Source organism: Rutidosis leptorrhynchoides, unplaced genomic scaffold (genome assembly GCF_046630445.1).
Source record: "Rutidosis leptorrhynchoides isolate AG116_Rl617_1_P2 unplaced genomic scaffold, CSIRO_AGI_Rlap_v1 contig274, whole genome shotgun sequence".
Lineage (NCBI taxonomy): Eukaryota > Viridiplantae > Streptophyta > Magnoliopsida > Asterales > Asteraceae > Rutidosis > Rutidosis leptorrhynchoides.
Genome location: NW_027266519.1, coordinates 20,321 through 81,655, shown reverse-complemented (window position 1 = coordinate 81,655; position 61,335 = coordinate 20,321). Strand labels below are relative to the sequence as shown.

The 61,335-nt window shown below is 34.4% G+C and overlaps 12 protein-coding genes across 12 annotated transcripts; 9 read left to right on the top strand and 3 right to left on the bottom strand.

The window, feature by feature from the left end:
* Positions 1-3,907: 3,907 nt before the first annotated feature.
* LOC139882474 (heavy metal-associated isoprenylated plant protein 39-like) lies at positions 3,908-5,167 on the bottom strand. The gene is made up of 2 exons (XM_071866790.1): positions 5,092-5,167; positions 3,908-4,365 (listed from the first exon to the last, which is right to left on the bottom strand). The coding sequence occupies exon 2, from the start codon at positions 4,346-4,348 to the stop codon at positions 3,908-3,910; it is 441 nt and encodes a 146-aa protein (XP_071722891.1). The 5' UTR covers positions 4,349-4,365; positions 5,092-5,167.
* Positions 5,168-9,359: 4,192 nt separating this feature from the next.
* Positions 9,360-10,846, top strand: LOC139882471 (uncharacterized protein At1g01500-like). The gene is made up of 2 exons (XM_071866787.1): positions 9,360-10,052; positions 10,616-10,846. Exons 1-2 carry the CDS (start codon positions 9,360-9,362, stop codon positions 10,844-10,846), a joined length of 924 nt encoding a protein of 307 aa, XP_071722888.1.
* Positions 10,847-13,470: 2,624 nt separating this feature from the next.
* On the top strand, positions 13,471-16,089 carry LOC139882470 (protein REVEILLE 5-like). The gene is given in 9 exon segments (XM_071866786.1): positions 13,471-13,751; positions 13,873-13,930; positions 14,477-14,540; positions 14,543-14,599; positions 14,726-14,902; positions 14,987-15,115; positions 15,177-15,286; positions 15,486-15,545; positions 15,976-16,089. Coding segments are annotated over 9 exon segments (1,050 nt in total).
* A 688-nt stretch (positions 16,090-16,777) lies between these two features.
* On the bottom strand, positions 16,778-21,021 carry LOC139882468 (uncharacterized). Its single transcript, XM_071866785.1, has 10 exons — positions 20,954-21,021; positions 20,746-20,844; positions 20,419-20,588; positions 19,952-20,142; positions 19,712-19,817; positions 19,280-19,590; positions 18,727-18,975; positions 18,464-18,601; positions 17,035-18,382; positions 16,778-16,941 (listed from the first exon to the last, which is right to left on the bottom strand). The coding sequence occupies exons 1-10, from the start codon at positions 21,019-21,021 to the stop codon at positions 16,778-16,780; spliced, it is 2,844 nt and encodes a 947-aa protein (XP_071722886.1).
* A 2,898-nt stretch (positions 21,022-23,919) lies between these two features.
* LOC139882467 (GDSL esterase/lipase At2g30220-like) lies at positions 23,920-25,239 on the top strand. Its single transcript, XM_071866784.1, is given in 4 exon segments — positions 23,920-24,448; positions 24,451-24,488; positions 24,702-24,960; positions 25,043-25,239. Coding segments are annotated over 4 exon segments (1,023 nt in total).
* A 1,037-nt stretch (positions 25,240-26,276) lies between these two features.
* On the top strand, positions 26,277-27,717 carry LOC139882463 (large ribosomal subunit protein uL5c-like). The gene is given in 5 exon segments (XM_071866780.1): positions 26,277-26,459; positions 26,462-26,530; positions 26,711-26,911; positions 27,380-27,470; positions 27,473-27,717. Coding segments are annotated over 5 exon segments (789 nt in total).
* Positions 27,718-28,882: 1,165 nt separating this feature from the next.
* On the top strand, positions 28,883-31,370 carry LOC139882476 (sphingoid long-chain bases kinase 2, mitochondrial-like). The gene is made up of 12 exons (XM_071866792.1): positions 28,883-29,027; positions 29,111-29,187; positions 29,455-29,508; positions 29,615-29,674; positions 29,832-29,909; positions 30,067-30,113; positions 30,226-30,266; positions 30,383-30,467; positions 30,557-30,671; positions 30,815-30,937; positions 31,043-31,143; positions 31,241-31,370. The coding sequence occupies exons 1-12, from the start codon at positions 28,883-28,885 to the stop codon at positions 31,368-31,370; spliced, it is 1,056 nt and encodes a 351-aa protein (XP_071722893.1).
* A 2,877-nt stretch (positions 31,371-34,247) lies between these two features.
* LOC139882464 (probable serine/threonine-protein kinase At1g01540) lies at positions 34,248-36,696 on the top strand. Its single transcript, XM_071866781.1, has 6 exons — positions 34,248-34,849; positions 35,291-35,518; positions 35,616-35,786; positions 35,875-36,004; positions 36,099-36,308; positions 36,544-36,696. The coding sequence occupies exons 1-6, from the start codon at positions 34,248-34,250 to the stop codon at positions 36,694-36,696; spliced, it is 1,494 nt and encodes a 497-aa protein (XP_071722882.1).
* A 2,168-nt stretch (positions 36,697-38,864) lies between these two features.
* Positions 38,865-39,926, top strand: LOC139882466 (protein BPS1, chloroplastic-like). The gene has a single exon (XM_071866783.1). The coding sequence runs from the start codon at positions 38,871-38,873 to the stop codon at positions 39,924-39,926; it is 1,056 nt and encodes a 351-aa protein (XP_071722884.1). The 5' UTR covers positions 38,865-38,870.
* Positions 39,927-40,826: 900 nt separating this feature from the next.
* LOC139882475 (mitogen-activated protein kinase homolog MMK2-like) lies at positions 40,827-43,342 on the top strand. The gene is made up of 6 exons (XM_071866791.1): positions 40,827-40,993; positions 41,769-41,898; positions 42,011-42,148; positions 42,247-42,579; positions 42,901-43,084; positions 43,170-43,342. The coding sequence occupies exons 1-6, from the start codon at positions 40,827-40,829 to the stop codon at positions 43,340-43,342; spliced, it is 1,125 nt and encodes a 374-aa protein (XP_071722892.1).
* An 8,658-nt stretch (positions 43,343-52,000) lies between these two features.
* LOC139882477 (gibberellin 20-oxidase-like protein) lies at positions 52,001-53,072 on the bottom strand. The gene is made up of 2 exons (XM_071866793.1): positions 52,723-53,072; positions 52,001-52,601 (listed from the first exon to the last, which is right to left on the bottom strand). Exons 1-2 carry the CDS (start codon positions 53,070-53,072, stop codon positions 52,001-52,003), a joined length of 951 nt encoding a protein of 316 aa, XP_071722894.1.
* A 3,584-nt stretch (positions 53,073-56,656) lies between these two features.
* On the top strand, positions 56,657-58,633 carry LOC139882465 (uncharacterized). Its single transcript, XM_071866782.1, has 3 exons — positions 56,657-57,436; positions 57,889-58,431; positions 58,532-58,633. Exons 1-3 carry the CDS (start codon positions 56,657-56,659, stop codon positions 58,631-58,633), a joined length of 1,425 nt encoding a protein of 474 aa, XP_071722883.1.
* The last annotated feature ends 2,702 nt before the right edge of the window (positions 58,634-61,335 follow it).

Genomic DNA, 61,335 nt, shown 5'->3' with positions numbered 1-61,335 from the left:
GATATATCATCTAATAATCTTGAGTTTAAACAAAACTAATTCCGTAATGGGACTTTGAGAAAATTCCAAAGATGAAACATTGCAAATCAAATATTCGATGATGACGCCCGCACTTCTTGCTAGGCAATTTGTTTCTTGCATGTACGTGTAAGAAAATCCAAAGATTCAAAAACAACAATTTGCATATTAGAAAAATTAATATTATCCATTACCATTAAATATTATTGTCCTATCCTCAAAAAAAAAAAAATGAAATATTATTGTCCTGGTTAGGTTCTCCTGTATGAAAAGGATGCGGATGTATGACTAGCAGAGCCCCAAACAATGTTTCATTACTTGTTTTTTTTTCTTTTTTATTTTTTTGAGTAGGATTTAGGACATTGCATATATTTGCATCTACATTTATTTATTCTACAAAAATTAAGGTTGAAACTTCGAACTGGATAAATCAAACTCGTTTTAAATATAACTAATTGTAATCGATCGTTAAAAGAAAAGGTAAGAGAAAATTAGTGAGAGTTCAAATAGAGATATCTCTAGGAACAAAAAAAGCATGTTAGAAGTCGATTCTACACATATATTCGCTACCATGCTAGTAGTTATCTGCAATATTCTGGGATAAGGATTTTCACCAAACAGGTCATAGAATCTGAACATTATTTCCTTGAGAAAAGAAAGAAATTATCTACCCGTTTCTACTAATTCTCATGATATAATTAAGACCCGACAGAACTACCCATTGTATAAGAATATTTGTGTGCCCCTAACAAGACCAGGCAGTTAAATGTGATCTCCCAATCAAAATTTACTTGTGCGGTGTCTTTTTCACTACCTCGAAATCGATCGACCACAGTTGATTCACTATGCAACTAAGATAGACTAGTTAATTTTCAGATCCTTTTAATTCTATTCATCAAAAAGGTCTCTATTAGAGGACTGTTCTAACAACTGTTCTTGAATGTGTGCATTTCTTTTTATTCAACTCATTATCTACATCGAATTAATTCGTGTTCCCTGGCTGGAAAGTGATCAAGATTCAGCTTGATATGAAACATTTGAGCTAATTATATGAGTGAGGAGAATGTTAATTAAGGATATGTGTGGCCGGTGAAAATCAACTAACAGCTAAATTGAAGAGCTAGAAATTAGTTTGTGAACTCGATATGTGATATATACATATGTGCGCGCGCGCGCGCGCTCGCATCTGGATTATTAAAATAACCTATACGGCTATACGTAGTATTTATTTCAGTTAATGATGATATGATTTTGCCATCAATAAGACAATAATCACCGACTCTATGACTATATATTATCATTAACAAATTAGTAAGCTTAACTGGGCTCCTTCTTGAGAGATATGAGACAAATTATAAACGAACGTCAAATGTCAGCAACTGCATGCGCTCATTATTATAAGTCATTACAACATACATTTACATGTATATCATGCTGGTTGAATAAAGTAATATAATTATAAATTTTGATTTCTAATTACTTTCGTCATTTCCCTCTGATTGGAAAGCACGTATTGGATATTACGGGAATTAGTTGATTACACGTAACTGTGTTAGTCGAAATTGATTTAGAAATTGAGTCGTTAAAGGATCAAGGTCTTGTCCAACCAAACCTGCCTTATCAGGGATAGTTGACACCGACACAAAAAAATCATGCACTGAAACCATATATACGTACAAATCATGGATGACAGAAACGCACAATCAGACAATGAACGATGATTGGTTCAAATGAGTATTCCACGTTTGATCTCATGATAAGAATGATTAAATATTACTCCACTTCAAAGAAAAAAAAAAAAAAAGAATGATTTCAATAGTTATGGGGAAAATATATCCAAAAAAAGTTCTGGGGAATTCTTATTTCTTAATTAATATTGTATCGGTTCGATTGAATCAATCAAATTATAAATTCATAATTAAAAAACAAATGATGGCAGCTGTCTTTTGATGAATCTGGATAATTAATTTATTTATTATTTTTCTGGGGTTATATAATCCACAATTTTTTCTGAGCTTCAATATATAATCCACAATGAAAAGTTGAAAGGGACAGATCAGATTTGTGTGAGGACATCTTGTTACGACCCCATAAATTTTAACCGAGCTCTTAAACAAATGAAGGCTGGGGTTGTTTGGATTTGCGTCATATGAATAGGTGTTTGGTCTTTTAACATGTCAACTTGTCAACGGAACTGACTAGGAGATGACATGGATCATCATGGATGGATGAATATATATGTATATATATACAAACTTGACCATATACGTAATTGAGTTTAATAGTATTCTCTCAGTTTCATATTATTTGTCTAAAAATATCATTTTATATAAATTAAAATAATAGATAAATATATATATTTTTTAGATTAATTTATCATTTAATAATTAATTTTGATCTATTCTTCACTAAACATTTAAAAAAATTATAAAATAATAAATAATATGATAAAAATTTATATTATATTTATATATGGATAAATATTTTAAAAAAATTGATGTTTTTAGACAAACAATACGAAAAAAGAAGTATATAATAGTATTTGTAATTTACTTATAACGAAAGGACTATTTAGCGACGTTGACACTTCCATTTTTATTTAAAAAGAAAGCCATTCCATGTTCATCTAGAGTCTAGAGACTTCTCCCTTCCATCAGGTTCAGGACAAGTCTGTACTCGATGCTACCCGAATTGTACTCAAAAAAATTATGTTTTGCCTCCTAAATTCTCATTCGTACGTTTTACTACCTAAACTTTGCTTTCATCAAATTGTACTCCTCCTCCTTTTAAATTTACAACCTAGCCTATTCATTTTAGCACTACGATGGTAATTAGCACGTGTACACAACTAAACGACGAGTACGACCATATGTAAAAACAAAGTGCAAGCAAATTAAACTTGCAATCACATGCTTATTTTATTATGGCCATTTATTCTACTCTTTCGATTAATTGATATTGATGATCATGTGTAATACAGGTGTTTTGGTATTGTATTCTTGTCTGTCGTAATGTCGCTACACAATATTAAAAACAATCTTTGAAGTTTTCTCTAAATTAACCGTACCATAATTTGCAAAAAAAAAAAAAGCATTGATAACTTAAATTAAAGCTAAGCTGGTATATATTTTAACTGTGATTCGAGCAGAAAATTCCAATAGCTAACATACAATAGAATAGTGCAAGATCTCAAACAGTGGCATAATATGTGAGCCATTAATTTTGATAATCAATCGCTGACACCTAATCCATGTGGACCATTATTAGCCTAGCCTAGTCAAGCCAGACCCACATACAATAAAACTATATGAATATAACCCTTCATTTCTTATCCCAACATTAGATTTAGGGCACAGAAATTCTCTGAAATTAATTATGTCAATATGTATAATTTTGTTACATGACCCACCCATGAAATTTCTTCACAAAAGCTCGTGAATTTCGGTACTCTTGTCATTAATAATCGACGCTTTTATAGCTGCTATGCTTTCATTGTCCTATTAGATATGCCCCCCCAACTCAAGTCAATCGTTTGGTAATTTTTATTTTTTCGTTAGAAACAATGCTTGACTTACTCGATGGAAACTAGTATTTGAAAATATTTTACCTTCGACTTATTTAATTGATGTATACAAATCAGTACAAGAATGAGAGAATATTGAAGAAATATATATATACATATATATTAGTAGACAATATTAGTTCAAATTCTTCCATTTAATCCAAAATTTGTATGTTTTATTCTCTACACACTTGAGATATATATATATATATATATATCCTTGAATATATACAGATCAAGCACACCACCATCAATATTATATATATACAACAGCAGGTGCTAGTAATTTCATTTAAATTAAACTTTTAAAATTTGATTATCTCTGAATTAACAAATAACACATGCATTTGGATTCTCCTCAATGCTTTGGACATAATAGTAGGAAGTCAAGTGCGGATTATAAGCTTTGTAAGCCTTGACAAGCTCCATAACTGGGTCGGGCACTTGTGGTGCGGGTTGGATGTCTTTCTTGCCCTCATCTTCTTTTTTCTGATCTTCTTCCTTCTTGGGGGCCTCTTCTCCTTCTTTCTTCGGGGCATCCTCTTTCTTTCCGGCCTCTTCTTCCTTTTTCGGTTCTTCTTTTTTCGCCTCGCCGGCGGCCTCTTCCTTTTTCGTCTCTTCTTTCTTTGCCTCTTCTTTCTTTTCCGGCTCCTTGGCCGGTCCTACTGATATTATGTCCGTTGTTGGCCAATATTTCCTCAATTTGCTCACTACGGTCACTGGATCGACAGTTCCGATCACCGTGAATTTCTTCTCATTCATGTCCATTGCAATTGAATCGATTCCTAGATAAGTTAATAGCGCATTTGTTAGGGGAGGTATATACATACACTTGGTAATTTATTTTACTATGTACAACAAACACACATGCATGCACTTGATACAAAAGAAGAAAAAGACATCTATCATAAGATGTTTTGAAATTAATTTTTTTTAGAATTAATGAAACATTAGTCTTTCCTTAGTACACATAATTTGTAAGTATCATGGTCCTACACATCTCTAGCTAGCAAAGCCTCGTAATCCAATTCGTTAGAATTGAAGACTAAAAAAAGTCAATTAAAATGATCAAAGGTTCAAAAAGGTAAATAAATAAATGAAAGGGTCTAAACTTATGATATAGGATACTCTTTAAGATACATTAAAAACAAAAACCTTGCTATTCAATTTTCTTAATAGTAATATTTTTGGTGTTATCTGATCCCCTTACCACATGCAGAAACAAAAACACAAAGGCGGAAATTTCATTTTCTCCTTTGGGGCGGCGTTTTTTTATTACGCAAGCAGTGGCTGCTGTCACAACACAACAACTCTAATTTGTCGCTTTCTAAATGGGCTTGTAAAAAGTTTATAACTTTTAAGAAAATTATCCATATACTCCGTATATTTTTCATCCAAATTAACAAGAAGGATTGCTTTAGAAGTCAAGAACAAATGGTTATATATCATGATTTGCTAATTAAGGTGAATAAGTCTTGATCAAGAAGAAAAGTGTTTTCACTCAAAATTACCTGAAAGAGTAGAAACTGTCTTCAATGCTTTCTGCTTAGCTTTGTGATCATGTAGATCTAATTTCAGTACAACCTTCTGCAAGAACAAATTAATGCAAAATAGATTTCATATGAGTTGACAAAAATATTCATGCAAAGTAAAATATTGAATAAAACAGCAATATCAGAGATAATCAAGCATAAATATAAATATCATGAGCTAGTCTCATAATTAAGAAACAAGAAAAAAAGTGTTGATTATAGAAAGGTCAACAAATCTGGAAAGACTTGGTAAGAACTTATCACTTAGAAGCAGAGTTACTATATAGGCAAATCACTATTAGCTAATAAATTCGATGTGATGACATAACCTTGTGGATGAAGATCAAATCCTGAATTAACCTTTCATAAAATAAATAAAAATAAACTTAATTAACCTAGCTAGATTGATATAGAAGCAGAGTTACTATAAATTCTGATATACTTATTATCCATTATCTGATGAATAAATTTAACTACGTACAGATAGTAAAAAGGAATCAATCTTGGCAATCATTAGGATTGAAGCAGAACATTTTTCAGTGACCACAAAACCCAACAAATATCACTTTTTCTTTTCTTTTGCCTAGCAATCAAAGAACAATTTTTTAGAAGAGGCAAAATGAGTCATTAAAGAAGAATCATACATATAGTACTTTTATGAATATAAATGCATAAAGTATGTGTCTGACTGGAATATTTAACAACAGATCCTGAAGAAGGGAATCAAACCTTCATATTCCTGGTTTGCTTATTCTGGGAATAATCAACCAATTGCAGCAGAGAGAGAGAGAGAGATGGCAAAGGCAAAATGATAGTGTGTGCGATGATGAGGTGGAGCTATAGATTGTTGAAAATCAAGTAATAATGTTTTGTTTGGAAAAAGATGGGCAGAGAGGTGGTTTGGACTCACTTAAATTGAAGGAAAAGGAATCAAAAATTCAATCACCAAATCAAAACAAAAGAATTGACTGATAGGGGAGAGAGAGAGAGAGAGAAGTATAAACCAGAAACACAAGTGTGTTTTTGAGCAAGTGGTGGTCATGAGAGTTTCTACTTACTTGGCATTGCTAAATACTACTAGAACTAGTATACGTATGTATGTGTACTCAACTTTATGGATTGGTCTACTCTCATGAATGATAAACCAAAGCACAATCAAGCAGTAATTGAACCATCACTTTCCCCTTTTCTACATTTTGTTGATATTATCCCACGCGTTTGAAAGGGGCGTCACCGTCACGATCGACAAACGTTGTTCACAAAAATTAATGCCAGGAGAAACAGAAAGTGGGGATTAGGCATCGTCACCGTATAATTTGATCCGATTCCTTGACAGTTCTTAAATTACGATTTCTTGACAGTTCTTAAATTATGAAACTGAATTGAAATCATAAATTTTTTTAAAATTTACGATTTTGATTTGATTTCATATAATTTTTAAAAATTATAATAATAAATAGGGAACATAATTTTTAAACCGGATCGTGGCTATTTATAGTGTGGATGTGGTAAAAAAGAAAAGGGTAAAATATTTTAATCCTCTCAGTTTAGATTTAACATATGATTTCTTTTCTTTTAGTTCCACAATTAATTTAATCCTCTTATTTTCACAAAATAGTATATAATTGCCACCTTCCGTTAAGATTTTCGGTTAGTTGATCAAATTTTCACCGTTAACTTTCAAAAAAATACTATTTTATCTTTTTAATGTAATTTTAGTTATAATTTTAATCTTAATATATATTGAAAAAATTATTGACCAATACATATTTAAATTTAAAATTATCAATTAATTTATAATAATTCATAATTTGATAAAAAAGAATATAATTTCTTAAACTTCAATCACTACTTAAATTTTATTTTTAATATATACGATGATGGGGATGGGGATGAGGATGATGATGATGATGTAATTATAATTTTAAAAAATTAATCATTAAGGTAGTATTTTAATTATTGTTTAATTATAATTATTTAATTATTATTATTATTATTATTCATATGAAAAATAATAAATAAAATAATTTAAAAAAATAAAATAGTATTTTCACAAATTTAACGGTCAAAATTTAATCAATTAATTGAAAAATTTAACGGAAGAAAGTAATAATATATTATTTTATGAAAGTAGAAGGTTAAATTAATTTTAAAATTAGGAAAAAAAATAATATATTAAAACTAACCTGAAAAGTTAAAATATTTACCAAAAAAAATGAAATCAAATAATACTACTAGTAAATTAGGGAACATAACGAACGGTAAAAACAGCAGAAATATTGTATGTTTGCCCCACCAATGTCAGATTTCAGACACTCAATTATTCCATCATTTTCACGATATATACTACTTCGTTTAGAAACACAAAACTTATTTCTTATCGAAGAGATAATGGTGAAAACTTGATTCTGTTTTTAATAGCAGCTTGTTGCTCTGAGTTTAATTTGATTGGTTATTATGACTTGTATATACATTCGGCCCGTTTGAAGGTGTAGTTTTTGCCCATAAAAATTATCTAGTGATGTTTATTGATAATGTTTGGCCAATACTTTAGCTCCAAATAAAGACCACGTAATTTTGAACTACTTTGCATCATCGCTATTATAGCATATATGCGATTTAGTTAGTTAGCAAGCACTATATCATCATCATGAAGACTAGGACGATATAAAACAAAATATTAATGTTTTGCATTAAAAAGGAGTAGCCGGCCTATAATATCCAATTGCCATATGTTTCGACATTTGACAGTACTTGAGGTCCCCTCGTGCCTCTACAACTTTGATTAATTTCCATGGCTCAAAATATACCTCTTTATATTTGATAATTAAATCAAATTAATTTTTTAGGCAAGAATCATGATTGGTTGGCTCACCTTCATTCAAAATTCTTCTTTACTACTAATGAAGGAGTGTCATTGTACAATTTCCGTTAAATTACAATTAATCTATCCACCAAAAATCCGTTTTCCCAAAAATCGAAATCATAATGTTTGGAAGGAAGAAACTTCTTAAATCTTAGCCATTGAGCCACTCTTTGGTTGGCGAATTCCAATTACATTATATATTAATGAAAGAATTAAAATTTTCATTCATTTTTTATTTACCTTGAATAGGTGTTATGAAATTGAATATAGACATGACTATGACATCATGCATGATGGTAAGACAAAGGAAGAGTTCAGATCGGACAGTTCTTATGGAGATTTTGCCTTCTAAAAAAATACTTATGGAGATTTCATGTTCCGCAAAATGATTTCAAAGAGTTAGTAGTAATACGTAAGAAAACAAAATAACCTGGCCAAGTCACACCTAAGTCCTAACTACTACAACATAGGTCTTGGTCCCTAATCGTTCCTGGCAAAAAAAAAAAAAAAAAAAAACCATTTTATTTACTTTATTAAGATTTGAAATAATGTAGTACTACTGGTAGTACGTAACAGAGTCAGCTTAGGAATGAAAATATGAAATCGAGTATTCTCCTTCATTTTCCTTTTTATTAATGCAACTCTCCTTCATTATTAACACTACACTACACATGGTTTTCTTTTATATATGGACAGTTACGCTACACATTAATACGTACGTGACGGTAAATTACAGGTTCCGAAACATGTACAATATCTTTTTTTTTTTTTTGAAAATAAACATGTACAATATCATGGTCGAAACAAACACGCGTTTTATGTCGCATATGTAATTAAGATATGTTTCGAGATCAAATCCTAAAATATTTTGGATGGATAATTGTATAAGAGAAAAAAAAATTCGTAAAGAAGTCAATTCCTATGTGCAATAAAAAGTTGGCCCAAACAGCCCTAAGCTCTCGGGTCAGCCCAGTTCCTTCTATGCACGAACTTGTTTTCATTAGGCCTCTATGGAAGAAAAGTTGGCCCAAACAATCACAACGCAGCCATAAGATGAGCCCATAAACTTAACGGCGTCACTCAGGACACGTTAATACTCGCATGATCGACCACACACGTGAAACGTCAAGGACACGACGCGTGTCATTGACTTCTTTTCCCTAGCCTTTGTTTTGTTCTTTCTTTAACAAAACAGAACAGCGCCAACTGCAAACAAACACTCATCGTATTAGGATTGGAGGAGTATTAATATTATTTACTCCGAAATTCCTTTTTTTTAGTATAGAAATCGAATCCCTAAATTTTCTCCTTCTCAATTCAACAATGATCGATCAATAACAACTTGAAGAAAAACAAAATCCCTATATTCGGTCCATTCACGATGGATCACTACCAGTACCACCAAGACGAGGATTTATCTAATTCGGCTTCTTTCCAGCTAATGAAGAACACTTCGATCAACAATTTCTCTTCCTGGCTTGAAATCAGGCTTTTCTATGTCAGAATTGCGCCGTGTGCTCTCTCCTCCGTCCCCGACCACCTCACTCTCTGCCACATGCGGCGGGAAATGGGCGTCTCCCTCGAAATCAACGGTGCGCGCGTCCCGACGTCAGAATTGGCTTCGGTCACACTCCGCCGTGATCGGCTGAACAAGGAATCGTCGGAGGTTACGTATGTGAGCACAGACAGCGTACGGGTCAGCGGAGGAGTTGAGTTCGAGGTGCTGGCCGATAATGAGGAGATGGTGCTCTGTGGTTCGTTAGAGAGAATAGAGGGCACGGCTTGTTGGGGTAATGATAACGGTGGTGGCGGAGGCAGCGGAGATAATAAGACGGGGTGGAGTATGGATTGTTTTGTGGCTGCCGGATCAGCCAGGTTTGGGCAGTCCTCGATCGAGATTTATGTTGCTGGTTGTTGTGGGACAGTTCCAGTGATATTGACAAAGACAATTCAGGCAAGTTCCAGAAGGAAGGCTTCGAGGCAAACGGTATTGGATGCGATCCCAGAAGATGAGGAGGTCTGGAAGGATCATAAGAGTGACCAGAATGGATTAATTCGTCAAAGGAAGCTTCAGGTAATTGAAATATGCTCTTGATTTTGGATTTTTTATTTCTACTGGGTGTGTGATATTTGGATGGAAACTTTAGTTGGACTTGATAGCTCGAGAATGTGGTTGTGAAGTCTTTGCTCGCTTACTTTTTTTGTTGTGCCTGAATTAGTTTATGCCTTTCTGCACCATTTGAAATAGGAAATAGTGTATCCTCGCCACCATTATATCTCATAAGCAAGTGATAAAGATGATCAGACGAGCCATGATAAATAACACCTGAATTTGGAAGTCACATGATTATTTGTTTCTTCCTATATCACTTACTGTATTTTTTTTATTTTTATTTTTTATTTAATCCTTCCTGGAAGCTTAACTATTGAACTTCTATTATTCCTCATGTTGCCTTGATGGTCAGTAATTTATCAACTTCCCAATGAACCATGGATCGTGTTAATATAGCTCGCTGTTTCTCATTGTGGCTACAAACTTTCCATCAATGGATATACTTAGCCTGATTTTTTTGTCAGAACTCATATAATATATCGTAGTTGGGTTACTCAAGCAATCCATTCTGCCTGTTCTTGCAGGATACCGAATCAGAAGTTGAGGGTTATGATGTGGATGGTAAGTTTGGAAACAGGTACTATTCTGAGGAGGCATACTATGGTGAGGACGGCCAACTGTCATGGTTTAATGCTGGTGTCAGGGTTGGTGTTGGAATTGGCCTTGGAATGTGCCTTGGAGTTGGGATTGGGGTCGGCCTTCTCATGCGCTCATATCAAACTACTACGAGGAATCTTCGGAGAAGGTTTCTATGAAACAGATGTTTCTACTCTGATATTTGTTCTTCAGGCTCAGCGAGATGTTGGGAAATCTTTTGGAATTCCTAGAGGCTCTCAAAAGATTTCTTGTGTTATACCAGGGAGGCAAGTTACTATATCTGTGAAATATGTTTGGCTAGTTTTAACATCATCCTATGAGTTTTTGAACGTTTGCCATCCATTGTTTGTGGCTGCTTTTATGTTTCCTTCAAAAATTGTGCGAGGATAGTAAATATGTTTATAATATAGAAGGGAGGATGCTTGACCCCACTCTTCAAATACAAGAAGAGAGGGCAACTGCGGGGCTGTGATTATGTAGTTCAAATATTTAGCTAATTGTACTTAGTTTTTCCTTCAACTTCCCCAAGTTCTTGCTTTTTTTTCTTTTTAGGTTTATGTATTTTTTCTTTCTCCTTTTAACGCTTCACATTTTGTTTTGTTCTATTCAATCTGTTATTTGCAACCTTTGTGCCACAATGAATAAAGTAGGCTGCTCATTGTTTTGTATTGAAAGTTTAGCTTTCTTCTTGCCTTCTTCATGGTATGTGCGGTTATTCAAAGACATCCTGTGTTTGAAACTGTGTAAAGAATGACATAAGACTATTTTGATTACGCAGACATGAAGATGAACATTGCACTGCACCCAGTGATTTTTATACTTCAGATAGATGATATTTTAAATTTTTAGGTTCCTTGACACATAAAAATGCAAAACATCGTGTATTTTGAAACGGAAGTAATATTAACTATGAATGAATTGGACCGAGTTGAACAGTCGTTCAGTGTAGGAGAAGACGCTAAATCAGATTGAATCATTTATTGAAGACGCTAAATCAGATTGAATCATTTATTCGCAATGTGGATGAAATTCATGCAATGGAATGTAATGACGGTTGAAAAGTTGAAGTTCCAGAAGGTTCCATGCCATGTCATTATGGGCCAAATTCACATGACTCACTTTCATGGAGCCTATCCTCCTCTTTGACTTTATTTACCTTAAGCTTCAAGCTGAAGCAAAGACTTTTCACTTTTAGCATCGCGAGACCCGAATCGAACTGTAAAACCAAAACTTCGATCCGAATTCATCCAAACTCAAAATTGTATTAGTGGTACATAACTTGAAAGTAGATTGTGAGCCTCAAGTCTCTCGAAGGCACTAGAATTTCACATATGGTCGATATTACCAATCAAAACGGTGAAAAAGATCACGTTTGAAAGTGCGTGACAACTACGTGTCTTCATGTAATCCATCTAAACTAGCAGAGATTTGGATTATGAATTTAAAATATTCATTGATCATACCGGTCACAAGTGTATGTGTTTGATTTTGACATGTGAAAAACCGACCTAGGTCGTCAGTCAGCCAAGAGATGTACATATTACTACAAGTTTACATTTCCAAAGTGAAGCTCGACAAATATTCTATTTGAAATGTGTTTTCCCTTATACTTTTTTTATCTCAAATTAGATGTTAATATAAACATAAATTTTTGTCTCAAATTAGATGTAAATTTTGATAAATTTAAAGAACAATAATTATATTTTTCCATTATACTTTCACCATCTTCACCCTCATGTATCCCATGTATTCTCTCTCACCAACTTCATCATCTTCATCCACATATCTCATATGAGGGTTTTTTAGCCTATATAATCACAATTTTATTAGAAAATAAACTTAAAAATATGTTTTCTTGATTTATATAAAATTGACTAGATTAGCATCTAATTTGGGACGGAGGAAGTGGAAGAAAAGGTGTGTAAATTTCCTTATTATTTATTTGTGCAATTTCTCGCGGTTACGTCTTCACAAAACGCACATACGAAGAGGCAAAATAACATTTCAACGTACAAAAATCCATTTCAATTTCAACCTTCTTTATGCTCCAGATACAGAAAACAAAAGCAAGCAATTTAGGGACCCTTTCAAAACAAAACAGGCATCATATATATCAGCAAGATATAAATATGTCTAGTAACTCTTTTTAAATTTAATACTGTATTTTATAAAACCATTACTTGAAATTTATAAATTCATGTTGTTTTACCACGCAGAAAAATAACAAGAGAAATATAATATATTTCGATTTAAATTATACATAAAAATTATAAGTTTTAGCATACAATGAAAAGGCGGGGGAAATAATATTTTGAAAGTGATTCATTTAATTAGTAGTACTAGTAGTTGTATTCAATCCATACTACGAAGGTATAAACAGATTTTCTAAACTCAAAAGGGGTTCAATGAATTCGTTGTATCGAGAGTTAAAATATACAAAGTGCCTGTGTGCGTTTTATCGAGACATCACGTAACTGCTCGAAAGCAAAGAACAGTACACACTTTCCAATCCTAACCATATAAGTGCCGATCCTGCTGAAACCCACAGATTCTCTAACTCTCGTGCTATCTTACACGTGTACGGCTATAACTCAATCTCACATTTTAGGCCTCCTTCGTATCAGCATCACTATAAATAAATTAACAAAACCACAACTCTGTTCTCTCTTTCCTAAACCACACTTCTTCTCTATTCTGTTCATTGCCACACAGAAAACATTTTCTCGCTACCCAAACAACTAACAAAGTCCTTTCGTTTTGATTTTGATTTCGCCTTTTGTTAATGGTGTCCGTAAATCCGTATCCTGCTCCCGTATTTTGTTTTTCGGATCCCATGATGAATATGGAGATTCCTGGTCTTAATCCGCTGCCAACGCCACATCAGCCGCCATTGCCGAGTAACCATGATACTGCTAATTTCAATCAAAACAGTACTAATTCAGCATCGTCCACGTCTATTGCTGAGGATCCAAATAAGAAGATCCGGAAACCGTATACGATCACCAAGTCTAGAGAGAGCTGGACGGAGGAGGAGCACGACAAGTTTCTGGAAGCTCTCCAACTGTAACTCCTATTATTTTGATAGTTGATTTAAGTTTCTATTATGAAATATACGATCAATTGTTTGAGCTCAATTATGCACCTAATGAAGTTGGATTTACTGAACTCTCGGTTCCATTTTCAGATTCGATCGCGACTGGAAGAAGATTGAAGCATTTGTTGGCTCGAAATCGGTAATCCAGGTAATTTCAAGGATGCAATTCCGTATATGTTGAAGATTGCCACTTTGTTCTGTTTCTATGTGCTTGATCTCAATGTTCCATTTTTAAATTTTATTCATTGTAATTTGGTATCTGGAATCATCAGTAACTTCTCGTAAGTTCTCTGGAAAAGATTTATTGATTCCATCAGTAACTTCTCGTAAGTTCTCTGGAAAATATTTATTTATTCTGTACAGGTGTCAGCTGTCAGCCGAGAATTAGAATTTTAGTTATTGCTTTCCTTTAGAAACTTTATGCCTAATTTAAATTATGTTGAATTTTTCTTTTTACATTGTTCTTTATGCCCATAGTTTAAAAATCATGTATTGAGAGACGGAGTGAATATGTAATATTGCACTTGCCATGAAATATTTATCTATGTTATCAACTATTGTAATATTGCACTTGCCATGAACTACAGAGTCCAATGGAATATTTTCTGGTAGAGTAACAACGGTCATGATGTGTGTTCCAACTTCGGAGTGTAAATTATTGTCTGGATTTTTACCGAAGTAATTTTCTTGGCAGATACGTAGCCATGCCCAAAAATACTTTCTAAAAGTACAAAAAAGTGGCACAAGTGAACATGTTCCTCCCCTCGGCCAAAGAGGAAAGCTGCTCATCCATACCCACAAAAAGCACAAAAAAATGGTCTGTAAGATCAAACTAAGCTTGTCCCGTTGATTTTGGTTTCATGTTTACCATGATGTTGGTCTCAATCATATATTTTCATGTTTTATATGATTAAAGGTCTCAATGGTATCTTTTTTCTAGCAGTGTCTATCCCATCACAAGTTCTTGGGGATTATCAAACACCATCCACTCTGCTCGAGCCTGGATATATTTATGGACAAGATCCACTCTCAGGAATTGGAAATCCAGTTACAACTCATGGTGTGTCTTCATGGAGTTTTAACTCTGCGCCAGTAGCGGGGGTATCACAACTGTCTAATGGTATTGTTTCTCTTATTCTTTATCATGTAAATTATGTATAGGGTTAGAGTGTCTGAATGACCATGTTCTTGTGCATTTTCTTAGATGGTGCGGCACTAGATGGTGGAACTGTCGACAAAAGCAGTTGCTACAGTAGCAGTAATGACAGCACTCCAAAAGTCTGGCCAGTTGGTGGTGTCACTGATAGAGGTGATTTCAGAAAGCCGTCAAGAAGTTAGCACTTCTTTGATTCACCCATTATCCTTCATACTGATTTCACTTTTGTTTGATGCAGTTATGCCGGATTTCACCGAAGTGTATAGCTTCATTGGAAGTGTGTTTGACCCTAATGCAGGTGGTCACTTGGAGAGGTTAAAGCAGATGGACCCAATAAATTTGGAAACTGTATGTCATTCTTTATCTTTATGGACAGAATTTTGTGCAATCTGAATTAATTTAGTAACTAAGAATTTTGAGCTATTTTTGTTTTTTGTCTATGGTTCCAAGTCAAACCCCAGTTTAGGCCAGGTTAGTTGTTAGATATTGGGGATGCTGTCATATTGTTACGAACGATACCAACTGTTTATTTTTTGTTCTTATCCAGGCATTGTTGTTGATGAGAAACCTAGCCATCAATCTCACGAGTCCCGAATTTGAGGATCATGTAAGTCTCTTTTGCTATCTTTGAGCTTGTTGTTTCTTGTACAGAGTCTTCTTTCATGTGTTTTAAAGCCTTTAAAGGGTTTGTGTGTGTGTGAGAGAGAGAGAGAGAGAGTCATGACTTTAAACTTTTAAGTACTGATGTTGCCTTCGTGTTCAAAGCCCTACGGTGAACACCCTAGGGAACTTCACAGGAGTTTTTTGTTTTTTCAGTTTTAAGCTTTCACATAATTTTGAATAAACTTAATTTGTGACTTCTCATAATGCAAATGACTTTTCTACTAAAACTTTTCTAATATTAAACTGAAATATATTTGCTTTGGAGTCTTTAAATACAATATGTTACTTGGCCCTCTGTGTTTGAGTTATACTTCCCTGAGTGGACAGCTTTATCCCCATTTCATCTGCTTAATATTACGAAATTGATTATACAGAGGAAATTTCTTGCATCTTGTGATACCGAGGCCATCAGAGATAAATTTGGTGTTCCTGGCAACAATCTGCCTGCTGTGAAATCAGAAGATAATTCAATCCTGTTTACAAGGTGAAAGGCAACAGGGGATATTAAAGTTATTTTCGTCTTTTCGCTGGTGAATTCCTACTTTTTCTGGTGAGGGGAGATGGTCGGCGTTTTAATTAGACTTGTAGATATGTATGTATGTAAATATTGCATGTTTACTGTTGTCGGGTACCGCCTACAGTTAATGTTATACTGAGGCTCTATTGTATAGAGGTTTGAGTTTCTAACTTTTGGTTGAGATTTCCAGTCTGTAGTTAAAGCAGCATAACAGGAAGCTGTCGAATGAAACTATAGTTGATGCCTTGTTCGGACCCATCTTGACAAGGGCTTAGTCCTTTTGGTTGTTTAATAAAAAGAAGGCAAAAGTAAATGGAGTAGATGTATGTTCGACTTAGTAACTACTGGTGTGTTGAAAACGTAGTATTGAATAATTCCGGTGGCTGGAAGCCGGTACGGAAACATCGATTCAAACTATGGTCATAATTTGAAATTTAAGATTTTGCCAAGGGATATGTATAGTGCCCGTTCTAATTATGCGTTAAGGAAGTATGGGAAGAACGTATCCATGAAACAAAAGTAAAATCCATTAGTTATAACAAGACTGGAAATTATCTATGGAAAGCACAAACTAATCCACAACATTCCGCATAAAGGGGAGTTTTGTTAATCCTGAGCATGACACTAGTACGGACGGATACGAAGGAATATACACAGAACTACCGAAATCCAAAGCCCATGTCCAGCTCATGGCCATGTAATCCCTGATTACGGCCAGCTACAGAACCGTATGGATGCATCTGCTTTGGCTTTAAACCAACTTCCATTTGAAGGAATTTCTGAAATGCCTCTGGGTGATTGCTTCCACCTCCAACTGCAGCTGCTATAGAGAAAATATATATATATATCGTAAGCAAGAGAGTCGCCCATTACTTCAAATTTATACGAAATAGCTACTACATGTATAGTGCCTTACCTCGTGACGGCATTCTGGTACCGGAGAAGTTTTGGTGTTGTTGATTGAAAGGAAAACCTTGCATTGGGTTCATCTCTGGCATAAAACCATGGTGATTAGACTGAGGTGATAAAGTTGTGCTTCCTCCAGGAAAGCTCCGTAATAGTTGAGGTGGGGGGAAGTTTCCAGGCCTTTGCATTTGTTGTAACATAGGATGGGGAGCTGGTGTGTGTTCAATGCTCTGTTGACGGAAAGGAGGACGAACCATATTATTCCCCGGATATTGTTGATTCGGCGGTGAGTTATGATGAATTAAGCCATCTTGAGCCATGAAATTCATCCGATTATTCATAGCAGATGGATTGTTAAATGGAATGTTAGGCTCTCTCGAATCATAAGGACCTCGGAGGAAAGATGGGCCTTCCTGACCTCTCAAAACGGAGTTATTTACATCCCTGAAACCTGAGCTTAAAAGTCCTAGCTTTTCAGCAATGTCCACTGGAGTGTCTTGAGAGGATAACGACAACACTGGTCTACTCCTGCCAGTCATCGTGTTTTCGTGGTTTATAGGAAGTCTGGCTCCCATCAAATTCTCTTCTTCAGGAAGGCGAACTTCTGAAGAGCTATCAAAGCCAATCAAATGCCCTTCAGTCCCACCTGATTTAATTCTGATTCTTTGCTCAATATCACCAGTGGAAGGAAAGAAGCGATCTTCTATGCCAGAAACTGGTAACCCGTTACCATCCAGTCTTGCTGAACCAATGGAACCCCTTTGGGTAGAGACTGGTGCCCCTATTAAATGTAGATCCTTCAAAAAGGATTGATCGAAAAGTGTTTCGAGTCCCACTGGACCCTTTCCAGCATTTGACTCAACTATGGGAATACTTGTTGGTGGTGCATTGTCTGAAAAGCCAATGTCCCGTGTGGGAGATGGATCTGTCTTTTTCACACCTGGTCCGATCTGTAATAAGGATAGGAGATGGTGGGATGCTTGATCATCATTAGCAGGTTTTAGATGTTCCGTCCCATCATCGGGCACAACTTTAACAGGCGATGGCAAAGCTTTATCTTTCTCGCATATTTCTGATAGTATTGATTGTTCAAGGTCTTCGCAGGTAAGTACAGAAGGAGCTTCTCCTGATTTCTTGACGATATTCAACTGATCAGGGTTTTCCAATGCAGCAGAGGTTGAAAAGGATGAATCCATGTCAACAAGCTTTGCCTTCTGGAAGGGAGAACTTGATGTATCGTGCTTTAAAACATTCAACTCTGACACCTGGGAGTCCACACTTTGACTACCGACAATCAATGATAGCAAGTCACCTGGTCTACCTACCTGAGGAAAGATCATCCGGTGGTTTCCTTTCAGCTGAAATAACAAAAGAAATCAGAACTAAATTGTAGGAGTTTAATGTAACATCCACCACAACTAAGTTTAGCCCATACTGACATTGATCACCTTCTTCGCGGAACCAGTGGGCGAATTTGGAGGACTGGACTGCACATTGATCATCTGCTTTGCCATCATGACGCTAGAGAATGATGGAAAAATATGGAGGATCAGATACTTTTGGTGAAAAAACATGAACTTTTCACATTAACAGAGTTTTTTTGGAAAAAAAAAAAGAAAGGGAAAGGGCACTCTGTGCCTTAAATTCTAGAAGAATGAAAGTGAGTTGCGCAAAATACATTAAAATACTAATCCATGCTTACCTCCACGAGAACGTGACCAGATATATCACCAGTTTTACTTGCAGTCACTACAGCAGCATTGTTTTTGAAAGTAGAGCTCACTGACTTGGTGGAAATATCCAATTTATCAGTCTGATCGCTAACTGAACTTATACCCTTTCCAAGCTGTTCAACCAACCCAAATTTCTCCTCTTGATTACCAGAAGTACCACCCAATATCAAGCTATCTTTCAGATGCAAAGGTCTCATATGAAGTTCAGAATCCCCAATCTAAAGACATGAAAAATTCATAATGCAAATAAGAGAAGGAAAGAGTAACAACGGGAAGTATAAGAATCTTTGACTGTTTGTTAATGACTAGCAGCTGTAGGTACAAACATGCCCAACAAAGTGGCAACTTCAAGACGAACAAACACACAAACTCATTTGAAAATAAAAGAAATAAAGAGTTCAGTGGCATTTTAGCATAGCACATGATACCGAAGTAGAGACAACATGCTAAAAGCAGAAGCCAAACACAGACTAAACAGTCTTTTGAACCGAGTAATTAGGAGCAAAATAGAAGATCACTTACACCCGAATTAGGATGTGCTGAACTCCTTGTTACTGAATTCTTGTCCACAATGGAACTTGAAAACCCTGGGGGTACAAGTGGCCTGGATGCCGGAGTCTGTGACTGAAGAGTAGATTTGTTGGACTCGATATTGACAGCTGGCACTACCATAGGTCCATCCAATTGATTACTTTTACTTACCAGCCCCTTCTCAGTTTTCTCATCATCAATCAATGACGAGATGTCAAACTCATCTTTACGACTTTCAACATTAGACTTCTGTTTTTCTTGAAGAACTTTCTGCTGTTCCTTCCTCATTAACTCAAAAGCATCTGCAAGTGCAGTCAATATAAAAAAAAATCAAGATTGATGATTTGATGGAGCATAAATAAATCTTAAAAGGACATTACGTTTCTACCATTGCCAGAAAATCCTCTTCAAAACAGAACTTACCTCTTCTTTTTCTTTCTTCTTCTGCTCTGTCCTCACTGGTACTGTCAGAAGAACCAAATGTTTCATCGTTAAACGAGTCAGTGTCTCTCCGCGAATGTGGAAATGCCTGGTAATAACAGGAGAAAATATAAGTCAACAACCTGGCAGGCGCAGCAATAAATAGAGAATTGATTTGCACAAATATAATGGTAAGTTTAAATCAATTCATCTATGATAGACACAACAAATAACTATACTAGCCTTATAGGGTCGGGGTGGCTGATATGGTTCGTTACTTCTGTTGGGCTGGTAATGATCATTAGTTCGAAGCTTTGAGGCTGATGCCCCTGATGCAAATCCAGATGGTCTCGGAAAAGAACCACTCCCAAGAAGTCCATCATGCTCAGGACCTTGCCAAGAGCGCCTCGATTGGCCAAAACGCCTACCAGAATCTGCACAAATTTAAGCAACTCGTGTTAAAAGTAAAGTCCTCAATTTAGAGAACAAATGTTAAGAGAAGACAGTCTGTGCCCAGCCAATGTACTACATCTTATGTGATCCCCTCAACCCGCCACCAGGTGAACAACAAGTCACTTCATAAACGAGACATCACAAACAGCCAATGTTTGCAAAGAGAACGAGATTCCACATTAATATGCAGATAGGAAGAAATAATGATTGCCGATCATACCTGTATCGCAGTCAGATTGCGACGCTGTCTTTATCACTTCGTCCAGATGAACGGGTATCCCACCTCCCATGGACTCCTCGAGAATAACTTCCCGAATCCCCTCTAGTAGGAGGAGATGAACTATAATCATTGCGTCTAAAGCCATGCAAAGAAGGACCACCACCAATTCTTGGTCTCTCTACTGAAGCCGGAGCATCCTCAAATTCACTGACAAAATATCAAGTACAATCATTCGAGATGAAACTACAGCCAAATTGTTACGAACAAATAAAATAAATAGGCAACACAGAGTTTGTGACCTATGAACTCAGGCACTAAGCAGATAAATACAAATTTAACCACGTGTATGTAAAGTGAAGCTCACCTTAGAAGTGACTGGTCAAATCCGCTTGGGAGTTTTTTACAAACATCCAATTCACTTAAAGATAACAAGAAATTCCTTGTATATGAAAATTTTGACTTCCTGAAGCATTAGATAAAGCCATCATGTATCGCAAAAACATTAACATCACAGAATAAGGAAGTTCATATCAAAACAGAATCGAATTGAGAATAATAAAAGATTGTATTACTTTTTCAAGTCATGATCCGTTACAGTGAGCTGGTCCATAGCGAACTGCTCGTCCCCGTCTGAACTCATCATGCAAAAATTTAGCTAAAAACAACACCAATATGATTTCTATCTCTCAACGGCAAGATTCTCTAGTTAGTTAATAGTTAATGTCAGCATCTACAAACATTTCTACACAGCTACGATGCTGTTTGTTCTTAGCAGTAATTCATCATCAACTTCAGTAAGTCAGAGCAATGAAACTCAAGCTCCCGCTTCTACAAATCCATATTTAGCATAGTATAACCTCATATCTGGTTCGTTAATTCTTCGATCCAGCTCAGTTTACAGTTAGTAGCCTACCGAAAGCCAAACATACCTACTCCTCTATCATCCTATATTTTCCTTCCTAAGTTTGACCGAATCGCAGAGCATCCAAACACTGCCTTTCGCACTATAGTATCGTAACCTCAGAGCACAGATATATACAGAGAATATCTTCAACCATAGCTTAAATTCCGAATGCTACACCAACTACATCAATCGATTGGCCTCAACAAAATACACAGAAAAAGAAAGGCTCACGGTGCAATTCCATGAGAGAATTCTAGTTTTCTCTCAAAACTACGAGTATGTTTACAGCGAAAAACATCTATCCCGATCGGAGATTCAAAGAAATGAAGTAAGGGCTCCGGTTTCCGATCTCTAAACACAGACTCTTTACCTCGTGTCGATTTCTACCTAACAATCTATCCAGGAGTGTATGCTTCAAAGAAGAAAGCGAGCGGCGAGCAAACGCGAGCTAAGAAAAGCACAAAGGATGGTCTGCAGATTGACGTTCTTCGAAAATTCCAATGCTGAGAAGAAAAAGGAATTAGTAGTATAAAGAAAATTTTATAGAATGAATCTGTTAAACTTGCATCGACGCAGTTAGTTGAAGTGTACGTCACGCTCGGACCGAGTTTGGATTTGACCCGAACCAACCATAATGGAATTGGATTTGTGTCAGCACAAACTGGATTGCAGTCTGCAGTCCTTCACTGTAGTAGTTTTTGCTACGCTACTTAATTTTGCAAAAGACTTTATGGATTGAAATCTGATGTTGCTTTGCTCGTATAATAAAACTGGATACATGAAAAAACAGGGAAATTAAATGGAAGAGAAGTGAAAAACGTTGGAAGATAATAGCCCTCGATATCGACATAACTTGGACCTAGAGAGTTTCGATAATGTGTATCACGTCGGTACTTACTACATACACATATATATATCCGCATTTGATATTTATGATTCTCATGATCCACAAGAAAATGGATTATATTATCATATTTTATAAAAAAATTGTGAATCTGATAATAAAAATGACAAAATTGATATTTTATCTTATATGGATCTCAAATATTAAACGAATCGAATCTTAAAATATATGTGGGAGTGCTAATATGTTATATAATATGTGTACAATCTTTGGACCTAGAAACATTCTGCACAAGGGAGACACATTTTAGCACTCAAAACCTGGCAACCGGGGTTTGTAATTGTCGCCAAACCCAGATCATGTGTGAAAACAAACAAAATGGTCACCACCTCAAGTAAACAAAAGATGGAGATAAAAGCATGCAGTTTTGGGTCTTGGTGATTGAATTTTGTCTTCGTTCCAAGACTTGTATTCTATCATGCGCTTCATATCCGCCTCTAATTAAATTTTAATTAATCGAGTGTTCACTGCCGTTCATTACAGTATTTATTAATGATATTTAATATTAGGATCTGTTTGATAGACAGAAATTGGACTGGACTATGGGCCATATAAGTGGACATGTGTATGTTTGATCTACTCATATAATATTTTTTTCGTCCCTAATCAATTTTCATTTTTTACGAAGATAGTATTTATAAACGGTTATAGCAAAAAGTATTGATGATTAGTTGCTCATGTTCCAAATGTGGCAGGGTTAAACCCAAAAAAAAAAGACGTTAATAATATTGGAAAAGGATAAAAATGGAGGAACCAGTTGATTCCAATCAAAGCCTCTTCTTCAACCAATGAATATATACATATGCAGATGAAATGTGTAAACAAAAATTGGTCAGTAACCAAATCCAAAAACTCTTTCAACATAGACAGCGGTGAGAATCTCTATGCCAGTAAATTACAAATACTTGTTTGTTATTTTCCCTTCATCGAACACATTAAGCTTCAAAGCTAAAATCACTCATAGCATATGATGAAATTTTGTGTGCCATATTTTAATTAAGTTAATGAAGTCAATTTATTGAATAATAATGTACTCTTGTATACTTAAAGTGATATAAGAAGTAAGAAGATCATAGTTTAAATGTCCCATCTATTGATTAGATCCTTAATTTGTTGAACCATTTGTTGGCTCAATAAGATTTAAGTTTGTGAATTTTTCTTTTCCTTATGTCAATCCCTTAATGATGATAACTTCAAATTCATCTAATCGAGTAGTTTAACTTCTAAAGCCAACAAAAACTGTGGCAATTTTTAATATCTGTATTTTTTATTATTAAGAACATGTTTGACTTTTAATTTAATTTAATTTTATAAGAATTCACCATTTCATTTTAAAATATAAAATAATAAAAATATATTTTATTATCTTATAATATTATATTAAAATTATTATTAAATATATATAAAAAAATTCAAACCAAACACGTTCTTAAGACTAGAAATATTCATTATTACATATCATTAATAAGAGATAAATTTTTCTCACTTTTAAAATATTATGCTTAAATTATTGGAATCTGAGTAGATTAAAATGGTTATCTCTTTACTTAAAGAAAACCCAACAATTACTTGTAAGTAAAATAAAATTTACTTATCAAAAAAAAAAAAACATTTACATACTCATGGTTAAAATGGATTATATAAATTATCAGCTTAGCCGCAAAAGGAGTTCCTCACAACTTACCATGGCCACAACAACAAGAAGCATACTCTTCACTACAATATTATTAATGTCCATGCTAGACAAGAGCAAATCCTCGACTCTGCCAAGATTTTCAGCAATATTCTTGTTTGGTGATTCATCAGTGGATACTGGAAACAACAATTATATTCCTACGATAGCAAAAGCCAACAGGTACCCTTATGGTAAGGATTTCTCAGGACATAATCCTACAGGGAGGTTCTCTAATGGCAGGCTAGTTCCCGATTATGCGGCGTCATTTCTTAAAATCAAAGAAGAAGTTCCTCCTTTCCTAGCTCCCGGTTTATCCGATTACGATATCCGGACAGGGGTTTGCTTTGCCTCGGGGGGGAGTGGTTTTGATAATTTGACTGCTCATATATCTCATGTGATTCCAATGGCCAAACAAATCGACATGTTTAAGAATTATTTAGTCAGGCTTGATGAAATTGTTGGAAAAGAAGAAGCAAAGAAGATTATATCAAATTCTTTTGTGGTTGTTTCTGCCGGGACTAATGATTTTGCTATTGATTTCTATGATTTGCCCATTAGGCAAGCGAAATTCAATATAAACGAGTACCAGACTTCATTCTTAGGAAGTTACAAGCTTTTGTTGAGGTAAATTATGGAGGATAAACATTTATCCTGAAATTATTATTAAAATTATTTTCTTCTAATGAAGTATGAGTTCATCTTTGTTGTATCATTTTCATTTAATTATACATGATTGGTCCTAGTACATGAATTCCAAGAGATAAAAAATAGTGAAAATTAAGATTTGAGTATTGTAAAAACACTGATGTCTTTTGGCCTAATATTTTAAAATAGCAGAGTTTATATGAGCTTGGATGCCGTAATATGGTGGTCGCCGGTCTACCACCAATAGGATGCCTGCCATTTCAGATGACTGCGAAGCTTGAGATTCCGATTCGAAGATGTTTGGAGGAGCAAAACTCCGATGCAAAGGCCTATAATAACAAACTTATTAACCGGTTATCTCAAATGCAAGCTAAGCTAAAGGGGAGCAGAATTTTGTATGCAGATATTTACAAGTCTCTTAATGAATTGATACAGAATCCTGTAAAACATGGTAAGCTCAGTTTGAAAATAAGTTTCATTCTGAATCTTTATTTATTTATTTATTTTAAGAAATGGTTTTTCGATTGTGGCAGGATTTGTAGAAACTAAAAGAGGGTGTTGCGGAAGTGGACTGGTAGAAGTAGCACAACTATGCAATGAACACAGCAATTTATGTGCTAATGTATCAGAGTTTGTATTCTTTGACAGCATTCATCCTACAGAAGCTGCTTGCAAATACATGGCAAAATCCTTGGAGAAAGACTTGTTGGCACAATTTTATGGTCAATGATATTATTAGAGGAAGTTCAATATAGTAATGCCATAACAATCAACTTCCCAGTGTATATATAATATATGTATGGTGTTGTCTTATGTTATTATTTTGAATCGAAAAATAAAAATTACGGATCGTAGAAAATTTTGTTGTCAATGTTCTTTTCGTCTACAATTTAGGGTTTATAATTTAAATTCCGTCTATAATTTAAGTTTCCTTTCAAACTTCATCGTTTAATGTAGTCGATGACCCATCTATCGTATTCTTTTTTTCATAATAGATGTAACCATAAATTATTATAAAAAAAAAAACTTCGTTGCCAATTTCTTTTTTAGTTTTGGGTAGTTTTGCCCCGAAAACTGTGGTGCATAAATAAATTCGATTTCAAACAGAAATTATACGATCGTATTGAGTGTTACGCCGTTTTTTGTGTAGACAATGAACATTACATGGTGTTATGTTTATGGTGTATACAAAAATGATGTATACCAACCGATGCATGAAATCATAATCATCAAAGCTTTTGAGTTTATATTTGTTAGGCTCCTATAATAAATAGCTTTGTGTTCTAGGAAATCATTGGGCTCTCTTTCAAAAGTCACAAAACAGCTTATAGTAATGGAGAAGGTGCACCGATTAGTTAGATATTGAAACTGATCGGTTGATCGAATCGATCTGCTCGATTCAATTCGATTCAATATAATTTTGTTTATTTATTTATTTTTTCCACTTTTCTTCATAAAATTTTGATGTGGTTTGGATTTTGGACTCCAAAATCAATATAAAATTAAAAAAAATAAAACTACAATCTATCTATTAACTCAACCAAATGAACCAAACCAATATGATTCGGCTTGGTCCAATCGGTTTCGGTCTGTCGTTTGTTTTTTGTCCAGCCAGCCTCTTTCATGAAAAACCTTATCCTCAAATGCAGTGGCGTTCTCGTAATTATTCTCAACTTCATCAGTCCAGTAGCTAAGACAAAAAGCTTTCTTTGCCAGTTACTCGTATACTGAAGCGATAAAGCAACAATAGCACAACATCTCCTTCTAATGGCAAGTCCATCGCTCTTACACTCGTCAACTTCGTCATTTCACGGTCAATTCCTTTCTCCGTTTCAAGCTCCATCTCTCAATGTGCTAATTAACCCTAGAATTGGAACTGGGTTGTGCGTAAAGGCCATGTCCGAAGCTGTGTTGGTAGAAAAGTCTGAGTCAGAGAAAAGTGAATCGGCTCAAAGCCTACTTACCTGGAAAAAATCATCCCTTTGCTCAAACAAGAGTTCAATTACACCAATATTCACCAGGTATTTCAACTCCGTTTGCTCATAATTCACTTTCTTTGAATTGCAAATGCGGTTTGATTGCCACGTTTAGTTGCTCATTAAAAGACGCCAGTGTTTGTAAATGAATGTTTGAAACCTGATTCTGGGTTGGATAGAGAAATTAAATTCCTGAGGTTAATTTTTGCAATGTGTTGTTGATAGGTCCCGAAGGTTGACAAAATTGTAGTGAATTGTGGTATTGGTGAGGCTGCTTCAAATGCTAAGGGTTTGGATGCCGCAATGAACGACTTGGCACTTATCACTGGGCAAAGACCCATTAAAACACGAGCCAGGAATTCCGTCGCCACATTCAAGATTAGGGAAGGTCAACCTCTTGGGATTGCCGTAACACTTAGAGGAGATGTGAGCATATTCTATCTTCTGACTTCTTATGCTCATCTTGATTTGACTTTTCAATTTGAAGTATGAGTTCGGTCAGTGTTGCATAAATTAGAATACCATACCTTAGACAGAGGACTCTAGTTTCTTTTCTTTCTGAACTGGAATAGAAATTATGGTGATGACTAATGTCTCAAATTCCTTTGTGTTAAATATGGATTTTCGTGAAGAGGATCGTTTGATATCTGGGATTTGCTTTAACTCTATGATTGTGTGTGTGGCGGTTTGTGACATGGATTTAAAACTTGTGTTCTGTTCGTTATCTCAATTTGATCCACATTTTACAAAACATTAAACAAGTGAAGCGATTCGTCTTTGTCTGTCTCCTGAAATCTAATCATTAATGTCATAATATGGCACAGCGAGTTTTCTTCTTCAAGATTCAACTGAACATTATCTTACATAATGTGCTATTTCCATGGGTCTAAACAGATGATGTATGCATTCCTGGACCGGCTCATAAACTTGGGGCTTCCTCGTACAAGAGATTTCCAAGGCGTAAATGCATATAGCTTTGACGGACATGGAATTACAGCGTTGGAATTAGCGATCAAGGTGTGTTTCCAGAGATCAGGGCCGATATTCTTGGTAAGCCAAGAGGAATGGATGTTTGCATAACAACAACAGCTAATACCGATCAAGAAGGCCAGAAGCTATTGGCTCTCATGGGAATGCCATTTAGAGAGGGTAGTAGTTCTGGTGGTGTCGTACGTAAGAAGAAGCTCAAGAGTCACCATTTCGATAAAAAGGGTAGAGGTGGTCGGAGATAAATAGACTGAACTGAATTTTGTTGTATTTTCTCTTTTCTCGCTTTCTTCTCTTTTTTAAGCTGTGCGGCCAACAGTGTTTTCGAAGGTCATCGATTTGTTGTATTTTGTAATGGTTATAACAAACAAGAATTCTTAATTTGTTGAGACCGTGCTAGTACTTGGAACAAGTGTTTTTTAAAGCAGAAGGAACTGAGTAAATATCATTCTTATTTTATCTGAGATTACATTAATGGAATTTTTACCAAGTAGTTAAGAGGAGATTATGTATTCTGTTTATTCCAGGCATGGTAATTAAAGGTAGATGGGTAGCTTGATTATCAGACCAGAAGCTATTTCCAATTTTGCCTGCAATACGGATATCTTTGAATAGGCGAATAACTATCAAAGAACGTGAGATTATAAATCACATCAAGAGAAAGCTCTAGAAATCCCAATTGAAATAATAAAATCCTACATTAGTACCCATTTTAGAGTTGGTATGGATTTTTGGATTTTAATGGAGGATGTTGCACAAAAAATTCAATTTTTTTTTTCTGACTTTTCTTTCAGAGTTTTTCTCCTAAATTTCAACTTTAACTTTTTATATATTATATTATTAAATAAGTGAAACTCAAACACTAATTATTTAATTTTTTTAGTTAAATTTAAATGAAAGATAATTTATTTATTATTCAGAAAATTGAGACTATATAATGAAATATTTAAATAAAATTATATAATGAAATATTTAAATAAAAGATATTATTTTCGTTTTAAAATAGATGTAAATTTTTTAAATTGAAAAATATACATCTATTTTAAGACGGAAAGAGCATGTTAAAAGTGTTTTCTTTATTTATGTCATCCATATGATAAAGTTGGTGTTTCAAATTGGCCCTTTGCTCTAATGGCCAGAGCCCGAATGCAAAATGATTTCGATGTTCCCTACTAGGAGGGGCTAGACTAGACGGTAGACGAATAGAGAAGTTAAAACTAAAATCAAACTGTGTGAAGGAAAAAAAATTAGCGCAAACAAATCTAAACTTTCTTTGATAGTGAGAGTCAGTGAGATTGAGAGTATTTCAGTAAGCAGAATCCAGTTTTTGAGCATTAAGTTTGTGTTTATTTTCCATTATACACGAAAATGGCGTGTTGCTGGAATAGTCATTTGCAGATAGCGTTTGGGATGTCAATGGCGAAACCGTCCATTGTTGTTAGAGCTGAGAATCATCCAGTGGTGCCTGATCTCTCTCGAGACCGCTCCCATTTCCGGGAAGGAGTTTCATCCTCCTCTCGCCGTCGCGATCTTGTTTTCGTAGTCAATCCTCGAGGTCTCTCTATGTCTCTCATCTATTTTTTTTTTGGGCTCGTTTGTTTGTTGTTTTGTGTTTACTTTCATTCTTTTTGAATTCAGGTGCTAATGGAAGAACTGGTCAAGAGTGGAATAGGTTAATTCCATTTCTGAGGTCTCGCCTTGAAAGTGACTGTAATGTAAGAGCTCCGACTCTGTGTAATTGCTCTTCAAAGTTCAACTATGTTTGCTATTTTGTTTGTTCTCATATCGTGTTTTAGTTTGTGCTTATGACATCGGAAATCAAACTGTACCATCTGCTGCCAAGTGCCAATAATTTTTCCTCTCATGCTATTAAACGGAGCTCTTGAAGTTTACGGCCTATTAGAATTTAATCTGTTCATGAGTGTATATGCACCTTTTCTTTCGCCAAAACTTGAAAGATAACACTTCTGTGTTGTTTTCAGATATGTGAATCTCTTACTTCAGGTCCATATCATGCGATGGACGTAACAAGGGAGGTAGATAATCGAGCCTCAATAGCCTGAGATTGTATGTCGTGCAAGTTTCTTTTGCTGAATATTACTTCTATGCTGGATTTCCATGACACGACCTCATGGAATGCAGGCTATTAGGGAAGGTGCTGATGCAGTGATTGCAGTTGGAGGGGACGGTACTCTTCATGGGGTGAAAATTCATTACTTTTCTTGAACATTGAATCCTAGTAGTTCAGCCTTTAAAACTTTTACATTAAAGAGGAGAATTATTATGTATTTAATTTGATCATAGAATTTATGCTATAGAAGGGATGAAAGTAACAAGTCTAATGGTTCTCTGTAAGCAGGTTGTGAATGGATTCTTTTGGGCTGGGAAACCTGTTACCAATCACAATAAAGAGGCTTCACGTACAACTGCGCTTGGTGTAAGTGGCTAACTCAGGATGTAATATTCTTAATTGATGTAATTTTTTTATCGTTTTTTTCATTACTGGAGTCTGCAATTTGTGTTTTTCGCTGATTTGAAGTTTTGATCTCTGAATGTCCTGATAAACTATAACATTCCATTTTCCTTTTCTGCAGCTCATTCCCTTAGGGACTGGCTCTGATTTCGCAAGAACACTTGGATGGTTGGTTAATTCCGCTCTAGTTTTCTTGTGTTTGTTGTTTGGTAGTTGGTACCCGGATTGTCATATATATTTGTTTGTCGTTGTTAATTGTAGTTATTTTGTCTCTCTCTAGGAATAATAATCCCCATGAAGCTGTTGAGCGCATTGGTAAAGGTAGTTCAAATTTCCATTTCTGTTTTGTTCTCTTGCCTTTATCAGATCTGGATAAACTAAAGTTGTGAGGAGAGCTAACATCTATGGGTCTCTCATCATGACATGTTTGTTCACAGGGCTAAGATCACCAGTAGATGTCGGTGTTATTAATGGAGAAAGTGGAGAACCTCATTACTTTATTAATGTTGCTGACCTTCACTTGTAAGTTTAACTAAGATATTATGAGAGTTAAGCCTTGATCAGGGGACATACTGATCTACTGGTTTGCTCATGATCTTTTGAATTTCTAGGAGTGCCAAGGCAGGTTATTATGCTTCAACATACAAGAGATTTGGAAAGTTATGCTATGTTTTTGGCGCTTTGCAGGCTTTTATGGGGCACCATAACCAGAACCTTAAAATCAAAGTCAGTGTGACCTCTGATTTCAAGATCAATGATGTTATAATATCTGTAATTGTGCTTTTGTATTTTATTTATATTACATGGGTTTATGTTTGCATGGAAGATTAATTGTTCTGCTCACTTACATTGTTAATCTATCAATCCAGATCAATGATGGTGAGTGGAAAAAATATTCCCAAGTGACAGCCATTTGTATTGGGAATGCAAAATACTTTGGTGGCGGCATGAAAATTACTCCAAATGCAGATCCTAGCAATGGAAAGTTTGAGGTTTGTTGCTCCACTGCAAACCTCTTCAACTAAAATTCTTAATGACATGGAATCAACTGATACTTTTTCTGTTAGAGTGACTTTTGATGTTTACATTATTCGCAGGTTGTGATTCTTCAAGATTTCAAGTGGTATGATTTTGTTTTGAAACTGCATAAGCTTTACAACGGGACACATTTGACAGTTAAAAATGTGCACTCCAGAAGGTAGGTTCTATTTTCTTGCAAGTGTTAGCTGCATTTTGTCACTATTTGTTGCTATTTTTTCCTGCTCGTGATTCATATCTTGCTGGTTTTGTTACAGCGTTCATTCTATTGAAGTAGAGGAAGTTTCGGGCAATGGCAACATTTTTGTTCAATCGGATGGGGAACACTTGGGCTTCCTTCCTAGAAAGTTCAGCATTTTACCTGGCGCAATTGAGATAATATGCTGAACTGAACTGATTGTTTTCGGCTTTTATTGTAATTTCTATAAATATCCGTTTATTTTTACCATTGCGATTGAAATTTTCAGAAATATAATCAGCTGAAAAATTCATGATAGCCTCCAGCAATATGTTTTTAATGTTACTTTCAAAAGGATACTCTACTTACCAGGTTCTTAGATATATATAATCAAGCTGAAATAATTCATGATGAAAAGTTCAAGTAATAATAATAAAAAAAAGTACTCTGCTACTATACTAGCTGCAGATATATAATTAGTCAAAACGTAGCTACGTCTACGATTAGTTCTTGATAAAAAAAACAGAACACTACAGTAAGGTACGAACTATTCTTGATTAGAAAACAAACAATAATGGCCATAATTACGACTTAATTACGGTCGACTTGCAGACAGGGCAAGAATTGGTTAGGTTCTTCAGGCACATAAGAATACACTCAGGATGGAAAATATGTGAACACGGCAATGCTGTTTCTTCAGAGCCGATTGGCAGTTTCACCAAACAAACATACGCTACATTCGGAATCTTCTTCGATTTTAACGGTATCTAGATAATCATGAGCAATACAGTCATGATCAATTATAACTTCCGTGGGCAAAACCTTCTTGTCCTTGAACGAATCCATTCCCATCATATATCTAGCGCGATCTAAGATTTGGTCCATAATGTGTGATTCAGGAGGGATGTCCAAGCCAGTAAGGGTTGCCTTGAGTTCTTTCTTGTCCTTCAATTTGTCATGTTCCATATAACATGAGTATTCTTGAGTTCGAGAAATACTTCTACTTCATCTCCTTCATCTGTCGTAAAGTAGAGGTGGCCGGGAACTGAAGGAAGAACTTGATCTGATCATCGTCGAATAATTCTTCCAATATAGCCTTTCCTTCACAGTCAATCTGGAAATCACTCATGTTTGCAAGAAAAACGTACAAAAGAAACAAGAAAACTCTCTCCTACGTACTGATCGTAAGATTTCGAATGTGGGATACGATTTTTTTAAAGAGCAAAAAGACGATGATATATATATACAGTTGAAGAATAAAGAGAAAAACAAATTTCCTAATTCTAAGCCGACTGGATTTTAGGGAAGTCGATTTTAAGCGTAATATTTCTGGCCACGTTATTTATGCTAATATTAAGTGCTGTGTTTTTCCATCATTAATGTTCCCAAAGTATCCGATCAAGTAAAAAATATAAACTATATGTATGTATCTCGAATATATTCCAGCAGAAGGTGAATTTGAACCAATTCTAAACCAATGCATGGTCAAATGCGATTTTTAAGTGTTGAAAAATTTAACATATTGCTATAAGTTAGCGTCTTGTAGAACTGTATATTGTTGATTCTTGAAAGTTGAAACTCTCTTTCTTGAAAAACTTATGAAGGCATGGACATCACATCACAACTTAGAACTGGCCGGGCATTAGCAAGTATGACCCGATCTCTTTCAATCCAAAGGCTTTTTGTCCAAGGCATATGACTGTTCCCACTTCCCAACTAATTATGAAGTTAGATTTCGTCACTTTGCTTCAATAATTCTCCCAAAGGAAGTATTAGTCTCTCGCATATACTACCTTTGTCCCAAATTAATTATCACTTTTCTTTAATTAGGCACGGAACGAGCTTTTACTTGTGGCATTTTCTTTGTGGGACATATTTGTTTCTTCGTTATCAAGCATTCTTTGTGATGCTCTTCTTTTTCTTCCTTTAACCAACCTTTGTTTGGTTTTGCTTCTTTCCTAATAACTCCCCCCCTCACCTAAAAAAAATTATCATTAAAGTCTCCCAAAAGAGTTGTAGATTTTCCAAGTATTTTATCAATTAATTTCGTTCAGTCATTTTTTTTTCCACTAAATAACAGTAAAATAAGATAATGATATATCATCCTCAAATCTTGGACTTCATCCTCCAGAATGTACTCAATTTTTTCTATTTTTCAGACCACTATCAAGTTTAACGGGCTGGAATCACGAAACTTGCAGAGAAATTCCGACTTAAATTATTCTATATATATCAGGGGTGAAAATAAATAATCCATATAGGTATTCGTATACAGTTAATTGGTCCCTCTCTACAAGAAGGGAAAGGGAAATGATTGAAGCATATCTTTTCTCTTACTTATTTCCAAATCGTCTAATGAGTTTTCGTACAATTCATAATCATCCTCCCTATTACGATGACAAAAATGTTGTTACCAGTTTTTTCACAAAAAAGTATTAATGCCGTTCAACTGATTGATTGATTGATTTTATTTTATTTTATTCGTCGACACCACATTTCTAGTTTAGTTTTTCCTCAGCTCTCTCGGACCCATATGATCCACTTGTCAATCAGGCCATGTTAAATGTATGAATACAAGAACTTGAAAAAAATAATGTACGAATACAAACACGTCCCCTTCCAACCACGTCAACCGTTTGATAACGGTCACCTTTTCCGTCAACATTATGGTGGGCTCCGATTTGCCACGAAGTCCATAATAATCTGATAGATAGGGAGCCTCCTAGGGGTAATAAAGTAAATATAAAAGAAGCCAAAATAAAAACACGGCTCCAGCTCATCATCTGAGTCACTCTCATTCTGTATCTCTTCACTAGAAAGTTTTACTTATCCAACGAAGCTCTTACAACAACTCTGTGTTTTGCTTCTGCTCCATCACAAATTCTTTTCTTCTTCTTCTTCTTCTCTCTCTCTATAAACTTTTCATATTCCTTTTCCCTCCATATAAATACTACAGTGCATGTATAATATTATTATATACAATAGTACATTGTATCCGATTTTGTTGTTTCTCGGCGATCTCTAATCGCCAATGATACCACTTCGACTATAAAACAACTCAATTTCTCTCTCTGTGAATATTTACAATGTCTATATACGACGCCGCATTTATAAACGCGGAGCTTTCAAAACGGACATCGATCTTCGGCCTCCGATTATGGGTTGTGATCGGTATCTTATTGGGCTCAGTTATAGTCATCGCTCTCTTCCTCCTCTCTCTCTGCTTGACTTCGCGCCGCAAAAACCACGGTGTTGCCAAACCTCAATCCAACGCCGTTCCGGTCTCCAAAGAGATCCAGGAAATCGTCACCCATCATCAACAACAGCCGCATGCGGCGGCGGCAGCTCCCGTGGCGGATATTCAAGTGGATATTGGTAAAATCGAACACCGAGTCGTTTACTCCGATAAGCTCCCGCCGCTGATTTCATCTTCCGGGAATACTGTGAGTGGGGAGAGCAGAGGTACGGTGTGGAGTGAGACGGCGTCGTTTGGTGGTGGGAGTGGCAGTGTTGGGCCTGAAGTGTCGCATCTTGGGTGGGGTCGGTGGTATACTTTGAGAGAGCTTGAGGAGGCTACCGGAGCTTTCGTTGATGAGAATGTGATTGGTGAAGGTGGCTATGGAATCGTGTACCATGGAGTTTTGAGTGATGGTACTAGAGTTGCTGTTAAGAACTTGTTGAATAACAGGCAAGTAATTTTCAAGTTCCTCCAATTTGTTGTTTTTTTATCCTTTCACATTGGCTTGAGTTATGAAACTTACTGAGGTGAACAATTAGAGGAGTTGAATCTGTGGTTTGATTTCATCTGTAGTCTCATGTCTATTATTAGCTACAAGAGATGATGTTATAATCAGAAATGTAAAAGCATTCTGTTAGGTACACTTGACTGGCAAGTTTCATCTTCTCCGGTCTTCTAAAATTGGAATTTTGATATGCACCCTTTTGTCGTAATCGCCTTCTTTGTTATTTATCAACAACCATCTGATGTGAGTATATCTGTATCTTGGTTGGATTTATGTGTTAGGCCATCGTTATCTCTTTGTTTTTTGGGGGGATTCTTTTCTTGTAAATTAGTATTTGTAGCTGTAAAGTAAGTTGCTTTTTGATAAAACAAAACATCTTCTATCAGGGGTCAAGCTGAGAGGGAATTTAAAGCGGAGGTGGAAGTAATCGGACGTGTGAGACACAAGAATCTTGTCAGGTTGCTTGGATACTGTGTCGAGGGGGCACATAGGATGCTTGTATACGAGTACGTCGACAATGGAAATCTTGAACAATGGCTTCATGGTGATGTTGGAGATGTTAGCCCTCTTACATGGGAAATCCGAATGAATATCATATTAGGAACAGCTAAAGGGTAAGTTAGGTTTTGCAATTAACTCTGTTCTTGTTTAAGCATGCTATTGGCTATAGGTAGTATCAATGTTTAGTTTCTTTCTGTGTTATCTCTGCAGATTGGCTTATCTTCATGAAGGTCTTGAACCCAAAGTTGTACATCGAGATGTAAAATCAAGCAACATACTCCTTGATCGTCTATGGCAACCTAAAGTTTCTGATTTTAGCCTAGCCAAGCTTTTATGTTCCGAGAGAAGTTATGTGACAACTCGTGTGATGGGAACATTCGGGTTAGTTCAGCTACTTGTTTAAGTTTTTACCTTTTTAGTTTCTTTTATTTCCCTTGTTTAAGTTTTAACTTTAAAATTGGCTCAATAGATATGTTGCACCAGAATATGCATGCACTGGGATGCTGACTGATAAAAGTGATGTATATAGCCTTGGTGTACTTATTATGGAGATAATCACTGGGAGGAATCCCGTTGATTATAGTCGACCTAAGGGGGAGGTTAGTCTTGAGTACATCTATGGTGTTTGTTTTAGTTTTATTACAGTTGGTGTTGTTAAACAACTGGGAATTGGAAATGATGTTCAATTTACAGGTGAATTTGGTGGAATGGTTGAAAACAATGGTCGGAGATCGGAGATCTGAGGAAGTTGTCGATCCAAAAATGCCACAGATGCCTTCTCCAAAACCACTTAAGCGGCTGCTATTGGTTGCCCTTCGCTGTGTTGATCCTGATGCAACCAAGAGGCCCAAAATGGGACATGTTCTCCACATGCTAGAGGCAGATGAATTCCTATACCGAGATGTATGAATGATATCTTTCTTACTACAGTATATTCTGTTTTGTATAAGGGATCCAGTCCAAATGTGTTTTTGCAAAAATCACATATTGTCCCTTATGTCTTAAAATGTCTGAAATCGGTCATATCTTGAAATTTTTTCTTCTACACAAGACATCAATTTCTGATGTTTTAAAACATGAAGAAAGGACTATCTTATTGTTTCCGATCTCTCTTATGATTTTTGGTCTGATTTCGCAGGGACAACGAAGTGGAAAAGAAAGTTCGCATTCACGGCACAATAATGGAAAGAGTGATGGTGCCCCAAAACTGGTTGAAAAACAATGGGGTGAGGGTACTTCTACCGAAGGCGATATTGATAGAAATAATGATCATCTTGCTAGGTGGAGATAGTACCAAGTCTGGACGATTAGTTGACTAACAAATTTAAGTCTCTTCAATTATTTTTTCAAAGCTCTTTTAGTTTAGATGTAGCAGTACGTACCTTAAATGTTTATTTAAAAGCAATAAACCTACATTCATTTTCATGTTTAGGTTACAAATTTATTCTTCTGTGTCCTACTCGTACAATTGGAACCTATCATCCTTACAAGAATTAAGATTGATTTTCTTTTCTTTTCTCAATTTCAGTTGGATTATAAGAAGAATTTTATACGTGTACGAAAATGGTACAGTTTCTTAAGGGATTACTGTTACTAGAAATCGCTTTCTGTTTATGGCCAGTTCTTGTATGGTCCTATAATAGAGAACCATAGATGTGAAGATGAGGTTCGGTCATTAATGGAAACTCAAGACAGTTATAGTTTTGTGGGAATGGGACCCAGAAAAACCTCTTGATTACTAACTACATGATTGAAGCATAATAATAGAGTTTGCATGTGACAAGTGTATCTTTGTTTCATTGTCCATGTTTGGACAAGCAATCTGGAATGGAATGGAATTCTGGACACGAAAAACCGTCATGTCTTCTTCATTTGTTGTACAACTTCTAGTTTCAACATCAACAATGCCAAAATATGACATCTGACATTTTCTTTTGCAAACACTAAGTAGCATTTTTTTTTTATATTATATCTTTGTTGACATCCCATCAGGAATTCAATCTGCTCCTATATTGATTGATTATTATAGTTTAGGACTTGGTCTTATCATCCAAACATAGGGCCTTCTTTTGTGGTTGACCATATCAGATCAGTTTCTTTTTGAACGAGCATGCTCCATTTGAAAGAGAAGAGCTTGATGAGTTGACTGGAATGGAGCCCACCATTTTCATCGAGGCCCATTTTAGGCCCATTATTGTGACTGACTGAGGCCCAACACTCAATAATGAGGCTCCGGCCCGTCAACTTAGAGGTCAGATAGGGTTTTGGGATATTTGTGTAATTGACTAATCGTAATCGTCTCAAAATTCTTGGCGGAATTATTTAATTTATCCCTTGTCACACGCTAATTAAATAAGACTTATCTTCAAAAAAAATTAAATAAGACTTTCGTCGGTAAGGATTTCGTTTCACACTGCTAACTTCCTAATTTATGCCGACGAGGAAGTATACGCTACACCCGTTCCCACAATAAGACTCGCGCTTCTCAACGACCAAAAATATTATCTTCCAGCTGTCCATTGAGTGTCCTCCACGTGTCTAAAAACCATGTCGTATTCTTCAACAAGTGGAGATAATTAATATCACTACGGCCACTACCTACCATGGAAAAAAACGTGAAGTTTCATTGTACGCGTTAGAAACTTTCTCCGAAATTTCCAGATCTACGACCTGTACTCGTTCAAGGTACGATTTTTTCTATATTTGAATTCAACAATCAGTGCAAACGTTTCGATCTTTTCTTTCCTTTTTGTAGATTTCAGAACTCTTTCTTTCTCTCTCTCTCTCTCTCTTTTTTAGTTTAAAGTGTTAGACTTTTTCATTTAGGATTTCTTGTATTATTTCTGTTTAGGTCAATCGATGATAATTTGGATTATCAGCTGATTTCCTGTTTATAGTATTCAGATCTAACCTTTAGGTGAGTTTATGATTTGTTACTTGCATATTTTATTGTTAATCTGTTGATGAAACTGTTAGATTTTGTTAGTCAATTTTGACTTGTTCATTTTGAATTTAGCTTGAGGTTTTTGAGCTGATTTATGCTGATCTTATGGAAGCTTGGAGTTTTAGGAGAATTAGTTGTTTAATCTGCTAACCCGAAAATGATGTGAGGTCTTCAGAAATGATTATAGCGGTTGATATGCCTTATCCTCTGTTTGTGGTAGAAGACTTGTAGTTGGAGAACAGTTGACTAATCTTAACATGTTTTGATGCAGTGATTTTAGTTTACTTTTGTCATTAATTCGATAGACGATTTTAATAGATGGTGAAAATGGAATTAATTATATAAAGATTATGAAAATTTTGGTTTATGAAATTTGTGATGGTTTATTTTAAGCCCAGACAGCTCAGATCTGGCGATGCAAATTACTGATTGTTTATTGTCTATGATTTTTTCTTGTAATGGAAATTGCTCAAGATTTTACTCATGTATTTGTGTTTGCTTCTAGCAGTGTATACATCATTATGAGCCGTCCACAAGAGCCATACCGCCAGTTCTTTCCTTTTGGAAATCCATTTCGGATGATATCACCCAAGGGTTCTAAACTATCCAATCGTCTTATGACTCTCTTGAACAAATTTGAGGAAACCTTGTCAGAGAGGCTGAGAAGGCTTATACCAAAGAACAAGGATGACATCCTCAGTTTCTCATGGATGAAACTAGCCATGGAGTCACTTTGTGACAGCCACAATGATATAAAAACACTCATAACTGATCTTGAGCTACCCGTGAGTGATTGGGATGAGAAGTGGATAGATTTCTACTTGGATAATAGCGTCAAGTTGCTCGATGTCTGTGTTGCGTTTAGCTCTGAACTCTCACGACTCAATCAAGGTAAGCTCCTACTCCAGTGTTTGTTGCATAACCTGGAGTCCAATGGCCACTTTACAAAGGCCCATTCTTCACTTGCCAGCTGGAGACATCACATTGGTCAAAAGAACCCCAGAGTTGAGAACTGTTTCCCCATCTTGGAAAGCCTTGTGGAAACACTGGATTTGCCTAAGGTTAAGAATTCGGCCAAAGGGAAGGTTTTGATGCGCGCTATGTATGGCGTTAAGGTGGCAACTATATTTGTCTTTAGAGTCTCGGCTGTTGCTTTCACCGGTTCCGGAAAGAAATTGTCGGATTTGAGCGTCCCCGAGACATTGCCATGGGCACATGCATTTTCTGTTTTGCAGTCTACTGTCTATGAGGAAATGAAAAACAAATTTTCCTCTGGAAGAGCTACAGTTTTGAGAGAAGTTGATGAAGTTAACGTGAGTGTTAAGAAACTGGATCCCGTAATCCAAGATACGGCGGATCCTATTGAAGCTGAGACATTCAAGAGTCTGGTGACGGATTTGGGAAGCAAGGGCGAAGAACTTTCACATGCACTAGATCTTCTTGGAAAGGATGTGGATGGATTTTTTAAGATAGTTCTAACTTCGCGTGATACTCTGCTTTGTAATCTTAGAACATATAGTAATGTTGCTCATACAATGCCTAAGAAAATTATGAGGGAAGGGCAAGTTGGGAGGTGAATCACTGAGGTAAACGCGAATATGTGTAAATGGTACTGTTGTCGTTGTCGGGGCTCGTGTTATCTGAGTGGTAGAAGTATACCATCTTGTATGACTTGCTGTATTGGGTATGGTGTGAGTTGTAGGGTAAGTTATATGTATGTTTTACTGGTTTGTATATGTAAGCCATTTAACATGGTGTTAACAATATATAAAAGGAATTTGGTATTGCAAAATGTCTCTTGTTCTTCTTTTCCTATTTTTATTCAAGGAAGAAGAAAGTCCTTGCATTGCATACCTTTTTAAGTTTCAAACTTCACATGTGAGAGACTAATGATAACCTCTGAACTTGTTCAGGCTAAGTTACGGCCCATTTCGACTTGATTTGCCATTCGGGCTAAGAAATTAGCCTATCATCGATTTGTAAGGTCCATTCATTTTGTATTAGGAAGGTATATATCTTAACCGAATCGAGGTGAGCTTCATACTCGACGGAGAGCCTATTAATTAATCTCTCACAAATAATATATAGTCTGAGAAAAGGAAGCAAGTATTGAATGATTTCTAAAGTTATATATATTAATGTTTTATGGATGCTAAAAATAATTTAATAAAAGTGAAAGAAAAAAGGAAAGGTATGAGTAGAAACAGATGTACATGGAAAGAAAGGGTCGATTTTAAGGTCACGGGTTATGGAAGCATTTCCAGTTCGAAAGTTAAAAAAGTTAGTTATGTGTTGCCCATGCTAACTTTTTTTCTATCCATCTCACATTTCTTCTTCTCCTTCTTTTTGGAAGAGTCTTGAAAAGAGGAGAGAAAGTAACTCTTAGGCTTCTGGCCACCTTTCTCAAGGCACGACCTTTATCTCCTCAAAATCCAATAATAATCCCTCTCTCTTAGACTAAGTTTAATTTGTTCAAGATGATGGAGCTGAGCTCGTGTTCGGGTGGAGATGGAAGTATCAAAGGAGTTCCAACGCATGGGGGACGATACGTGCAGTATAATGTGCACGGCACTCTCTTCGAAGTTCCTAGAAAATACATTCCTCCCATCCGTCCTGTTGGTAGAGGCGCTTCCGGTTTTGTTTGGTACTTATTCTCAACCCTACCTTTCGTCTCCTCCTCCTCCTTTACCATATTCATTTGATTAGTATTCAAAGCTAGAGATATTGCTAGAAATGTGTGTAGTTTCTATACATAATTACTATTCTATTCTAAACAAATTAGTACATATATATCTTGCTTGCTTATATATTAAAATGATTGATTTGCAATTACTCGAGATCATACACGATACTACTTCTGTCTCAAAATACATGTTGTTTTGATTCTTGTAACATGTGTAATTAGGGAGTATAATATATTTACAGCTTAGCTTAGAGATGTTGGTCAATATACTTACTATAATTGATCAATGGTGTCTTACTTATGATCCTTACTATAATTGATCAATGGTGTCTTACTTATGATCATATATCGGGTTTTAACTTGTAAGCAAAAGACTTCGCGCCTTTACTATATGATCAATTATTCAAAATGCTTGTGATTAAGATTAAGCATAATCAATTTTGTAAAATATATACATTAGAACCCTGCTACATATTGTCAAAAAAAAAAGGAACCCTGCTACAAATGTCTACTAGTCGAATTTGGTTATCATTCTTAAAATCCCAAGTCAATTGTATTGGGTGGTGATCCTTTTTTTTTTCTTTTTTTTTTTTGAAGTTATTATTGATTTACTTTTACACAAACAATTTGGTGAGATGAGATAAAAATGTATGTCACAGTATGTGCGTGAATTTTGACAGCTTTATATTTTCTTTTTGAAAACTACTCCAACTTTTTTTAAATTGTTTGTGTTCAGTGCTGCTGTGAATGCTGAGACACGTGAGGAAGTAGCGATAAAGAAAGTAGGAAATGCATTTGACAACAAGATCGACGCCAAGAGGACTTTACGAGAAATCAAACTTCTCCGTCACATGGACCACGAAAACGTACGTAACTACAATAATACTAATAACAATCACCTGATCTCAAATTAAAATTTCCTAGGATTTCCTAATTCATTCTTTCTAGGATTCTCATAGCATATGATTTTGGTTTCAGGTTATTTCAATTAAAGACATCATTCGTCCTCCTTTGAAAGAGAACTTCAACGACGTTTACATTGTTTATGAACTCATGAATACTGATCTTCAGCAGATTATTCGTTCCAATAAAGGCTTGACCGATGATCATGTTCGGGTTCGAACCACTAACCTTTTTTTCATTGGAAGCTTAATTCAAGTGAAAATAACCTCTTTGCTTTTTGTTCCTTGAATTTAATATGTTTCTCTTTGCAGCACTTCCTGTATCAGTTGTTAAGAGGACTCAAATACGTACATTCTGCCAACGTTCTGCATCGCGATTTGAAACCCAGCAATTTGCTTCTAAACTCAAATTGTGATCTCAAGATTGGAGACTTTGGTCTTGCGAGGACCACCTCCGAAACTGATTTTATGATGGAGTATGTCGTCACGCGTTGGTACAGGGCACCTGAATTGCTTCTTAACTGCTCAGAGTACACTGCAGCAATCGACATTTGGTCCGTCGGTTGCATTCTCGGCGAGATGATGATCAGAGAACCCCTCTTCCCTGGCAAAGATTACGTTCACCAATTAAGACTCATCACTGAGGTAACTAGAGAAACTTACTTGTTGGTTAAGCCAGACTATTCTGTACAAAAGTAAAAGTAAAGGATCTCTCTGTATAAAATGAAAAAACATTAAGGACTTTTTAAGCGCGTTTATTAAAACGCACAGTCTTTGTCATTTTTATTTTGTCTTCCAGCCTAAAATCCCCAATTCAATTTAGGGCTCTTCACCTCGAACTCGTTACTCAATTAATACTCAATTACTTTCGTTTTCTTTCTCTAGGAATATGATTTCTCTGTTGTTGTAGTAAATTTGAGTATATACTAAAAATCCGTTTTCATTTTCTTGTTTCCATGTAAAAAGCTGATAGGTTCTCCTGATGACGCTAGCTTGGGATTTCTTCGTAGTAATAATGCTCGGAGATATGTAAGACAGCTACCACAATACCGAAAGCAAAATTTCGCTGCAAGATTTCCTAACATGTCTCCTGGTGCTGTCGATTTGTTGGAGAAGATGCTCATCTTTGATCCAAACAGGCGTGTTACAGGTAAACAACACAAACAAGTCAAATTTTTGACTTATAATTAGTGGAAGTTAATTTTGAAATCGATCATTATTGTGTTAATTTGCAGCTGATGAGGCATTATGCCACCCATACTTGGCACCTTTACATGCTATGAACGAGGAGCCAGCATGTCCAAGGCCTTTCAGTTTTGATTTCGAGCAACCATCCGTTACCGAAGAGAATATCAAAGAGCTTATCTACTTGGAGTCCTTAAAATTCAATCCTGATCCAATACATTGAGGATATTGGTTTATCTGAAAGACTGTCTGTTTTGTATAATAAAGGATTTGCAATCTAACAGTATTATTATTACAATGCATGCGTGTTGTCTCGATCGCCTTCCTTCTGGCGCCAACTTGAAGGTAGTAGAAATATCAATGAAAAGAAAATGTTGGAATTCACTCCTTGCATACTTTCTTATGTAATAGTATTAATTTATATGTGTACACAGGAGACAGAACTAGAAATAAAGAGTGGTTGATTTCTTGTTTATCAGAAAGACGTTCATAATTTCACCGATTTGCTATTATGTAGAGTGCAAATTGCTCCCAATTGCAAGTATAGTTCCCAGAAATGAGATCGAAAATGTTAACAGGTACAGTGAAAATAGCTCCTGTCGTCTGCTTCATGTTCTGTTGTGCAAAATTGTTGGAATGTTCGTTCCTACCAAAGTTTGTTCCTTGTAACAAAGCTGCAGGGTTGGTTTTAGAATTGTGACAAAGTCAAGTGTCTAATAGCAGGTCTCCTTTTTGAATGCTTCCAAACAATAAAAGGAGTATTTTCGTGTAATGTCGAACAAAATTTTGTCTGATCTGAATTCTAAATTTCTGATCGCTGGAAGTCAAAAGACGATAACATTATTTTTGTCTGCATTTTATGAGTCCCGGTTACATTCTAATTATAGAATTACGTTTCACATTTTCATTCCTTATTATATGAGAGTGGAGACCTTGAGACTTGATATAGTGACAAATATGTGGCATTTGAAATGATAAATTTTGACTGTATTTACTTAAAATTAAAAGTTTCTAATATTCTATTCATTCTATTTTAATTTGTCAGTCAATATGGACTTGTAGTTTCATTCATAACTATAGTCTATAAATGTGTCTACTCATATATAACTATGGATATGTGTGTATTTAGACATAATAATTCATGAATATGGATGAACCTAATATTCAATTTTGACTGATGAAATGGAATGGAGGGAGTAATTTCCAAAAAGATTAGATTTTACTTTCAATATTATAGAAACTTTGACTCTCAACAATACATGTCATGCATATGATGATTGATGATCCTCTATATAAGCTGTCTTTACTAAGCGTTATCTGCACCGATACATTGAGCTTTGGCTCAAATATCTAAGATAGAAATCAAGATAAAGAAATGGGTAGTTCTAATAGAGATATTGATGCTCCTCCTCATGTAGTTGTGCTTCCATTATCAGCTTTCGGCCATATGATGCCTTTTTTTCAACTCTCCGTTGCTTTAGCCAACTCCGGCGTTCGTGTCTATTACTTGCAAACCCCCAAAAATATCCAAAGACTCCCTCAAATCCCTAAAAGCCTCTCTTCCTTAATGAGCTTTGTCGAGCTCCAAATGCCGGTTTCAAAAAACTTGCCAGAAGGTGCTGAATCTACCATGGACGTTACCATTGAAAAGATACCTTACTTGGAAGCTGCTTATGTGCACAATGTCAGGTTGTTCAACCTCTTCGAAAGTACTATTCAGCTTTTTACCCACAACATCTTCTTCATCGTCTGAATCCAGAATGACTATAGGAGTTGACCCCGACCCCATTGTCAGCTTGGAAATCGGTGTTGTCCTCAGGAGTGGCGACGGCTGCAAGATCGGTGATGGTGGCCAAATAGCCAATGGCTGCATGTCTAAAGATATTTGAGTACCAATAGGAACATCATCGCCATCATCCAAATTGATCACGACATGTTCAGGAGCTGGGTGACTAGGTGATTTGCCAGGGTGATACAGCTTCATAAACTCTTTTTCGAGCTCTGGATTCTGGAAAAAATAATTAGGATTCAGCATCTTGTTGTTCCAGGCCATAAGTTCTTCGAGTTCTTTGGTGATGCTGCCATATTCCCCAGATTCCGAATCATCCACCATGTTCTGAACAGGACACGGATCAGAAGAACATTCAATCACTTTCGCCCTGCTTTCTGACTTTGTTCCACTTCCACCATTCTCCTCAACGGAGTTTTTGATTCTCTTAAATGTGAAGGAATACATGTCTCTAAAAAACAAAATACCAGAAACATAATAAGTATTCATTCACATATATAAAACAACTTGGAATAGCTAAAATCGTTGAAATGGGGGCTCTTCTAATCAGACCAGGGACGGATCCAGGATTTGGTGATTGGAGGGTCCGAGAAAAATATTTTGAACTTCAAAGTCGAATACGATAATTTTTTAACTTTAAATTCTATCGTATATTTGTGTTGTATTTTAGTTTGAGCGACAAATCTATTTCATTTTGAGGTTGAAGGTTCGAATCTCGTTGAGAACATTTTAAAAAAAAAAATCCAATTATTCATGCTATAAATATATAAGATAGAAAATTAACAGTAGTTAAAAAACAGATTTTAAAATATTAATACTTATAAATAATATTTAATAGTAAAAGATTTTCAAATTTATTAGACATGAATATTTGAAAGGTTATGAGAAAAATTTTCAAAGGTCAAGAAAAAAGAATAGAAAAAAAATATTACGCCTTAACTAGTAATAAAAAAATATATGATATGTATTGTTATAGAGGGTTTAAATTAGATAACGGACTACGTGCAATAAGGGTCGATCCTGGGTCTTGGTGGGAGTTGTGCACGCGCAAAACCATTTGTGCTAGAGTTGATTATGATAAGAAGTGGCACAATAATATATTTATATATTTTCACCAGAACTCAAAGAGAAATTTAGTTCCGACGATCGGAGCTGGGGGTACCATGGCCCCCTCGGTACCCCTAAAAATCCGTCCATGAATCAGACCCACTTTCAACTAAACAGCAAGGCTACAAAGACCGATCATATACCATGCAAGCAAAGCGATAACCTTGAAGAACCATCCATTAGCAACAAAAGTGCATGGTAATAAAATTAATTTAAGTAAAAATCCATTCAGTAGAAAAACAAACACATGGAGTAAGAGATGAGAGAGTACCTATTGTAGTTGCAAAAACAAACTAAGACGCAGCAATGGAGTTTAGTTTTTGGAGATGGACTCAGATTTTTACTCAAAAAAAAAATCCAAACTTTGATTATTTGAAGAACAATAAGTGAAAAATAACTCAACCCCTCACTTTAATCCAAAGTCTGAACTGATTTTAATTAATTATGAAGAGAAAAATATTCAGTCGCATTGTTTTTTAGGAGACGATGTGGAAATGCCAAAAAGGATTTTTGCTTTCTGTTCTGTGTATATATTTTGGCATATGGAGAGGTGGTGGGTGATATTGCAGAGACAGAGAAAGTGTACAATTCATTTTGCTCGTATGACCATTTTTAATTTGTCATTTAGGTCCTTCAGTTTAATAGTATGTATCTTTTGTTCCTTGCTTTTTTTTTACAACATCAACTCCTTATTTAATTGCGCTTTGTCTTTTTCGATTTCTTTTTCCGTTAAAATATAAAATTCGTATTTTTCATAAATAAACTCCTTATCAAAATATGCTAAATGAGTTAATTTTTCAACTAATATATATTATAGCTTCGGAGTTTGAATCTTAAAATGATCTTCTTCTTTTTTAGATAGATATTTTTTTCTTTTTTAGATAGATATTTTTTTATCTATTACACCCTACTACTTTTTTATAATTACTTAATTCATAGTATTTAGCACGTAGTAAATAAAATATTATGGCTTAAAACATTGTATCTAGATAGAAAACTGAAAGTAATTTTGGATATTTTCACATCAAAATTTATTTTTTTGGAGATATTGAAATGATGATTTTGAGATGTTTTGTATTTTCTTTTTTTTTTTTTATAATGTATTTCCTTCTTGAAGAAGTTGTGATTTGTGAAAACATTTGGCTGAAAAAGTGCAACCGAAAACAGCCAACTGTCCAACCAATCTCTTTTAATTTAGTCCTCTAAATTTTTTTTGATGTTAATTTACTCCTCTAATTTTATGACAACTCTAGTTTTACAAGGCTGAATATTGTTTGTATTCTGGTTTTTACCGAAATCTAGTGCAAACATCGACTAAACCAGACGATGTCAAAATTGAGGGACTATGTTACATAAATTTTTAGTGATGGAGTTTTAAAAACCTTTTATGACCTGAAACAACACTCAAAATTAAAATTAATCCTGGTTTTTTTTATGGATAGCAAGCTTAAAAGAATAATTAATATTATTTTCTAAAAAATTTATATCTCTGTCTCAAAAGACGGAGTAAGTATACTCTAACATAGAAAATATACACTCCTGTGTCAGTATGGTCAACAAACTCTTTTTCACTATTGTAGTTGGGGCTATGGCATCAGATAAAAACTAGGGTTTAATTTCTAGTACAGAAAGGGAAAATTCCAAAAATTGTTATGCTTTTTGGAGCTTCGAGTTAATCTCAGATTTAGATTTTAATCCAAATAATCTTTATGGAACCGATCATCATGAATTTCGGTCCATCGATAAATTATTATTCAATTGAAATGAAAATAAACAAAAATAAAAGATACTCTTCACATCACATCAAAAAAATAAAATAAAAGATACTCGATTAATACTACTACATACTAATAATATTGGACTTGTTCTTCCTAACTGTGCTTGTTCTTGGAATTTCTGCTGCCATGAAACATAAATCTCCACCATGAATTTTCTCAGAGACGTAAGATTGAATCTAATACAGATTGTCTCTGTTCATGATTATCCCCTTCAGTAAAACTTTTCATCTCCACAGATGATTCTTTCTGCAAAATTATACATTACTTATTGCTATTTACTACTATCTTACGTTATTTTAAGTACATTATTTAAGTATTTTTAATTTTTAATTAGTACTTACGTTAGTCATAAATTTGAACCCAATCTTAACTTGTCCTTTGTAGGTGTCATCTTCAAGAACTCCATTATATGGAGATGGCTTCACTTCTATATCACATCCCTCCGTCACAATCCCACCTAGATGAATTCTGAGGATTAATTAATTTATCAGAAAAACAGATAAGTTAGTCTAAGAGAATTAATTCAGACTAGTGCAAAAGTAGTATATATGTTAAATGCTGATGTGGACTTACAAAGTTTCACCTACAAATCCACTTTCTTCGAAGAGCTCTTTATCCATGATTTTGAGTTTAAGACGTGCTAGCCTTTTCGAATCAGATATCGGGAATTCAAACTTGAATTTCTAGTTCCACCATGCTTGGTCATCTTTACCTGAATTTCAAACCCGATTCTTCTTATGTCTTTGAACAAAAAATAGATAACAAGCTTAGCTGACAATAAGCAACAAACAAACACCATATTATATATACCTTTTGATACTTTGCTTATATATACTTGAGATCCACATTACATAATAACATAATAGGCTGGTCTTCCTGTAACAAATAATTCATCATTATGTAAAAGAAAATTCCGCATCAATTTCGGACTTTTAGAAAAGATATTAATGTCTATACTTAGATTTTTTAGAAAATTCAAAGGAAAGAAGCAAATCTAGAGACTACCGACAATATTTGTATGTCTAATGCCTTGAGCATTAACAAGAAGTACTTCAAGAAGACATCCTCATTTCATGAATGAGTTCTTAAATGCTTGCACATAAAAATTCATGGAAGGGTTTATAATGCTCTTTAGGATGATGAGAGTTACAAAGATGATGTCTTTAGTTTACTGTCAATTTAGTACAGCAATTAATAAAAGTAAACAGTCATAATTAAGAGGTGAGTTATTAATTATTCACATAAATTCTACATTAAAGCTTCACATTGTTTTTGTTGAGATCGCCAATAAACCCTAGAAGACGATCAAAAGCACTCTAGCAGCAAGAACACACAAGAAAAACAAAGACAAATGCTTATATTCCTATACTGTTCTATTGAGAAAACGTCAGCGGTATAGTTGTTGCATAGAAAAGGAAATAAATTGAATTGGGAAGAAGAAAGCACAATTGCTTTTTACTGAATATTCCTCCTTAATATTAAATTACTTGCAAAGTTTTCTTAAACACTACAAGCTCATAAAACCCTAAACAATTGATCTAATCAGACTTTGGCAGCTGGCCTTCAATATTCAGGTCCAGGTTGGCTCTTTTTCAAAAGGAAAAAGACAAGCTACACTACTTATCCTCCAAGGTTATTTTGTTTCACTGAAAATAGATAATCGAAACGGCCATAACAGAGCCACCACACTTACTTTCACACTGCTTTTTACCATCTGATAGGATCACGTGAGGCTCCACACTTCATTTGTCCTCCTGGCATTTTTCACAAACACTTGTTGTGCATTCCATTTCTTGATCAGCAAGGTTCCTTCAACTGTGAACTTATTCCCTTCCTGAGCTGAGCTTCTTTAATCATCATTCTTTAACAGCATCACAGAGACATTCTACTGACTTAAATATTCATAAAATCCTAATCCTAATAGCAGCTAATCCATATATTACAGACACCGAACAAAACACACATACGAAAGTGCGACCTATACTACATACTTCACATCATTCTAAACTTACTAATATAACTATATCATCGACTAATTTGACATGAAATTTCCTTGACATGAGATCCCCAAACTTAAGGTTACGTACACAGTGCACTCCTACCAGACTCTAAAATCAAGAAAAATGGTGCGAATATATTGACTACCTTGTTGCGATCAAAAGCCCTCAACTTGTCTTGTCCAACTATCTCTTTTGTTCATCAATACCGCTTGTTGATTGCATCTGTTTAAACATAGCGATGGCATTATAATGCCGTCCGCTTTTAGCATATATCGATAGCATTGCACTCCATGCAACAGAATCTCTATAATTCAGATCATCAAATAACTTCCTAGCTGAATCAATCTCATTAGACTTTGGGATACAATTGTATGAGTGAAGTACTGATCAAAACAAAAGCCAAGAACCCATTTTTTTGCAGGTAGCAATGAAATTCCAGCCCTGGTCTGATCGCTTCTCCTTGTAACATAGCAACAACTATACTCCTGACAGTCGATTCATCCAACTCAACAAAAGAGCATTGCATCTCAGAGAAAATACACAATGCTTTAACGGGGTGCTTATTCTCAATACACCCATTAAATATCGTCCTCCAAGAGATCATATCCTTTTTCGACGTCCTATCAAAAATCCGGCAGCAGCCTCAAATTCCCCACCTTTTTCATACACATCTATTAACGAATTTGGAATACTAGTATAAGAATAAAGTATCATTTTAATACAGAAACCATGTATCTCTCTGACCAGCCATGAGGCGCCAAGATGACTGCAAGCAGTTAAAATTCCAAGGGCAGTCACATGATTAGGCACAACATCATAAAATTGCATTCTTCTAAAGCATTCAATTGCCATAACATACTCTCCATTTTTCACAAATGCATTAACCATTGCACTACAGATAATAACATCCTTCCTGGGTATCTGATCGAACAATTCCGAGGCCATCTTCATATCATATAATGCGTAATAACCGAGAAGAGCTGTTAAAACTGGCACGTCTGACTCAAAACCCATTTTGATCTCCAAGCAATGAACTACTCATATAAAAGATTCGACTTCAAATGCAGCGAAAGCCCTGATCATGCTCATCAAAGTAACAAAATTTGGCCTTTGTGAACTCTCGAGCATCGTTTTGAACAACCCAGTAGCTTCATTTGGCTTGTTTTGTCTAACCAAACTCGATATCCTAGATGTCCACAATATTAGGTCCTCCTTTTCGACGTCTGAGGTAACCAGATGGTAAAAAAACTCACGTGCATTGCATAAAGTAGAGTGCTTCATAAAGTTTCTCATTGAAGTCATTCGTTGTGGCATTTTGGCGAACAATCTGTGCCCAATTCGAACAACGAAATACATGAACACCCCACTACTAGATTATTATAAGGCAGCTATATTACTCTCAACAATGTCATCTCCAGAATATTAGAAACGGATCGTACATAAACTATACTTCTGAAGGCTGCCTGAAAGTAAAAATAAAATAAAAATCTTATAGAGACTTGAGAGCTCTGTTTTAACTACATCTGTGCGGGAAGCTTTTAAAATATATAATATATATATATCGTACAAAAATCACTTTTCTAAAACAAAAAAGAGAAACAATCATCGATAAATACTCATATTCATTTTAATATTGTGGATAGCTCTCTTAAAAATATTCTTTCATATCTAAAATTGGATTCAAAGATTTTTATTAGATAGTCCAAATGTTTCATATTTGCTAATTTCGATGTTAGTAGAATAATGTTCGATCATAGAGTAATGATATACACGAATATAAAAATGGTAAGAATCAATCACAACTGAATTGAATATTATGAGTTGACAGTTGGAAATCTTACTTTAAATGATCAAAACTAACATACATACAGTTTGGTGTATATATAATAAATCCATAATAATTCATCCATAACTGTACAAGTTGAAATTGCAATTATCTAATTTTAACTACCATCAACAAACCACTCAAGCTGTGTCCCATACCAAAGACTCCAGGAATTCCTAATACAAGACAATTCATTCTTTTCTATCAATCTTTTTTTTTTCTAGGTAATTCATTGGAAAAAAAAAAAAAAAGCAACACATTACTTTTATACTTACAATTTCTTCTTTGACATGACAACATACTACGAATAGTATATGTGTACTCGAAACAACGATTCGACCAATGGCAATTGATCAACCTAGAATACAAATTTACAAGGACTTTAGGATTTTGCAAAATCCTTGACAGTATATCCAATTTTTTCAAATTTCCCCTTTTCACGAGTCTCCCTGAATCTCGTATACTCCTTACAAAGAAAAGGCTTGTATACCCTTCTATTTCCTAATAATTCTGATCCTACTACTTCATCCGGAGCTGAAATTACCTTATCGTCCTCGAAGCACCAGAAGAAGGCCAATGAAAATCTATTCAGGGGCTGGTTTAGTACAACTCTATGCTCTGATGATCTTAACTCGTCATTGCTCCAAGCTTGCAACATGTCTCCAATGTTAACCACCATAGCGTCTTCACGGAAATTCACCACCGTCCAATTTCCTTCCGTCGATTTCACTTGGAGTTGGCCTATTTTATCAGGGTAAAGGACCGTTAGGCAACTGATATCGGTGTGCATTCCTAGGCCTTCAACGTCATTTTCCAGAATTTCCGGGGGCGAGTAATTTATGATTCGTAAATATCCATGGCAGTTCTTGAATTCGGATTCTAAGAATTTGGAATTAAATCCTTCCCCCAAACACATCAATAGAATTTCTGTGATTTTTTTGGACAATTCTGTCATTTTGTTGCAGTATTCCTGCATTAGCGCACTGCAAAGAAACAAGAGAACATGAGCAATTTGTAACATTTTAAAGCAAAAGGACAAAAAATGATTTCTTTATAGAATATAGAGACTTAAAGAGCTTGGCATGATATTGGCGCGTTACCTACCTGAAATCATGACTCTGGTGGTCAAAAAGGGTATCTGCAGAACTCCGAGCAGAGTCGAAGAAGTCCGGGCCGGAAATTCGGAAACTCTCAAAGAAAGGAGAGGCTATGAAATGAGGGACATAAGAAATTGGAGAGAGTTGAAGTTTAGTTTCGGAAGGAAGACTAAATGCTTGTTTGGAAAGCAAACTGATTCTGTCATAGAGATCTTTCGAAACACCATGATTGGTGATAAAGAAGAATCCCCATTTCTTACATCCTTGTGCTAAAGAAGATAGAGACAGATTATCCAATGGCTGAGAAACATCTAAAATCGGAAGTTGTAGAGATGTTTGCTCGCCCAATTCAGACATTTTAGTTAACTATCAAGCAATGAATGAATGAATGAAATTAAAGAAGATGATCATTTTGGATGGTTAGATATATATGGAGAAGAAGGGTCAAAGAGCAAGTTTCTGATTACAATAATTAAATTTGCAGTAATATGACAGGCTGGTTTAGGAGTAATACATACTTTGAGACAAGACAAATGGACATTTGTTAAATTCTATACTTGAGAGTTTCTTTTGGAGAAACAGCACATAGACTTGGTGACTAAGCATATTATATGCTAAAAAGGTTTTAATTAAAGTCTAGTGTGGAAAGCCTTGACTCTCTATGCCAATAATTAGTCAGTCCACTAATGGATCCTAACATGGTGGCTAAACTTTGACAAAATTAAATTGCTTCAGTATTCTAGCTCAACTTGGAGTTTTGTCTTGAATTGTATTTGCCCCTGGTCGGCTCAGTCAAAATTTATCTGATCAAACTTAACCGGATAAGTTAAAAGTCGGTTTGACCGATCCGATCGGCCGGTTTCAATATGAATTATTTTATTCAAACCACCTATGTCAACGTTTTTAAAGTAGCCGAAGCAATTTGTCGATCGGTTTTTAAAGCCTTGAAAAATGATTCGAGTCAATCAATTTGAACCCTTTACCCGACCGGATCATCAAATTTTCAAAACCCAAACCAAGTAGAATAACATCAAACCAAAAAAAAAAAACAAAATATTAGAAGACTTCACAATCAAACCATAAGATTCCAAGATTAGCAAATTAAATATTAAATTATTTTTTAAATACAATGAGAAGGAAAATTAATCCCAGATAATCAGGCTTTTAGTCTGCCTAATTTGATTAAGAAAAATATTAAACATTTAAAATGAGAGTAGTATTTAATTAATGAGAACAAATTTCATTCTTTATTGTACTCTATTAGTATGATACTGGAACATGCAGATCACATTTCGTTGACATAAATTGTCTCCATATCAAAATACATGATATTTTAAATTTATAGATTCATCAATATATATATTTAATTATTAATTCTGTTAAATATATATATATATTTAGAAAAATTTAACATAATACATATATATTTAGAAGAATTTAACATTCAAAATATAATATATTTTGATATGAAAGTTACTTGAGAGAACATCCTCCAAATTTGCACAAAATTCGCGCTCCTTACTGTAATTAGGTGCAATTCAAGATCCCTAATGATCAACAATGTAAAATAAATTAGTTTCAAGAAAAAAAAACAAGTAAATTAAAATTCAAGCCCAACCCAATCCTTTTTATATATTCTTAATATAAATTAAAAAAGAATATAAATTAAAAAATCATTAGAGTACTATCCAGGATAGCATTCTGTATATATTTTAAGTGACATGACTTATAAATTAATATTAATCGACTGCGCCTCAAATTCCATGGCCCTACAAAGAATTTAATTTAGTAGAAAAAAATGCGAAAGTGAGAACCTTTTAACTTGTCCTCTAGCACAGGAAACTAAGGAAAAGAATTTAGAACGGGAGAAAAAACAAATCTAGTTTTATTTGGAACTAAGGCAATACTGTATTTTTTTTAATAATGCAATACTGTATTTATTGCACAGGGGAATCCTATTGAATCTATGGATCAATAGCTTATAACATCGTACAATACAATAAAAATTCTTTAAATTAATATTCGATAAATTAATAAATTCTTTAAAATAATGAATTTGTTCGGTTCCAACTTGAAAAATTCGATAAAATAATAAGACAATAATTTTTCGAGAGATCTTTTTATAATTTTTGGTCCAAAAAAATCATAAATTAATAATTCATAGAGACTGAACAAAAATTACGCTTTTATTGAAATATGATTCAATAGTTGTCTATTTTCCTTTAAAATTCAAGTCTATTTGGAGTCATTGCCACCAAATAAGAACACAATACAACTATTGAATCCTAAAGTTCGCTGTAACGTAATTCTAAGAGGCATAGACTAATTTGCCTTTTTGTTTGATATGTATTGTATAATTACTTAGTTTATACGAAAATATGAATTACGTTGAATCAGTTAAAAACTCTTTAAATTAATAATTATTAATTTATTGATAAATTAACAACTCTCTAAATTAATAAATTTCTCCGGTCCCGACATTATTAATTTATAGAGTTTTAACTTGTATTTCTGATTGAAGCTAGTAATATTAATGATTAAAAATAAAATAAAAATTTATTAATTACTTAAATTGCGCTGAACAAATGGGTGGGGCTAATAAATACTCAAGGAAATAAGCTAATTAGCTAAATCCACAAGATTTATAGCTTCTTGACCAATTTGCCCTCTTTATAATTAATCTGTTAATTTTATAACCAAATACACCACAAGAGAATAACCTAAAAAAAAAAAAAAAAAAAAAAAAAAGCACCTCAAGAGAAAAACTATTTTGGACTTTCCACCTAGTTGACATTCACACACCGCAGTTCTAGTTCTAGGTCTAAATATTCCTTCTACTATTTGTCTCTTCAATTTAGCTTTGTTTAAAATATTGATCGCAAGTGATTCGTCGTCCTCTTTCTAAGACCCTTGATGTCGTGGAGACGAAATCTCGATATATACGAAGCAAAAAAAACTGGCTTCAGATAATGCTCGATGACTATCGTGTGTTATTATGGAGTATATATAAAAAACTTATTCCACGTGGATATGTAATAACGTACGTGACGAAATTATGTGCCCTAACTATTTTCATTCGAAAGTAAAAACTGCTGCTTAAATTATTACCGAACTAGTACGTATCTGAATAATAAAATTAAGATTTACATTATATAATCAAACCCAGTTGCGTAGGTATCTATCTGAATATTAGTACGTAGCTGTATATATTTTTAATCTATTCCCAAAATACAAGTTTGAAACAGCACAAATAAAATTCAACACCTCTCAAATGCCATCGATTTCTAAAGTCACGGCCTCATTTATAGTTTTTGAATATCGACTCAGTAACAGCTAAAAACTTTCCAACAATTTCTCTATGTTTAAACTCGAGATCTCTGATAATGGATAAAATGTGTAATCATTTTAAACTAAGTCTCATTGATTCTATCAAGGAAATTTTGTAGATTGATGTCCGTACAAATCCAAAGTTTTATCTAATAAATTGACAGTTAGATAATTTAACATTCGAGATAACTATTTCGTGATGGAAAGGAGTTGGGATAATCCCTAACGTCTCCCTTAGAAAATTCTCAAGACTTTCCTATCATGTGTGGATACGTGACAGAAGCCTGATGATCGAAAAATTCTATTTCCGATTGATAAACATGTAGACTTAGTTAACATTAGCTTAAAATAATGAAAATTATCAAATTAATTTCCTAGTCAAAATGATAATCTTTATGCTTGCTTCTTTATATCTATAAAGTAGTCTCTCACTTCATTGGTTTCAAGGTCAGATTAAGAAAGTGAAATGATGATCAAGTTTTATTATCTATTAACTTAACTAAATTTTTATTTCTTAATTTCTCTTTTATGTCTTCATGAAGTATACAAACCTTAAAGAGGTGATCATGAAAAACCCATAGAAGAGGTTAGAAAACTTGTATCGGGATCACACCATGATCATAAAAAATTTGAGAAATTTCTCAAAGTTAATTATTTCGTTGATCCTCTTAATTTCTCTAACTTATTTCATCTACTCTCTCCAGATCTTAACGAGTTTTCCTTCTTATTCTTCCTCAAATCAATCACCAAACATCTATCCGTTTCACCAATCACAACCCATACCCGAATCTAAAACAAACTTAAGCCACATTGTTTTCGGAATCGCTGGCTCTGCGCAACTATGGAACCATAGAAAAAACTACGTCAAGGTCTGGTGGAGACCAAACCAAATGAGAGGAGCTGTTTGGTTAGATAAAGAATTAAACAACAAAACCTCAATCGTCGACGATGACCATTCATTGCCACAGATTAAAATCTCGAGTGACGTTACAACGAAGTTCAAGTCTAGAAATCTAATAGCTATTAGGATTTCTAGGATTGTATTGGAGACATTTAAACTAGGGTTTCATGATGTGAGATGGTTTGTGATGGGAGATGATGATACGGTTTTTATCATTGATAATTTAGTTAGGGTTTTAGCGAAGTACGATCATAATCAACTTTATTATATTGGGAGTTCGTCAGAGAGTCATGCACAGAATATTCATTTTAATTTTGGTATGGCATATGGTGGGGGAGGTTTTGCTATAAGTTATCCATTGGCAAAAGTTCTTGAGACAAAATTAGGTAACTGTATACGAACGTACCCTAATTTGGTTACCTCCGATAGTCTTATCCATGCTTGTATGGCGGAGATTGGCGTGCCTTTAACCAGAGAACCGGGGTTTCATCAGGTTAGTGAAATCGATCGATAAAATTACAGATCATGATACTCACGGTTTTCATTTTGACTTTACAAAAGTTTAATTATACGTGATGGTATTTCGTTTTCAAAAGAGTATACTTGTCCTACTTTCTTGCTTGATGTGTTTAATTTCAATGGTACTCAATTTTTTTTTCAATATGATTCTTAATTTCATATGTTCATCATGATCTTGATTTAACTACGTAAGTGCTTAATAAGTATGTAACTCATATCTTACATTCTATTTTTTTAAAAAATATATCTTAAATATGTCTTATATTCTTTGCTTTACTTGCATGTATTTGAAATTATAACATAATCTTAAACTTATTTATTTTTAGTAATACTTCATGGTACAAATTTGGTTTTATACTTAAATTAATCATAATTTTTCTATAAAAGATGGAGAATTCATAATTTTGAAATTGTCATTTTCCTCAGATTGATGTATACGGCAACATTTTGGGCTTGTTGATGGCTCACCCAATACAACCATTCATCTCTCTTCACCATCTAGACAAAGTGAACCCCATTTTCCCCAACATGGACCGTATCAAATCCTTACAGAAACTTCAAATCCCAGCAAAGCTCGATTCGGCTGGACTCATGCAACAATCCATTTGCTACGACAAAGCCAATTCCTGGACCGTTTCGGTCTCATGGGGCTACGCGGTTCAAATAATCCGGGGCATAGTTCCGGCCAGGGATATGGAAATTCCGGAACGTACTTTCCTCGATTGGCGAAAGAGAGCAGACATTAAAGGCTATTCCATCAACACCAGACCCTCGAGCCGAAATCCTTGTCAGAGACCCTTCTTTTATCACTTGTCGAATGCCTCGTTCGACTCCAAGACGAATCGGACGGCTAGCGAATACGTCAGCCATCAATTAGGAAACCCGAAATGTAATTGGAGGATGGATGACTCTTCTATGATTGATAGAGTCCAGGTTTATAAGGTTCCTGATCCTTTCTTGTGGGACAAGGTAACTGAGGTTATAATTAATTTACATGTTATGAATTTTCAGTTTTTGGCAATTATTAGTAATTGTAAAATTTTATATATATGTTCGTTCATTTTTGCAGCCGCCGAGAAGGAATTGTTGTAGGGTTATGCCGGCAAAGAAGAAAGGCACGATGGTGATTGATGTCGGACCTTGTATAGCAGATGAAATCATTAATGTATAGCTTAATTTCATTTTCCATTACATTTAAAACTGATTCATAATCCGAAAATGTACGTTTTGCTTGCAACATTTATTTTTCAAGTGGACTGTTATCAGGAGGTATGATTTTTGAACTTACCCAAAATTAGATTCATCAAACAAAAAAAACTGTGAAAATCGAAAGCGGACCGCAAAACACTCACAAACTGTCTGATAAATTTGATGAGTCTAATTTTGAGTGAATTTGTTATCATTATCTATGTTATCAGCGAGAGTTCAAGAATAAATGCAGATCGTCACATCGAGCGAAAGTACAATAAGTACTGTACTGCATGTATTCCGAATCCGACATCCGAGGTTCTTCTAGCCGTTCACTTGGTTTCACGTTGACATTATGGGCCCTACTTAAAATTCCTTTCTACGACAATCTTTTGAAAATTTCCAATTTTGATTACCTACAAGCTCAACGCCGAATCGAAATTCTCATTTCTTTTAGCTAAATTATATATATTAATTATAAATAAACAAATCGAACGTTGTTGGTTTGAATTTTTTCGTTTATGTATTATAATATTATTATATAGATTTTAAAGTACAATAACGTAATCGTGAAAAATAAATTACTTCGAATCATTTTTCTAATATCTTCTCTACATCGTGGACAATTAATTAATAATACCAATACCATGTTGCATGTAAATAATTTGTATCACAAGAAATGGAGTGTATAGTGGAATGGAGTATATAACGCGAATATACTTAATTTGGAGAGATTTTAATAAATTAATGATCATTGATTTCGTAATATTTTGACCGATATTTAGCTATAGTATATAAATGAATTAATTATAATGTTCATAATTAAAGATTTTATATGTAATTAATTAAAATTGTCATTTTAATCATTAGGAGAGAAAATGACTATGGGTAATTTAAGATCGTCAATTTGATGATGTTATTTTCTTATTTTTCCTCCATTTGTATCTCAATTTTAGATTATGCTATATTTTAGGTCGATTATCTTCAATAATTAAATTGATTAAAGTCTTATTTTAAGCATTAATATTATCTTCATCAATAATTTATTTTAATGTAGTTTAAGAAAGTTACCTGTCATCCTCTTCAATTTTCTAAAAAAAAAAATTATGTTAGAAAGAAATTTGCAAATGCAATTCAATAGATGCAATTACCATATTTTTTATCCATATTATCTTATCAATATAAGTAGAATAGATATTCATTATGTCATATTCATTATGTCATGTAATTTTTATTGATTTCCATTTTATCACTAACATCTCCTTATATATAAAATATTAATTTTTATTTTATCACTTATATTTTCTTACATCTTCTTATGGTTTCAGTATTTCTTTTAAATTTCAGTGATGATATTAATATAGTCATATCATAATATTGACCAATTTTCATGAAGTTATTTTTATATTTGAAGTGTCTCGATATTAATACGACTCATATGTAACTTGATGATCATATACACTTATAATTGATATCATATTAAATGATAATATATATATTCCCTCCATTTACTAATTCATAAACTTTTGGCTTTTCTTCATACATTTAAAATGAGATGTATTTAGTCAATATTAGTAAATGTGTATATCTCTTATTGAATATATCTAGAACAGTTAAAAAATATCATGTATTAGCAGACGAAAGGAGTATTAGCTAATTATACAATAATCTTTGATGTACATTGAATATACGAGTCAATTACTTTTGAAATCCTAACGAGATATGTATATTTATACTGAGAAAGTTTACTAATTGAATAATAATACTCGATCCATAGTACATTTAATGTCAGTCTCATGTATAATTTTTTCATCCATTTTATTTATTACATCTTTAATGAGATATGTATATTTATTTTTTTTTCTTCTAAAAAGAATTATTCGTAAGCAAATTAATATACTGATGCATCATCTGTGAATGTTGGATTTAAACAATAAAAAGTTTTTTGATTTTTCAAAATCAGTAAAACATGAAATCGTCAATGATATAATTGATAATCACTAATTACAACTTTGAATCGACACATATAATGAATATTATGATAATATAAAATAATATTTCTAATAAATAATATTATCTTATTTTTTATTTTATTATCATTCATCAAACGGTGTCAATGACATGGAAATTGAATTTTATTGGAACATAAATAAAAGGATCATAATCTTAAATAAAATTATATGGAGAAAAATTCTCGATCTAGATACATATAAAGAAAAAATATTAATATTAAAAAAATCATGCATATTCGTTAATTTCCGTTATTATTTATATGTAACATAAAAATATTAATAAAATCTTAACTATTTATGGAGTCTTGCAAAATTTATATGGACAGTTTGTGCTTCTATGATTATTCCTCCAAAAAAATTTATAATTTGATAATTAATTAATTATTATCATTATATTTATCTCCAAATTAAATTGATTCTTTAAGCTAAGAGAAAATAAAGTAAATTTGATTTGTTTCTAAAATAGGAATTCAATTAAATAATGTCCAAAATTTCAACTCTAATAATTCTTTAAGCTAATAATTAGAAAATAAATTTATCAATATTTAATAAAAAATACAATATATTTTTTATTAGAATGAATTATATAATGAAAAATTAATTTATAATTGAAGAAAAGATTGATCCGCATGAGTGTAAATTACGGTTCATTTTATTTTATGTAGTTTTCTTA

Bases quoted from the DNA above. Each gene is read 5' to 3' on its own strand.
- LOC139882476 (XM_071866792.1), top strand. From the start codon at position 28,883: ATGTCAATGGCGAAACCGTCCATTGTTGTTAGAGCTGAGAATCATCCA. The intron at 29,910-30,066 runs GTAAGTGGCTAA...CCTTTTCTGCAG, and splicing joins CACGTACAACTGCGCTTGGT to CTCATTCCCTTAGGGACTGG. The intron at 30,267-30,382 runs GTAGTTCAAATT...GTTTGTTCACAG, and splicing joins TGTTGAGCGCATTGGTAAAG to GGCTAAGATCACCAGTAGAT.
- LOC139882468 (XM_071866785.1), bottom strand. From the start codon at position 21,021: ATGAGTTCAGACGGGGACGAGCAGTTCGCTATGGACCAGCTCACTGTA. The intron at 20,845-20,953 runs GTAATACAATCT...CTAATGCTTCAG, and splicing joins ACGGATCATGACTTGAAAAA to GAAGTCAAAATTTTCATATA. The intron at 20,589-20,745 runs GTGAGCTTCACT...ATATTTTGTCAG, and splicing joins TTTGACCAGTCACTTCTAAG to TGAATTTGAGGATGCTCCGG.
- LOC139882477 (XM_071866793.1), bottom strand. From the start codon at position 53,072: ATGTCTGAATTGGGCGAGCAAACATCTCTACAACTTCCGATTTTAGAT. The intron at 52,602-52,722 runs GTAGGTAACGCG...GTTTCTTTGCAG, and splicing joins CACCAGAGTCATGATTTCAG to TGCGCTAATGCAGGAATACT.
- LOC139882465 (XM_071866782.1), top strand. From the start codon at position 56,657: ATGATCATAAAAAATTTGAGAAATTTCTCAAAGTTAATTATTTCGTTG. The intron at 57,437-57,888 runs GTTAGTGAAATC...CATTTTCCTCAG, and splicing joins GAGAACCGGGGTTTCATCAG to ATTGATGTATACGGCAACAT. The intron at 58,432-58,531 runs GTAACTGAGGTT...TCATTTTTGCAG, and splicing joins ATCCTTTCTTGTGGGACAAG to CCGCCGAGAAGGAATTGTTG.
- LOC139882474 (XM_071866790.1), bottom strand. From the start codon at position 4,348: ATGGACATGAATGAGAAGAAATTCACGGTGATCGGAACTGTCGATCCA.
- LOC139882464 (XM_071866781.1), top strand. From the start codon at position 34,248: ATGTCTATATACGACGCCGCATTTATAAACGCGGAGCTTTCAAAACGG. The intron at 34,850-35,290 runs GCAAGTAATTTT...ATCTTCTATCAG, and splicing joins AAGAACTTGTTGAATAACAG to GGGTCAAGCTGAGAGGGAAT. The intron at 35,787-35,874 runs GTTAGTTCAGCT...TTGGCTCAATAG, and splicing joins CGTGTGATGGGAACATTCGG to ATATGTTGCACCAGAATATG.
- LOC139882466 (XM_071866783.1), top strand. From the start codon at position 38,871: ATGAGCCGTCCACAAGAGCCATACCGCCAGTTCTTTCCTTTTGGAAAT.
- LOC139882475 (XM_071866791.1), top strand. From the start codon at position 40,827: ATGATGGAGCTGAGCTCGTGTTCGGGTGGAGATGGAAGTATCAAAGGA. The intron at 41,899-42,010 runs GTACGTAACTAC...TTTTGGTTTCAG, and splicing joins GTCACATGGACCACGAAAAC to GTTATTTCAATTAAAGACAT. The intron at 42,149-42,246 runs GTTCGAACCACT...TTCTCTTTGCAG, and splicing joins TGACCGATGATCATGTTCGG to CACTTCCTGTATCAGTTGTT.
- LOC139882471 (XM_071866787.1), top strand. From the start codon at position 9,360: ATGGATCACTACCAGTACCACCAAGACGAGGATTTATCTAATTCGGCT. The intron at 10,053-10,615 runs GTAATTGAAATA...CTGTTCTTGCAG, and splicing joins TTCGTCAAAGGAAGCTTCAG to GATACCGAATCAGAAGTTGA.